At 33.1% G+C, this 72,089-nt stretch overlaps 4 protein-coding genes and 1 long non-coding RNA gene across 5 annotated transcripts; 4 read left to right on the forward strand and 1 right to left on the reverse strand.

Annotated features, from left to right (window-relative positions):
• Positions 1-9,668: 9,668 nt before the first annotated feature.
• LOC145033543 (MLP-like protein 31) lies at positions 9,669-10,539 on the forward strand. The gene is made up of 2 exons (XM_078982134.1): positions 9,669-9,897; positions 10,011-10,539. The coding sequence occupies exons 1-2, from the start codon at positions 9,711-9,713 to the stop codon at positions 10,274-10,276; spliced, it is 453 nt and encodes a 150-aa protein (XP_078838260.1). The 5' UTR covers positions 9,669-9,710; the 3' UTR covers positions 10,277-10,539.
• Positions 10,540-21,857: 11,318 nt separating this feature from the next.
• On the reverse strand, positions 21,858-23,546 carry LOC145035360 (uncharacterized). Its single transcript, XM_078983908.1, has 2 exons — positions 23,449-23,546; positions 21,858-23,337 (listed from the first exon to the last, which is right to left on the reverse strand). The coding sequence occupies exons 1-2, from the start codon at positions 23,544-23,546 to the stop codon at positions 21,858-21,860; spliced, it is 1,578 nt and encodes a 525-aa protein (XP_078840034.1).
• Positions 23,547-29,110: 5,564 nt separating this feature from the next.
• On the forward strand, positions 29,111-29,680 carry LOC145035361 (kirola-like). The gene is made up of 2 exons (XM_078983909.1): positions 29,111-29,294; positions 29,418-29,680. Exons 1-2 carry the CDS (start codon positions 29,111-29,113, stop codon positions 29,678-29,680), a joined length of 447 nt encoding a protein of 148 aa, XP_078840035.1.
• Positions 29,681-31,367: 1,687 nt separating this feature from the next.
• Positions 31,368-32,231, forward strand: LOC145035306 (kirola-like). The gene is made up of 2 exons (XM_078983873.1): positions 31,368-31,610; positions 31,797-32,231. The coding sequence occupies exons 1-2, from the start codon at positions 31,424-31,426 to the stop codon at positions 32,066-32,068; spliced, it is 459 nt and encodes a 152-aa protein (XP_078839999.1). The 5' UTR covers positions 31,368-31,423; the 3' UTR covers positions 32,069-32,231.
• Positions 32,232-42,430: 10,199 nt separating this feature from the next.
• On the forward strand, positions 42,431-44,719 carry LOC145035312 (uncharacterized). Its single transcript, XR_013678336.1, has 4 exons — positions 42,431-42,723; positions 43,739-43,792; positions 43,895-44,014; positions 44,340-44,719. It is a non-coding gene; the product is annotated as an uncharacterized LOC145035312 (long non-coding RNA).
• The last annotated feature ends 27,370 nt before the right edge of the window (positions 44,720-72,089 follow it).

Below are 72,089 nucleotides of genomic sequence, written 5' to 3' on the forward strand. Positions count from 1 at the left end.
CTAGACTTTGGCATGATCCATGAAGTCGTCCTACCGCATGGAAATTCTACTATCAACCAGATAAAAGCAATAATTGCTTATGGATTTAGAAGTACTAAAGATGATGACAAATACTTCAACAACATTGAAGTCAAAGTTTTATGAGATGATATGAAGAATTGAAATAATTCAAGAAAGATGAAAGGAAAGACCGACAAAGTTTTAAGGCTCACTAGGTCGAGACTGTCTCTATCATTACGATGCAGTATGCAGTTTGTGTAATGAAGTGTTAAAAGTTGGTTTGTACCATATACAATATTCTCTAACTTAGTATTTAATAATACTTAGTGGAAATCAACTCCAACCACATCCCTACGTAAATTCCAAAGTGTGTTAAACTGATTTTAACACACACAACTAGGATAGTAAAAATAGCTAGTGGTTTGTGAAGTGTTAAATAACTTACTTGTTTAATAGTTTACAACCTTTAACTAAATTGTCGATACACCTATAGTATTGCACAAGGAGAAAGGTGAAAGTTAGGAGATAACAAAGAACTAAGTGGAAGGTAGTAGAACATGCGAAGACACACCTGAAATGCAAACTTTTAAGATTAACGCCTATAAAGTAAAGGATGATGAAGTGAAGAGATAAGATTGTAACATCTCGATTCCTAGGTATGAGATTTATTATTCAAAAGACAAATTTCCCTTGGAACACATCGAGTTGATGGCCTCAACTCGACTTGTTGAACTGATTTGGGTCGCACATCTTTTTGGACCAACTCTACGAGTTGGAGAGGAAAACTCGACGAGTTGGCGGCTGATTATGAAACCCTAAATTTTAGGGTTTACACCCTATATAACCTCCTTAATTCTTTGAGTATGATGTTTTATCAACCTCCAAACCCTATTATCAACTTTGTGAACCCTAATCTTCATTCCACCTCATTTTGCGAGTTAGTGTGTAGCTTTTTAGAGCAAAGAGGGAGCAGTTTAAGAGAATGAGGCAAGGATCTAGCAAGCTAAGCTCTCATCTTCATTTTGGCTCTCTTTTGGACCATTGTAAGTATTCAAGTTCCGATTTTTATCCATCTATGTAGCTAGATCTTGAGTTTGGTCCCTTTTCCTCCTTATTCTTGGATGTTGCAATGGATGGACTTCATAAAGTTTGAAACTTTATGAATCTCCAGGTCAAGATGATCTTATAGTGGGTTAGATCTAGTCTTTTGACAAGCCTTGATGCCATGCATGGAGTTTAGGTCATATTTTCCCTTTTTGACCTATTTTGGGTTTAAGAAATGCATTGTACTTGCATGTCTATAAAGCACCAACGTTTGGTACGTTTTGAGGCTAGAATCTCTTCTTGAAAGTTTGGGTTCCAGATCTCATGGATTTTGTTCTTAATGGTTAAATCTTTAAGCTTTCAGGCCTTGTGGAAGGGTTTTTGAGTTTTGGAGTAGCCCTAACGGATAAAATTGGAAACTTTATGCTTTTAGACACATTTGGAGTTTAGATCTGAGCCATAGAGTCCCTAGAATCGAAGAATCAGTTGTATGTGTTAAGTTGGGGATAACTCAGCGAGTTGGCTAGGGTTTTCCCTGACTTTCGGAGTACTGTAGAACTAGAAGAGTTCAAGAGGTGCACTCAATGAGTTTGGTCAACATGGACTGTTAACCTTGACCATTGACTTTGACTTTAACCATGGTTGACCAAGTTATACTTTTGAGGGAATTTTGGGTATTTTAGTGTATTGGAATCGGTCACATGGTGGTTTTAGGCATTTGATTCGGGAGCTGAGATTCAAAGTTAGATCTTATCAGTTCAACTACCTATGAGGTGAGTTGTCCTCACTGTACTTACGGTTCGAAGGCATCAATTTCGACCCATTGAAATGATATCATGTTATGCATGTTATTATATGGTTTGATCTATTAGATCGGTATCCTAGTAGATAGGATGTTTCTATGCTTAGGTGTCTGTAGATCTGTATGACTGGATGTAGATTGCTATATGATTATCTATTATATGTGTGCATGATTTGTTGGTGGCCGAGGCTTGACTACTTTGTGTGTAAGCCAATAGGCTGAGGCATTCTAACCTGATGGTTGAGGGCCTATGATATTCTATCGCGAGGATGATTGGACCTATAGTATGTATGCATTCCAACCCAATGGTTGGGGGGGCTGGGGTATTCCAATCTGATGGTTGATTGGGCCCAAAGTATGCTGTTATTATATTTTGTGTTATTTGTTATGTATCGGTATTTTGGTGAGGAACTTACTAAACTTTGGGCTTACAGTTTGGATTATGTTTCAGGTACCTCCGAGGATCGCGGGAAGGCGAAGGTGTGATCTTGCACCTCCTCATATTTTGTTTTTACGATTTTGGGATTTCTCTGATGTGAAACTTACTTTAAAAACCATTTGTAAACAATGATGGTTTGTGGTTTATTTTAAGAGTTTAAATTTTTCAAGAATTTTTTGAATGTTACAATGATAATGTATGTGGTGACTTCCAAGTGTCAAAAGGTGGTACAAATAATTTAAGAGCGTTTGTCTGCATGCCACCAGAGAGAAATCAGACGTAGTATACCCTACTATACTAGAAGGAATACAAAGAGTTGAGAGTATAATTGTTGCTAAAATTTACATTGTCTTTCTAATAAAGACTTAAATGATGAAGGTTATATGAATACATACCACATAATCCTTAGAAGATTGTTATAAAGAAAGAAAAATCCTAAAAGGTGAGTGTAGGAAACTTTAAAATGTGGTTGATAGAGAAGAAAAATTCCTAGTGGAGTCCATGGAAAATCATTACATATTATAAGTTAAATTGTTTTGTGGTTATCATGTGATGTCAATTTAGAACTGTGAGGAAATTCTTCGGAAAAGTATGTATAGGTGTGAATAGTAGTATATGTCTGTACTACCAAAAGCACATGATTCATACTTGGATCAAGAAGAGTCGCAAGGTTACTAAGGCACTAGTAGTTGAGTATGTTTTGTTTGTTTTCATTAATACCTATGTTATGGCGATGAATAGGAAACAAGTTTTGGTTCAGACCTAAGTGGTCATAAAGGATCGATTCTAAATTGTATAAGTCTGCATAAGTGATTTAATGGGTTCAAAGAACCATGTCTTATGTAGTGACCGACTTTAGTCAGGATATTAAGGAAAGAAAGATCAAGTTGTTAACACAAGATGGAAGGTGTCTTCCATGTTAATATCTTTTGTTGGGGCAAGAGTTTAGTTCGTTGTATACTGTAGACAATATCTTTTGTTGAGTTTATGAACCAATTTAGGATGGAGCAACAATATCCAATGAAATTCAAGTTCTGAATCAAAATATAGAACTGAAAGTCCATCGACATGTCAATGAACAAATGTCGGTTCAAGCACCACCACCAACAGATAATTTCAAACCTATTATTTTGTTCAAGAAGTCCAAGGAGTTGTAGTCTTTGTAGCTACTACACGAGGCACTGTTACACCCCGACCGACGGCGGAAAACACCGGGGTTGCGATGTTTTACAATTAGATCACAGTCAACCACATATATCAAACACTTAACATATTTGAATCAATATTTTTCAAACCTTTAACTTTTGGAATTGAAATTACATCTCTATAATTTAAACACACAATGGTAAATTAAAACAAGTCAAGTTTATTCCCAAAAGAAAGGAACTATAATTTCCTTAGAATCGATGTCCTATCTCCGGCTTCTTAGTTGCTTTTTTTTTTGTGTAAAGTTATTCAGTTTGAGAACGGTTCGTATGGTTTCTGGTTCCACTCAAGCTCGTGATTTGAGTATTCTTTTGGATGTCTTAACACATAAAGACATATATTTACTTCTAAGGTTTAGGCGATAATAAGTTAGTTATCTGGTCTATAGAGTTCTCGAAGGTGTATGAAAGTATACCTGATCCAACAAAATGACTTGACTTTCTTTGTAAAGTGATTACAGGTATGGATGATGTTTTGCTCAATTAGAACTATCTAATTATAGTTTTTGTGTTGGGAATTTATTTTAAACTGTTACAAATTAAGGCTTTTCTTCATTGAAGAGGTGTTAGAAATGTGTCGGAATTTCCGATGGTTTCAATTGCGTAATTTTCACCCCTTTCTAATAGTGGAATCAATATTTCATTCGATGAACTCATTTGACTAAAAAAATTATTTGAAGCCTTGAATATTACTTTAAGATCACTTTCATATTCTAATTACGAAAATTGCTAAGAGAAAAGACAAAACAATGGTAGTAACTTTTTTACTAAGGTCCACTGTTTCGAGTGGATTTCATTCCAAAGAGAAATTAAAAATCCTTCTACTTTTGATCCTACCAATTCTCCTACCCATTTAAATGATGACATATGTCATATTAGTATTCTAAAATATCATTAAATCTTATTAAATGAGCATTAAATGTTACATATGTCACAATTTCATTGGATATGAGGATATATAGGAACAAAAGGTAGGAGGATATTTAATTTCTCCATTCAAAAATATGTGATATTGTGTGGAAATTCTTCAATTTATGGTTATTTTATTAAAACATCTTTATTTATGTAGCTAAAATTTTTATGATTTTCTATTCGAAAACTAAATAGGTTCGGCGCATCATGCCAGTATGCAAGAAATTGTCTCTGGTAAATTTGTTGTTTTAAGCATATTCGTAATATTATAATATTAGTTTATAACCCTTGAGAACCACGGTTATAAAATTAATTAAAATTCTATATTAAAAATCAAAATTATTAATCAATTATTTTAAATAAATTATTACTTCACATATATTTTTTTTACTTATATATAAAGTTATAATCGTTGATTTAAATAAATATGTGAAGTTATATCATATTAAAATCTGTATTAATATAATTATATTTTTTAATCTAATGTTAGTAATTCAATATAATCAAAGTGAAAAATTTTGAAATTTAAAATTTAAAATTTAATGTAATTAGGGTGAGAAAATTTTAATTTTGAAATTTGAAATGAATAATTAATATGTTAACAAGTGGCATAATAAGGAATATAATTTTAATGAGGGGTTCTAATATAACACCACTTGTCAATATGACATTAAACCTATTCATTTATTATAATAAAAAGATTTGCTAAGTAATTTTTTAATTGCATATAAAGGTTACAAAAACGAAAATTACACACGATACAAACTTGATACAAAATAAACATGTTAGCTCGAAACTTGTAACTTGAATATGACATTTTATTTTCTACAACTTTTTTTATTTCTTTAGGTAAATTAGATAGACCTAAAACCAAAACTAGATATAAGAGAAAAACTTTGAGTTAAGTTTTTTTTTTTTAAATCTTTATTTATTTATGTATTTATTTATTTATTTTTTTAATTTTTGTAACATAGAAGCCACCTAATTACTTAGGTAAATTTTGTAATGTAGAAGCGGCCTAATTCTTTATGTAAATTAGGTAGACCAACGTATTCCTTCCACTTCACCTCTTTAACTTATTATGAATTCCTTTCGTCCGCATTCCCAACGAACTCCTAGCTTTTCACGTTTTCTTATATGTCTCTAAAAATCCTACATAACAAGTATAATAGCATTAGTAGTGACAAATATCACCGCAAAAGACACAAAATATTGTTGCTAATATCTTTAGCGGCGTCAAGATCGTCACTAACGCATCGCCCACAACAAAAAATGTAGCCTTTGGCGGCGACAAATGTCGTCGCAATTGATGCCCCATGTTGTCGCTAAATCGTCATCGCAATTACCTCGTAGCTATTGCTCGTTTGTCGTCGCAAATACTATTGTCGCTAATAATTCTCGTCTCTAATACTCCTGTTTCATGGCTATTGACGTCGTCTGTATTTATATTCCGGCTAACGGCCGGTCACTACAAGAAGATTGGGCAACAGCTAGGCGTGTCGACGCTAACACCTTTAGCGGCGACCTGTCGCCGCAAATGCGTCGCCGGTATTGCTTTGTCGCTAATACGCTTGTTGTCGTCACTAGTACTCACTGTCGCCACTAATAGTATGCATCGTCGCTAATGCTGCGTGTAGCCGCTAATACGTTGTCGCCGCAAATACGTACATGTCGCCACAAAAGTTGTCGTCGCTAATACTCTTTTGATTTTTTTTTATTTAACATTAAATTTATAATCAATCCAAATATTAATCCATATAGCATTTAAAAAATCTGATAAGTTTTTATAGAAATATTAATACATATTATACAATCAATCTAAAATATTAATTCATACCACATTAAGTATTCTTCCAAATTACAAAACGTTTCATAAAATCCTAAAGTAACTACCCGTCCTCTTGATCATTTTCCTTCATTATTTGGTGGCGGCAATGAGCGAAACCACTCTTCCAATGTTGCAGAACATACAGGGTCCTATAGTATTGTTTACAACATTTGCAACTATAAAGAAAACAAAATATATTAACAACATATCAGAATAACATTATAATTAATTACACCATTCTACAAAATATCAAAATATCAACATATCAAATACACTTAAACATACATCTACCAGGATATAACTTGGTTTCGACTGCCTCTAACCTACAACCAGGATATAACTTGGTTTCGACTAACTCTAACAACTCTTCAAAATCATCATCGACACCACTACCCCCTGTATTCGAGGTTCCTTCATCGAGGTTTGTATCATTTCTCTCAACTCCCACATAACATCGTCAATAACATCAGCCATCGCGTTGCTTGGTGATACGACATCTACAACTGGAGGGATTAAAGGTTCACCATGATATATCCACGTGTCGTATGATTGACTGAAACCATATATACGAACATCACATCTCATTGCTTTCGGATCCATGAAGTAACGATTATCACATTTCTCACACGGACATCTGGTTTCACCTTTACAATGTAGGTGTAACATGGATCTCTCGACAAACAAGTCGAGTCCTAGCTGGAACTTGGGAGATTGACGATGTGGATTAGTAGTCCAGCTTTTATCAAAAGACATGATGCAACTGAAAAATAATTTAGTGATTAAGGTTTACTCTATGGGAAATGAAAATCAAGTAGAGTATTCATAAAGTTGATGATTCAAAAAGTATCCCAACATGGGAACATATGAACAAATAATTAGAAATGGATAAAATATTAAAAGAGTATATATATATATATATATATATATATATATATATATATATATATATATATATTAATTTAGTTTAATTTTTTAAACTAATTTTATTTTATTTTAATATTAACATTAACTTGATTTTAAAACTACTTTAATTTGATTTAACAATTAATTTATTATTTTTATTGATTTTTTAAAAATTAATTTAATTTTATTTGATAATTAAATTAAAATTACTAGAAGTACATTGCTATTAATAACCCAATTAAGCTAAAGTTGTAATGACCAACATTAAGTCACTAAAAGTATGTTACTATTAATAACCTAATTAGAAATGGATAAAATATTAAAAAAGTATATATATATATATATATATATATATATATATATATATATATATATATATATATATATATATATATATATTAATTTAGTTTAATTTTTTTAACTAATTTTATTTTATTTTAATATTAACATTAACTTGATTGTAAAACTACTTTAATTAGATTTTACAATTAATTTTTTATTTTTTATTGATTTTTTTAAAACTAATTTCATTTTATTTTATAATTAAATTTAAATTACTAGAAGTACGTTGTTATTAATAACCTAATTAAGCTAAAGTTGTAATGGCCAACATTAAGTCACTAAAAGTATGTTACTATTAAGTTGGTTTTATAATTGATTTAATTTGATTTTATAAAGGTAACTTAATTTGATTCTAAAAATAAGTTAATTTGATTTTCTAATTAAAAAAAAAAATCAAACAAATGTATATATATACATCCAATTTAAATTTCATGCCAATGTGGTATAAACAAAAATTACAAAAACATACACAAATTCCATTTTTAAGTCAATGTGGTATAAACAAAAATTACAAAAACATGCCAAATTTCATTTTTTTAGCCAATGTGATATAAACAAAAATTACAAAAACATGCCAAATTTCAATAGGGTAAACTTTGAAGATTTTAATTGAAGTTTCTTTGTTTAAGACTAAACTTTTAATTATTTTTTAGAGCAAGTGACGAAAACCGTACAAATCAAAAGTTGAGGGGCTGATCATATATACTTTGTAAAAGAGTTTGGTTAAATCAGGAGGTTTGATACCTCCTGCTTCTTCCTCATCGTTCAGCAAGAATCAAGCACAAAAGCAACAAAAAAAAATACTAATGGTCTTGTGTTTATAGGTGATCTATAACAATTCAAGAGGCAATTACCAATTGAAGAGGCAATTTCCAACATAATCAAACCAATTGATCATCCAAAACAAACAAATGATAGCAAATAGGAGGAATTAAACCTTGAATGAGGGCAGTTTTGGAAATGAGCTCAATGGTAGCCGGTAATGGGGAAGGAGTGGCGGTCTTGTGGTGGCAGGAGGGCTATCACCACCTTAATGTTCTTCCTCCACTTAATTAACTACCACTTAATTAACTAGTCCACTATTTTTTGAGAAGCGGAACAAGAAACGAGAGCGAGAGAAGAAAGAAACAAGAGAAATGTCGCAGAAAAGGGAACTGGAAGGGGGGTAATCTGCGCTTGGTATTAGCGGCGACAGGTAATAGCAGCGACACTAGGGTATTAGCGGTGACACCTTGGAGGGAAAGGTCAGCGCGTTTTTGCTTTCCTGTACAGCCGTTGGATTGAAAACAAATCGGACGGATGGGGGTAAGTTGACGCGGATCGCCGTTTGCGAGTATTACCGGCGACGCCTTTAGCGGCGACATAAGTCAATAGCGGCGACATGTAATGCATCAATTACATGTCGTCGCTTTTGACCCATGTCGCCGCTAAAGGTGTCGCCGGTAATACTCCGGTTTCTTGTAGTGAGTGTTTTTCTGGCAAAGCTTACCGGAGTTACGTGTCGTCGCAATTAGTCCACGCCGTCCCTAAAGGTGTCACTGCTAACGGTTTTTTTTTAATAGAAAAAACGTATTTTTATGATATTAGTTTATATATATATATATATATATATATATATATATATATATATATATATATATATATATATATATATATATATATATATATATATATATATACATAAATAATATATAAATAAGTAGATACGACACGCAATGCCAGATCAAATCGTATTTTCCTTTAGTCTTCGTATTTTTTATGATTTATTCAAATTTCCCATAGCAACTCACAGCATTTTTGTTTTGAAAGGTCTAAGATTGTTCAAAACATTTTATCTTTGTTTAGGCTGAGATAAAGGTGCTACTAACAGTAGTATGATAAAAACTATAGTAAAAACTTCGTAGTTTTTACTAAAAGCCTACCTAATATTTAAGAAATATGCTCATGTGTATCGAAGGCCGGATTTTTCAGTGTTGGTATCTAAAACCTTCCCCGGACAAAGTCCTTTATCAGTAATGGTATAGCCATCTGTTGGTATTGGCCTCACAGTATAAATCTTTGTTAACATTTCAATGTCATGTAAAGCTTGAAGATGTACAAGCATACAATCACTGGTACAAGTAGAAAAACACGAGCGACATCCATTATATAAGTGCATGCCTCATGCATCAGTTGTTCAAGTACTACCATCAGAGAGGACAACTAGCTATATAGCTATTGCTCGCAAGGAAAAAGATGGCTATAGCAGGAAAGATATCACGTGAAGTTGAAATCAAATGTCATCGTCACCTGGTCTTTGAACTCTACAAGCACAGGCCACACGACTCGTCACTCGTCCACCCTGAGAAGGTTGAAGCTTGCCATTTAATTTCTGGTCAATGGGGTGTTCCAGGAGCTGTCCTTCAGTGGCACTACTACCATGGTAAACTACTAACGTATGAACTTGTTCTATGTTGGGGATATACCAACACACATACACACACATCTATGCATGTATATATATATATGTACAAACTACTTCTGGTTTTTTCGTAGATGGAAAAAAGGAAACTGCGAAAGAAATCATTGAAGAAGTTGATGATGAATTGCACAAAATTGTTTTCAAAGTGATTGAAGGAGATATCTTGGAGGTGTATAATTCCTTTAGCTTCATCCTTACGACCAAAGATGTTGGCGATAAGAAGTTTGTTATCTGGACTATAGAGTTCGAGAAGGCGAATGCAAGCATACCAGATCCAACATCGTATCTGGACTTGGTTTGTGGAATAGCTGGAAAAATGGATTCTCATTTTCTCAAGTAACCATCATGTCGCCGATATATTCACTAAATTAATGTCGCTGACATTATCAGCTCCAACAGGGACTTGCTTGGTGTTATGGTGTTAAAGGGAAGTGATTGTCCAATAAATAAATGTCAGCTGCTGGTGTATTTATAAATATTGATGCTTGTGAAGATATGTGTTTGTATTGTAAACTAGCATGGGCTTATGGTGTATTTAAGTTACTTGTGTGGGAATTGTTTCATCTTTTTGCTTGATTTTTGAAACTAAAACTCACTTTTGATAGTCACGTTTGTTGTTTATGCTTTCTATAAGTTTAAGACTTCGGAATGGTTTATGTAATGTGCTTAATGGTTTTAAGACTTTTATTTTGCTTTTTAAGGTTTTGATCAGCATGACCTTTAAAGCGTTAAATCATTTTGTTTTGGTGTTTTGGTGGTGCTCTTAAATAAATACAGAAAAGAAATCACGGATTCCCATGCGATTTAACTAATATGTAGTGTCGTCTTACCATAGAAACTTCATAACACTGATGACTGTCTTAACTGGTAAAGAACCAAATGAGAGGGTTAGCAATCAAGCAAACAGTGAAAGACAGTATTGTCAATTATTTGAACCAATCAGACTAGTGGATGATGAACCTTTCTGGATTGGATCATTTACCTTAAAATCAACGAATCTCTTCAAATAACTTTTCACCAAAAGTCCAAAACCAGAAACTTTACAAGTCGAAAATTTTCCTACGGAGACCAAAAACACGGATTTGATCCCGAGGATATGGAAACGAAAGAAGTTGATGATGAATTACACAAAATTGTGTTCAAAGTAATTGAAAGGAGGAGTGTTGGAGGTGTATAATCCCTTAATCCTCACGGTTAATATTGAAGATATGGGCCATAAGAAGTTGGTTATCGGGACTATGGAATTCGAGAAGGTGAATGCAAATATACCTGATCCAACACCATATTTAGACTTTCTTTGTGATGTGGTTGAGATATGGATGTTTATTTTCGCAAGTGGCCATGATGGTAACAATAAAAGGAAGTGATTGTCCAATAAACAAATCTAGTCGATATATTTGTGATGAATATTGAATTCTTGCTTGTCAAGATATGTATTTTTATTTTAAACTAGCATAATTTGTGATTCAAGAACTTTTTTTAATTGTAGGTTATAATTGTTGTAATTACTATATTTCAAGTGGAGAAACCAAGTAACGAAATGAAATAATGGAATCCATGCCTAAGGGATGAAATCTAAAATGCATTCGCTTCTAAAGTTTTAGTTGCCTTTTGTTCGCAGTATTTTTGTGGGATTTTATAAGCATCAGAATTGAATTCCAACCAATTCCCAAGTTTAGATAATACATTTAAAAGGGTAATCCAATTAAAGACATGAAACAAAATACTTTACTCCATGGTTTCAAGATTCATGAAACCAAAGAAATTCTATTTCTAACTTTCTGGTATAAAATATTTAGAAAATCTACAATCAAATTCGTGCATTTTATTCTAATTTTCTGTAAAATATATTGTAATGTTTTAAAAAAAAATCTACAATAGCTAAAGGTTGATATCGGTTTCAACATAGCTTTGGGAACAAGAAGTCTATCTAGGATAGATTTGTAATTTGCTACAAATGTATAAAAAAATAAAATAAATAAAATAAAAATGTTAGAATTGAATTTCACTAAATGGATTGGATTCTGTATATTGTGAGGGTTACAACTATTCATTGTTGCATAACCGATAAATAGCAATACGAGTGTTCCTAAAAATGTAATATGTTTCTGAATTAAACTGCTCAACTAAAATATTCGTAGTTTGACGCTATGTGGGTAGCTTATTATATATATATATATATATATATATATATATATATATATATATATATATATATATATATATATATATATATATATATATATATATATATGTAAAATAGAGTAAATTACACGAATGGTCCCTATGGTTTTGTGTAATTTGCGTGTTTGGTCCTTAATTTATTTTTTTAACTCGGAAGGTCCCTACTGATTGTTTTTATTACGTGTTTGATCCCTATTGTTTGTTTTTGTTACGCGCTTGGTCTCTGTCATACCTAAAAAGATTATTATTTAAATAGGAAAAAAAAATGATGGGATACATAAGATAAGGTGAGAAATGTGAGATTAGGGGTGTGTTTATTTAAATAAATTAAAAAATAAAAAGAAAAATAGACTTTTTATGTAAGACAGGGACCAAACGCGTAATAAAAACAAACAGTAAGGACTTTCCGAGTTAAAAAAATAAGTTAGAGACCAAACGTGAAAATTACCTAAACCATAGGGAACATTCGTGTAATTTACTCTATATAATAATAGTTCTAGTAGCTTATTTGATTATCTAACAATTTTAATTGAATATTAAAATATTTTAAAAATTGTATTTGAATATTTATATTGTAATATATAATAGAATATCAGAATATCCTAACAATATTTTTTTATCATATAATGTAAAAAAGGTAATGTTATATATATATATATATATATATATATATATATATATATATATATATATATATATATATATATATATATATATATATAGGGTAAATTACACCAATAGTCCCTCATGCAGGTGTCAAAAAGCATGTTTAGTCCCTATTTTTAAAAATTAACTCGAACCGTCCCTTATATCGTAAAAAGGTACATATTTCGTCCCTCATTGCTTTAAATTTGCATGCTTCGTCCCTTGTGAGAATTGGAATGACTAAAATGCCCTTTATAATTTATTTTTCATTTATTTTTAATATTTATTATTAATTTATTAAACTTAATATATATATATATATATATATATATATATATATATATATATATATGTATATCTTTTTGTTTTGTTGGAGAAGACTTAAGCACCACCACCACCACTTGACTGCACAAACACCATCGGAATGCACAACCGCCACTGAAATCTCCACAACCATCACCGGAATGCACAACCAAACACCACTTGTTCCCCTGAAAAATAACCACAAAACCACCACCTCCTTCACCATCGCCACCCTCCTGTACAACAACCGATAACCACCCCCTTTGAACACTACTTGTCACCACTCCATCATCATTACCGTCGGAGGATCTAGCGTTTTGCTGGAGTGCAGATCTGAACGGTAAGGTAGAAGTGTAAGGAGTACTGCAGTATCAATACCCTCTCGCCGGAAAAACAGGAGGCGGCTAAGGTTTGGTGTAACGATGGACCACCCACATTTTCTGGTGCAACGGCCTCAAATACTCCCTTCTTCATTCCCCTCCAATAGTGAAACCTTATTCTATCTTCTCAGTTCGATCGACAACCACAGATCGAGAATCAGAAACCAGATCTGTTACCCTATCGTCGGGAATGAGGATGATGATGTAGATAAAGATGAAGGGTGTTGGGAGTTCGTTCTATCTTCTCAGTTCGTTCTTCTTTTTCTGTTCAATGAGGATGATGATGCAGAAGAAGGGTGTTGGCAGGAGTGCATTTGAAGGGTGGTGTACAGAAGATGAATGATGGCGGCGATGGTTGCTCTGATGATTGCCTTGCTCCTATGGTAGCTGAGATAGAGTTCATGAGATGCACATAAAGAAATGGATGAGATGTGTGGTCGTCCGTTGGGTTGCAGAAGAGAGAAGATAGTGAATGAATAGATTTCGTCGGTGGCTGCTTCATGGTTGCAGTTTGTCGGTAGTTAGAGGAAAAGTGGGAAACGAGTACACAGAAAGAAAAAAAATGGGGGGGGGGGGGGGGGGGGGGGGGGGGGTTTGAAGATACGTTTTTTCTATTTTTCTTTTTAATGTAAAAATAATAAAGTAATAAAAGAAAATTAAAAAAGAATTCGTTAAGGGTAAAATCGTCTTTTTATGTCTGGAGGGACTAAGCATGTAAGAAAAAACAAACCTAGGGACCGTCCGAGTTAATTTTTTAAAATAGGGACCAAAGGTGCTTTTGGACACATGCACGAGGGACTAATGGTGTAATTTATATATATATATATATATATATATATATATATATATATATATATATATATATATATATATATATATATATATATATATATATATATATATATATACACTGAAATTTTCAATTTATTTTGCAATTTAATATTTTTTTATCATTAAAATAAATGGATAGTATTACATCCAATGTTTTACAAAATTATATGGTCTCATTTGAGCTTGATCCTGTATAATTTTTGGATTTTAAACTTTTAATACGAAACAATCCTTCTAATAATTTATATAAATATTGGATTGTATTGAATGAGCGAGAGAAGAAGTAATAAGGCTGATCGTTAGATGGCTATATACATATATCCTACTTCCAACATTGCTTGAAAACCAAAGCGAGAGGCTTTAGGTCCCCTTGGTTACATTTTGAAGTTTTGACTTTTAAGTGGTCTAATAGTAGATTTATTTCAAGCTTCTAAGAAGTTCGTCATAGTTCCGTCATGGTACATCATGGCTACAAAACTTGTATAAGTTGTCAAGTTTTACCAAAACGCTGCCTAATCTCATATATATGTATAAAAATTAATAGTAGTTTAAAGTACATATAAAAATATTAATTATATAAAAAATTGTGTACTTATTGTACGTCTTACAAACGACATGATTTGCCAAAATTTAGAAATTTTTAAGACTTGACATTGACATCAAATCACATCTTACGTTATTTAAAAAATTGATTTTTGTAATTTGTTTTCTATAAGATCTCGCTTTTTTTTTTTTTTTTTTTTTTTCTGTTCATCATAACCTGTTGTGGTTTGGTTTTTAGTTGAACTAGAAGTTTTCACCGGTTCATTTTCAAGGGTGTTTAAGGATTTAAAAATCGGTGACCTAACTAGTTCCTAGTTGAATCGATCGGTTCGATTCAGTTTTCAAAATAGTGATTAGTTTGATAAATTCCGTCAAAAATTGAAGGGAAGGGGAGTTGAATGCCAATTAAAAGCGAAGGAGGCCCACATGAAGATATTTGCGAAATGTTAATTTGCTTTAATAATATAAAGTATAACTAGATAATTCCCTAAAAATAAGGACTTACTTTTTGAATTTTGAGGGTGTTTGGGATATCTTTTGAGAGAGCAAAATGATTTTTAAGAAAAGATAATAGAGAAAAGATGTTTGGGAAAACTCCTTAAAAGTTTTTTTTGGATTTTTTAAAGAATGGAAACTCATTTTTTGAAAAAATTAGGGAAATCTAACTTTTTGGAACTTTTTCCAAAAGTTATTTTACCCTCTGAAAAGATACCCCAAACACCCCCTTTGTACCACCGTGTGGTATTTTTAAAAACTATTTACTAAATGATAGTAATTTTAAACTTAATTACTTAAAGATAGTAAATTTCTTTTTTTTTTTTTTGGGTGAGTTGACTATTTCATTTTAAAATTACAACTAATCATAAAGTTTTACCACCGTTACAAAGGTTGTTTTCGGCTATACGCCTATACCATGATAGTTTTTTTTAACCAACCATGCTATTCCAACAACTATCCTTTTTCGGATGGAAAACTCAAATAAAAAGATAAGTTTAGGATAGCCAAATTAAATTTGATACACTAACACTAAACAAAAATCAAAACCAAAGCAAATCTCTCTTGAAAATTTGAATCCAAAACCTAATTACGAACTACAAATGATTGATCGTTGTTTATATAAGGCTTGAACTATTCAAAATCAATGGAATTTGAGAGAGTTTAGCATGGATCAGAAGATGAACACATATATTTGCAAAAATGAATTTGAGATTTATGTTTTTGCAAAGCATATCATGGGCAAACCAATTTCACTTGAGATAATGTTTAGCATAAATTAGTAGGTTCAACCGCTTTTATCAAATGAAATTTTATTTTCTACAACTTTTTAAATTCTTTACGTAAATTAGATAGACCTAAAACCCAAACCACATATAAAAGAAAAGTTAAGTTGTAACACCTGATTTCTCACTACAACAATCGGACCCTGTGGAGACGACAATTTCAGACCCTATGGAGACGACAAGTCGTCGGCATAGGGTATTGCGACGACAAGTCGTCGGAAAAAAGTGGTCGGCACAAGCGTGTCGGTATAGGTCTGTTAGGTCGTCGGCATAGATGTTGTCGGTATAGCTCGCTCTATTGCGACGACAAGTCGTCGGTACAAATTTTGTCAATAACATTTTCGGGGGAAAAATTAAAGTTTTATTAAAATCCTATGGCGACGATAAGTCGTCGGGATAGCTATGGAGACGACTAGCCGTCTAAACAATTTGAAGCTATTACGATGCCGTGTTGTCGCTATAGGGTTTTATGAGTTAACGGTTATGGACCTATAGCGACGACTAGTCGTCGGGATAGCTACTCGTTGTTGTTTTTTTTTTTTTAGCTTTACAGGTTTTGTACATTACCATTCCTGCATTTTTAATAAATCCAAAAAGCATTGCAGCATATATCAATTGAAATACATTAACTAGGTACCATTGTTCAAATTCAAAACATCAAATTCAAGTTTAATATTACAATAAGTAGTTAACTAACATTGTTGATAATACTAAAAAAAACATCAATCATCATTATCATAATCGTCTTCTCTTTCTTCTTCTTCTTCTCCTTCTTCTTCTTCTTCTTCTTCTTCTTCTCCTTCTCCTTCTTCTTCCATCCTTTCGGCAAATTGTTGAGAGCTACTTGCTTGTGTGTTATAGTTGAATAGAAAGTTAGGAAATGGTGGTGGTTGGATGTTCGGAATACAAGCCGCCAATGATGCATTATATTGTTGCAAATATTCTTGCATTTGTTGTGCATCGAATTGGGATTGAGATTGGGGTTGAGATTGACACGATTTGGAAGTGGAAGGCCGTTCATTTGGAATTAAACCTAAGTTGGCGGTTGGTCGCCTACCCACCCCGTGAGCATGTCCACGTCTCGTCCCAAGGGCACGTTCTAAACATTCTTCCTCGTTTACTTCTCCTCCTTCCGCAACCTCGTTTTGCATTTTCTCATATTCATTTTGAATTTTCTCCTAAAATAAAGAAAACAATTGACATACGATTAATTAAAACAAACAACTAAACTTAAACATTCAAAAAATAATAATATTCCTTAAACAAGAAACTATAATTAATAATAATATATTTAAACAACATATTCATTTCGTTTATCACTTACCCAGTCTTCTTCTGCTCGACTTGTACACCAACCCGAACCTTCTTTGTAGCGCATTTGTCTCCAACCCTCAATATGTTGCGGCTTGATTCCCATTCTTTCCTATAATAAGTGAAAAAATAATAAATATATTTGTACAAATGTTAATAACAATTTTAAATAATACTAATGTATTTTATTACCTCTAAATAACGCCGTTGAGCATAGGGTCTACATCCGTGAGCACTTGTGTGTGAAGTTTCGACCTAGTAACTTTATTTTTTTCCGACGTGCGTCTGTATTCCTCGGTCAAAAACAACAAATCAATCATATTGTTCCAAGCTTGGGCGGTCCAATCATTCGGTGGGTGTCTTCTTGCCCTTTCCACATTACGATATTCACCAACTCTTTCAAAATGTTTTTTTATCTGATACTTGCGCTCTCGATAAACTCTTTGCATATCTGCTTGGATACCCGCTCGAAGGGGTTCCCACAAGTTTGTGCCCCGATACCTATTAATATCAAAATAAGTCTGCAAAACGAAAAACATATTTGATTAGTAAAAAAATATTTAATAAGTGTAAAATTCAATACATATAAAATATATTGTATATTTACCTCTAGCTCGGGATATAAATCAACTTTGTACTTGGTAGGAACACGACGCCAAGTATGATAATGCAATGGTACCTTTGATCCCACCAGATTTGAGATCAGTCTGACAAACATTTGCCCGTTGTCCCGTATAAATCGATATGTCATACGTCCACCCGGAGATATCAATTCTCAAATCCAAAGGCCTACACTTGTTTTTTTCATACTCCTCGTACAAATTTAAGTTTCTCCCTTTGCCACGCATATTCACATTCACATTCTTCGCTTGTGCTATATTTACATATACAATTGGAAATTTAGAAATTTAAAACTTTAATATATATAATAATTAAAAACTTCATATAACTTACAAGATTGACAACCCGATGGTACACCGCGTGCAATCCCGTGTGGATGTCTATCCCTACCATCTCCTTCGTGTCCCCTCGCGACTTCTGCCATCTGTTTCACAAATATTATAAACATTCAGAAAATATATTAAAACTACAAATAAACAACATTTAAAAAGTTAACAAATATTATAAGCAATCACGACATATAATAACAATAACATACCGTCAATCAGATTCATCACTAGAACAATATACATGTACAACATCACCATCACTGTCATAGTTTTCATTATTTATTTCTTCATCTGAAGAGTACGTATCATCATCGTCATTTTCATCGTTAATGAAATCGTCATCATTTATATTAGGAGCAACATTCCTCCTAGCAACCACACTTGATTCACCAACTTCACCCAAAGTCGTTTGCATAAGTAAGGTGCCTAAGTCGACAACCAAGGTAAAATCAGTTGATTGAGTGTTGTTCACAACATCTATCTCATTGACAACACTGATGCTTAGATGATTCCAAAGTTTTCGATGATGAACCTCTTCCACAACTCTCCACTTATTGTTTTGAGTGGGATTTTGGAGATAAAATACTTGTTTAACTTGTTTGGCTAAGATGTATTGTTGATCATCAAACCACGTTTTACCGACATACCATTCATGATTGGTATCGATAAGAATCATATTATTTATAGTCTTTAAACGTCCATTACATAATGTGGCATTGAACCATTTACCATGAAAGAGTACAACTGATTTATCATATAAATAATGCAACTCTATGATCTCCTCTAATTGACCATAGAATGGTGTACCGTCTTCTCCGAATGTAACAACACCTTTATTTTGAGTAGTGCGTTGGAGATCACGACTATTCACGACAAATCGGACACCATTTACTATGCATGCAGTGTACGAATATGCACGCAACGGACCATATGCCAACGCCTTTAATCCGTTAGTATAGTCCGTAGGTACATCTTTTTGGACACAATAAATCTGTAAGGAAATATAAGATTGTATGTTTAAGTAATAACTTAGTTTTACATTATAAATATATAACATACTTACCTTTTCTTTGAACCATGAAGGAAATTCCTTTTTGAAATCACTTTCAGGCAATTCTAATTTGAATTCACTGAATATGGGACAAAATAATTAGAATAGTTAAAACACTATCGAAAAGGTAGTTAATAGATTAGAAAATTACGATTTGTAGCTTCTCATCTCATCCTCATCGCAATTGTTTAGTACAAACCAATGCAATGATTTTTTGGCCTCGTTACAAAGTTCAGCGATTTTCTTAGCCGACATTGTTTGTCACACCCCCAAACCAGAATGGCGGAAACATTCGGGGGTGGATGACTTCACGTAGTATCACAATGATTGAATATTGTAAAGAAAGTAACACAACCATCATATATATAACAATGAAAACGTGTATTGTTGCCTATTACATGTTATCAAAAGAATATTACAATATGATGAATAAATGTTTAATGATAAAATCATCCTTTGTGTTCCTTCTTCCAAAAGCTGGTAGTTTACCTGTATCACTGATTCCCTGAGAAATACAAGTGGTTTTGAAAAGTGTCAGCAATTAAGTTGGTGAGTTCATGAGTGCTCCGAGTTGAAAAGTATATTCCTTTTGGTAGTAAATTGGTAAACGAGGTTTTTAGAAAATCCAATATTTTCTTGTAAAATGAAAATGGTTCCAAAGTTGGAAATGTATTAGTAACTTTTATAAACAACAAAGACAATAATTTAGTATGAAATTATAATGTAAGAAAACTGCGATGCACTTGTGAATCTCGTAAATCAATCTTGTTTTATACTTTTTATGTGAGTTTTATAACCATACTATTGACACTGACGGCCTGTAACAACATTCTTCAAGTGTTGCAGTGTTATGACATTTGTCACCCCAGACCTGCCGGTCTAACTATAGCTAGTAGTTTAGGTGCGGGATTGTCAATCCCGTATAGATCTATACACAAGTATCACGCTCTCCCTCCAAGAGATTATGGTATATAATACAGGACTTGAAATGCATACAAAAATGTACGTTGAAGTTTAAGTATCTCACATTACCTAGTATAAGTAGATTTACAATGAAATGACCTTACTCCTTTTGAAAGTGTTTCGTTTTTCAAATTGTATAAAAATGTAGGATTGACTTGCTAACTATACACATTATAGTTTTTCAGATAGTATGTTCCATTTCGTAGACATAATTTAGTGATATAATCGCTCTTGTATACATAAGATGTTTGTGTCGATATTCGAAGTTAGAAATTGCATTTATGTTTAGAAAACGATACTTTTAACGTGTAATGTACTTGTATTTCCCCCCTAAAACATGTAAAAGAATTGAAAAGTAGGGGTATGAACTCACTCGTTAAGTTCGAAGAGAGGGGCTAGAGTTGAGCAGAGTTTCGATCGCGGATAGTTGCATCGTCGGGCTCTTCGGGGATTTCTGCAACGTAAATCTTTCGTCGGGGGCTCGAGTGCGGAAACCGAGGTGAGAAAAAGGTCTCTGGAGCTGGGAGAATGGCTGAGAAATGGTGAAGGTGTGCCTAAACTCGAAGCTTATGCCTTCCATTTATAGGGCTGGAAAACCCCGTACGCGGCGCGTACGTCCGGAGTACACGGGGCGTAATGTGGCGTCATGGCTTACGAATCGGGTCTAGCCGGTGTAGCTTGGGTGGGTCGATGGGACTACTGGGTCTAGCCAGCGTAGCTTGGGCGGGTTGATGAGACCCGACTCTGGGTCTAGTACGCGAGGCGTACTCCCAGAGTACGCGGGGCGTAATCCCTGCTTCCGACTGCTAAATTCTGTAACTTTCGCGTACGAGCTCCGTTTTTCGCGTTCTTTATATCCACGCGTAGGTGAGATTATGCTCTACAACTTTCATTTAGACTCCGTCGGCTAGTTTTGACTTTATTTTTAATGATATAATTTTAATAGGCCGGGCCTCCTAAGGTTCGTTAAAATTTCATAGGTTCTTTATTCGATGGCGGTTTTCGTTTGTCTTTTGATTGTTTTGTTACCACCGAGGAGATCTTCAATTTCCGTTTAGGTGGCGATAGCTAAATAACACTCGATCTTTAATCCGAGTTTTTAGCCCTCTACTACTGTTACGAAACTTTGAAAATTCGTAACTTCTTCATACGAGGTCCAATTTGGGCGATCTTTTTATGCACGCTCATCTTTCAACGAGATCTACGACTTTTATTTAGATACTTTAAGGCAAAAATGTATTTTATTGAGATTCCACTTTTTACGTCAAATTACGTTTTAACGATGTGTCGTAATCATACGAGTGGTTATAATTTCTTCATTATAACTTGGTTTTGAGTGTTCTTTATGTTTTTGGAAACCTGGGCATGATATCTAATATGATGCATCCCAACTTAGATACCTGAACACTTTATTTTCGAGGTTAATTTCGTTGTTTTTAGCTTTCGAATGTTTACAGTGCTTTTGGGAAAAATAGGGTTGTCACATTGTTCGACATTGTGATGAGAAGACATAAAATTGCCTTTTTGGAAGGCCGAGATCATCATTTCTATCAGCACGGTTGAATTTAGTTTGCATACCCTCAAGATACATAGAGCAAAATGTCAAAGCTTCGTCTGCAACATAACCCTCTGCTATTGAACCTTCTGGTTTGGCTTTGTTTCTGACATAATTTTTAAGTTTTTTCATATATCTTTCAAAAGGATACATCCATCTCATGTGTACATGCCCTCTAAGAACAGCTTCATCAGGTAAATGAAGAATAAGATGAATCATTATGTCGAAAAATGTTGGAGGATATATCAACTCAAGATTGCATAAGATCTTCACGACTTCTGTTCTGGCATTTCTCATGTCATTAACATCCAATGACCGTGCACAAATTTTTTTAAAGAATGTACACAGGTCAATGATTGTTCTTGAAACATTTGGTGGGAGACATGCTCGAACCCTGATAGGTAGCAATCGTTGCATGAGGACGTGATGATCGTGAGACTTCAGCCCAACCAAATTTGATTCAGTAGCATTAACCTTCTTCTTAAAGTTCGATCCAAAACCATCAGGTAGTCTCACTCCTTTAATGAATTGACAGAAACGTTGTCGATCAATTGGTTTGAAAGAGTAAGAAGCATGTGGGAGTATTTCCTTCTTCTTGTTTTCTTCCTTGTTGTGTTTCTTCATCTTCTTGACTTTCTCTTTTGGCCATTGATCTGGTCTAATGCCCATATTTTTCAAGTCAATTCTTGCTTCTTTTTTATCTTTGCTTTTATCGTTCATCAGTGCAGTATTCAACACACTCTCATTCACATTCTTTGAAATATGCATAACATCGAAATTGTGTTTTAGGTCGAGGGAAGACCAGTACTCAAGCTCAAAGAAGATACTTTGTTTTGTCCAATTTAACTCTCTCTTTTTTCTTTCATTGTCGCGCTTTCTTTTTTTGCCCCCATAATCAGGATGTTTCCCTGGAATTCGATCAGAGAGACAATTTACTTGCTTTAATATAGTTGCATTACTAAATCTTCTAGGACGCGGTCTTGTCTCAGGTTGACCATCAAACAATAGACTCTCCCTCCAACTATGGTTTATATTCAAGAATCGTTTGTGACCAACATAAGACATCTTGTTGGTCACATAAATGGAAGATGTGTCTTCGTTACAAGTAGGGCATGCTAAATAACCTTGACCACTCCATCCAGACAGACTACTACGTGCTGGGAAATCATTGATAGTCCATAACAACATCGCACGCATATTGAATACAGTGTTGGTGTATGCATCTCTCATTTGGACTCCTTCGACCCACAACATTTTCAACTCATCTACCAAAGGCCTCAAGTAAACATCAATGTCCTTTGCGGGTGATCTAGGACCAGGAATCAGCAAAGTTAGCATGAAAGAAGACTCCTTCATACATATCCATGGTGGTGTATTGTAGGTAGTCAATATAACCGGCCAAATACTATAATTGTTATTAAAGTTGCCGAATGGATTAAAGCCATCAGCAGCTAAACCTAGACGAACATTTCTAGGTTCTTTGGCAAACTCTGGATATCTCTTATCAAATTCTTACCATGACTTCCCATCTACTGGATGATACATCATACCATTCGTTGGTCTTCCGGTATTATGCCAAATCATATCTTTAGCTGTGAATCCGGAACTATACATCCGTCGAAGTCTTGGAGTCAAAGGAAAGTACCGCAACACTTTTTGTGGTACTCGCTTCCCCTTTGTGGTTGTGTCCACCCATCTACTCTCATTACAAATCGGGCAATTCTTCATGGAATCATTCTCCTTCCAAAACAAAGCACAGTCATATTTGCAAGCATAGATGGACTCGTATCCTAACCCTATCTTTCTCAACTTTTCTTAGCTTCATAGTGTGAAGTTGGAATCTTGCTCTTCGGGAAAGCAACTCTTAGCAACTCTAAAAGTTGGTCAAATGAACTATTTGTCCATTTATTGATCACTTTAATATGCAACAACTTTGCCAAAAAGTTTAAAGAAGACATCTCACAATCAGGGTCTAACTTGGTATTGAGCTCCTCAAATAAAGCATCAAATTCTGGGTCCATGCCTCGTCCTTCATCATCTGTATTTTCTTCATTTGTATTTTGTTCCGCCATAACATCATCAATTACATCAAACATCTTATTATTTGTTGGAATGTTTATTGGAGTTGAATTGTAGCCCAAATCCGAAACAGATTGCTTCTCACCATGATAAATCCATATAGTATACGATTTTAGAAACCCACAGTCATGTATATGTACATAAACCGTACTCAACAACTGTCAATACATATTCACACACTTTACGCATGGACAATGCACTTTGTCTTCAGAGTCAACATGTTTCCTAGCAATCTCCATAAAGTTTTTAAGACCTTCCAAGAATTTTGGGGACGTTCGGTGTTCCCGAATCCAACTCTTATCGATCGTCATTACTGTTTAATTATAAAAAATTAGATTGTATACATAGTTACAATAAATGTATTTTTATTAGTTTAAATATTTTTATATTTTGTTTACTCTCAATAAACATACTTTTATTAGTTTAAATAATTTTATATTTTCTTTTATGTTGCTATTAGTAACGTTTGTTCTTAATGAAAAACTTTTATTAGTTTAAATCTTTTTATATTTTCACGAATCCAACTCTTATCGACTCTCATTACTATTTCATTATTAAAAATAACATTGTTGTATACATAGTTAAATTGTATGACTTTTTGTTTGAGAAAAAAAAACAGACGGAATGGATATATATTGACAAGTATATAAAGAAATATATACCCTGGAAGTCGGAATCGGATGGAATTGATAGAGTATTCATAAGGGTAGACTTCTAAACACATTTTATAGCAATGTACTATTATTAGTTTGTTTAAAACATTCTATTTTTCACTTCTCTTTCATATTTATAGTATATATACATTTTATCTTTTTCAATTACAGCATTGTACTTTTAATATATATATATTTTTTTATATTTTGTATACCACCATAAACAAGATAAAAAATACTTTTAATATTACTTTTAATAACAACGTAATTTTATTATTTTGTTTTATGTTATAACTTTCAAATAGATATTAAAATAAAATACTTTAATTAACAAGATAAAAAAAAGTATGTTGGTATTAATAACTTTTATATTTTAAATATCTTTAACTTAATAAACATATTTTTATTAGTTTTATATTATATTATTTTGTTTTTTTTTTTGGTTTTTTTTTTATCTTTTATATTGACATTAAAGTTTATTAGTTTGTTTAAAACATTAAGATGGTTCAAACAAATATGGTTGAAAGATCAATCACCGAGAATACTAAAGATAAAAATACTTTTAATAGTACCATAAACATGATAAAAAAAAATATTTTTAATATATTTTTTTTATAGAACCATAAACAAGATAAAAAATACTTTTAATATTACTTTTAATAACAACACAATTTTATTATTTTGTTTTATGTTATAACTTTCAAATAGAAATGAAACAAAATACTTTTATTAAAAAGATAAAAAAAAAAAAAGTACGTTGTTATTAATAACTAAACAAATTAAATACAATTCATACATATTTTACATTTTATATATAAACTTTTATACCAACCTAAACAAAGATCACAATCATACAAAATTTCATACCAACCTAAACAATTTCAATTTCATATACCAACCTAAAAAACATAAATTTCATACAATTTCATATACCAACCTAAACAATATCAATTTCATACAACTTCATATGCCAACATAAACAATATCAATTTCATACAATTTCATATACCAACCTAAACAATATCAATTTCATACAATTAGTTTGTTTAAAGTATAAGCCTAAACAAACAACAATACAATCACATATATATATATATATATATATATATATATATATACACACACACACACACACAAAACAAACAATACAATTAGAAAAAAAAATCAAACAACACACACACACACACACACACACACACATATATATATATATATATATATACAACAAACAAGAATCACATATATATACAACACAATCACATATATATACAACACAATACATATATACAATCACATATATATACAAACACAATCACATATATATACAAACAACAAACAATTTCAACATAATTCAATTTCAATTTCAATAAAAATTAGAAGAAAAAATAAAAAACTAACCTTGTGATATTCCATTTTTTTGGCTAGTCAAAGAAGCAAGTAATATTCCGGTGGTGGCTGGTGGTGGCCACAGGCGGCAACACTAGACGGTGGAAGGGTGATGCAGTGACTAGATTGGTAGAGCTTCACCACCGGTTCCTAAACACCAAAAAAACCCAAATTAGGGGTAAAAATCAATACCAAAACACAATAAAAAACAAATTAGGGGTAGAAATAACCTTGGATTGGCTTAATCGCCGGATATTTTCGTTGGGTAGCCGATTTTGTGCTTGGGAGGAAGGAATTGAGAAAGAAAAGTCGTTGTGTGCAAATGAAAGAAAGCTACGTATCTGTTTTAGGGTATACCCCTATGCCGACGACATGTCGTCAGTATAGGGTTGACATAAACGACTACGTCTCACTTATTACTGAAATAAATAAATAAATAAATAAATATATATATATATATATTAAAAACCCTGTGCTGACGACAAGTCGTCGGCATAGATTATCCCAAAACTACGTCGTTCACATTTTCTGGCACTTGGAATAAAAATAAATGGAAAATACTTTTTTTTACCTATATCGACGACACGTCGTCGGTATAGATTTTCAACTTACCGCCAACATTTTCGTCGTTCCCGCCAGACCTATGGCGACGACTTGTCGTCGGCACAAATGGAGTGGTCAAAGGAAATTGGTCAAAAGTTTCAAAAGTTATGGCGACAACTTGTCGTCGGCATAGGGCACCTGTACCGACGACGTTTGTCGTCGGGATAGCCGTCGTCGCCTCAGTTGAATATTCTTGTAGTGTCTGGTATGAATTTATTTCAACTTATTTGCATTTTCTTGGAGGACTCGTTGAGTTGGAAGCTTCCACTCGACGTGTCAAAGTTGTTTTGGCCACAAAGTTTAATTAGTCAACTCAATGAGTTAAGGTGCCTCAGCTCGACGAGTTGGCAGCTGGGAAAGAAACCCTAAGTTTAGGGTTTTGCACCCTATTTAAACACCTTAGGTTCCAAGTGGTGGCCTCATTCCCAACCTCCATAGCCCTTAACCCTAATCTCGAAACCCTAGAACCTCATTGAGTGTTGTGAGCTCATTATGGGTGTGTTTTGGTGTGTTTAAAGCTCATTGAAGGAAGAGAAGCTTGGTGTAAGTTGGTGGTTCAAGTAGGAGCTTTCAGATCTTGATTCCTCTGCTCCACTTCCAGCACATTTTGGGTATAACATTCTAACCTTGCTTAATATTTTCTTAGATCTCTTATTGGGTTAGATAGTATGCTTTTAGTCATGGATGGGAGTTGTCGGGGAAGTAGAAGTCCCAAGTGTTTATTCTTTCATATCTATGATCTTCATGAGCTCTTTTGGTATAATGGTGTAGTCTTTATGGTCTTAAGGGCTTCATGCATTCATTAAGTCTTTCTTTTAGCCTCTTTTGAGCATTTGAGCCTGTCCCAGTCATGCATGAGTGTAAAGTTGGAAACTTTACGTAGTCATTCAGCTTTTAGGGCCTGATATGCAGTTTGGGGCTATGCTTTTAGTGATTTAGTGCTTAATGATTAAGTCCTTACCTCTTTTAAGCCTAGTCTTGGGTTTTGAACCCATATTGTTGGTTCTTAGGGGTAAAGTTGGAAACTTTACCCTTCTCGAGGCCATTTCAATTATAGATCTGAGTTGTGAAGCTCTTAGTTTCTATAAGGTTGGCTTAATGAATTAAGATGTTGGATTTCTGGTGAACTTGGCGAGTTTATGGGTGAACTCGACAAGTTGGATCGGTTTCTTCCCGACTTTGCAGACTAATAGAGAAACTCGACGAGTTGGGTTAACTCGGGCTATTGACTATGACTTTGACTTTAGTCTTTGACCTATAACGGGCTTTTGGGCATTTTGAGTGGTATTTAAGGAAATCTTTTCTGTTTAGGGGTTGAGTAGAGTCGATATTTGGAGTCGGGATTTGTTCAGCTATCATTCTATATTCGAGGTGAGCTTTTCCTCATAGGGTTTTAGTAGGTCTAAGGCACCAAGGCTAACCCTTGTTGATTATGTTGATATACTCATTGTTTGTGTGATACTTGTATGTGCTTGTATATGTATGCTTATTGGGCGGGGACTGTATTGTGAGTGTGGGCGGAGCCCGTATTGCAACTGTGGGCAAAGCCCGTATTGTAAGTGTGGGCGGGGCCCATTTTATGAGTGTGGGCGGGGCCCGTTATGTGAAGCTGCCTAATTCTTTAAGTAATTTAGGCAGACCAACGTATTCCTTCCATTTCACCTTTTAAACTTATTATGAATTTCTCTGATCCGCATTCCCAACACCAACTCCTAGTTTTTCACGTTTTCTTATAGGTCTCTGAAACTCCTACAAGACAAGCATAGTAGCATTAGTAGTGACAAATATCACCGCAAAAGATCTTTAGCGGCGACAAGGTCGTGACTAAGCCATTGCCGCTATTGTTTTGTACGACACACAATGGCAGATCAAATCGTACTTTCCTTTAATCTTCATATTTTTCATGACTTATTCAAATTTCCTGTAGCAACTCACAACGTTTTAGTTTTGAAAGGTCTAAGATTGTTCAAATCATTTTATCTTTGTTTAAGAAGCAGAGGGCACTTTCGTCTAGTCCTTAATGGGGCTGAAATATGTGCCATTATTATAATAGTGCTTGTCATTGGCCTGAGATAAAGGTGCTACTAATAGTAGTATGATAAAAAGTATAGTAAATATTTCATAGTTTTTACTAAAAGCCTACCTAATATTTAAGGAATATGCTCATGTGTAACGAAGGCCGCATTTTTCAGTGTTGGTATCTAAAACCTTCTCCGGACAAAGTCCTTAATAGTATAACCATCTGTTAGTATTGGTCTCCCAGTGGTAGTTGTATATAATTCTTTGTTAAACTTTCCATGTCATGTATAGCTTGAAGATGTACAAGCATACAATCACTGTTACATATAGAAAAACACACGCAACATCCATTATATAAGTGCCTCATGCATTAGTTGTTCAAGTACCACCATTAGAGAGGAAATCTAGCTAGTCATAGTAGTCTTAAAGAAAAAAGAGATGGCTGTAACAGGAAAGATAGGTGAAGTTGAAATCAAATGTCATCGTCACCTGGCCTTTGAACTTTTCAAGCACAAGCCACACGACACGTCAGTCATCGACCCTGAGAGGATTGAAGCTTGCCATTTAGTTTCCGGTGAATGGGGTGTTCCTGGAGCTGTCATTCTGTGGGACTACTACCATGGTAAACTACTTCATCCGTGCTAATTGAATATAAAAACTTGTTATATGTTGGATCGATACAACACGACACACACACACATCTATGCATGTAAATATTTACAAACTATTTGTGGTTTTTCTGTAGATGAAAAAAAGGAAACTGCTAAAGAAATCATTGAAGAAATTGATGATGAATTACACAAAATTGTTTTCAAAGTGATTCGAGATATCTTGGAGGTGTATAATTCCCTTAGTTTCATCTTTACCACCAAAGATGTGGGCGATAAGAAGTTTGTTATCTGGACTATAGAGTTCGAGAAAGCAAACCCAAGTATACCGGATCCAACATCGTATATGGACGTGGTTTGTGGAATAGTTGGAAATATGGATTCTCATTTTCTCAAGTAACCATGATGTCGCCTATATATTCAGTAAATAATTATTGCTGACATTATCAGCTCCAACACCGACTTGCTTGGTGTTAAAGGGAAGTGATTGTCCAATAAATAAATGTCAGCTGCTGGTGTATTTATATTGGAGTAAATTACACAAATGGTCCTTATGGTTTGGGATAATTTGCGCGTTTGGTCCCTAACTTATTTTTTTAACTCGGAAGGTCCCTATTATTTGTTTTTGTTACGCGCTTGTCCCTACTGTTTGTTTTTGTGACGCACTTGGTCCCTGTCTTACCTAAAAATACCATTATTTAAATAGGGAAAATGGTGGGGTGCGTAAGGTAAGGTGAGAGGAGTGGGGCTAAGGGTGTGTTTGTTTAAATAAATTAAAAAATCATTGAAAAAATAGTCTTTTTAGGTAAGACAGGGACCAAGTGTGTAACAAAAACAAACAGTATGGACCTTCCGAGTTAAAAAAATAAGTTATGGACCAAACGCGCAAATTACCCTAAACCATAGGGACCATTTGCGTAATTTACTCTAAATATTGATGCTTATGAAGATATGTATTTATATTGTAAACTAGCATGGTGTTATGGTGTATTTCAGTTACTTGTGTGTGATCGGACTGTTTGATCTTTTGCTTGATTTTTGAAACTAAAACTCACTTTTGATAGTCAAGTTTAAGACTTCGGAATGGTTTATGTAATGTGCAAAACTATCGAATGGTTTAAGACTTTTATTTTTCTTTTTAAGGTTTTGATCAGCATGACCTTTAAAGCGTTAAATCATTTTGTTTTCGTATTTTGGTGGTGCTCTTAAATGAAAATGTCACTGAAGATACGGACAAGAATCAAACTCACAAGAATAAACTCTCGATGAATCACAATCACGGATTCCCATGAAACGTAGCTAACACCTGTCCATGTGGACAAGAATACTCTTCAGGAATCAAATTCACGAAACGGATTTTATATGTAGTGTCGCTTACCAGAGAGAAACTTCATAACACTTATAATGAAGTCTTAACCGGTTCAGAACCAAATGAGACGGCTCACGGCTAGCAATCAAGCAAACAGTGATTCATGGGTTGTGTTTATATTTTAGACTTCTGGCATTAATTATACTATATAAGTGTATATTTTAGACTTCTGGCATTAATTATATTGTATAAGTGTATATCTAAGGTACCCTCATGTACATTACCACATTGCACATGTGAGGATATAACCGAATGGAGTGATTGTGGAGCCGGACCAGGTCTGAAATAGAAATTAAATGTAAGGAATTCTTTGGGAAAATATCAAAATTACAGACCAATCTTGCAATTTATGTAACGCTTAGGGACCATTTTTGTATATATTTGTATTTGTATAGTTAGGCCCACTATCCTTTGCATGTATTCGTATGTATCGGCCTATGATCATCATCGTATTTATTCTTATTTGTAATGCCTAATTCATTATGGGAAAATATTGGACTTAACAATAAGAATTTAATAGTTTTACTCTAAAAGGTTCCAATTTCTTTTAGAAATATACACATCTGAGGGCTGGTCCAGTCCTTCATGCATTATCGGTGATGCACAACTACAAGTGGTATAATAATGTTCCATTAAAATTCCCATGAAATGCAAAGTTTGAAGATGCACAACTACAAGTGGAAATACCCATAAAAGATGCCCAAAACACAACTGGAAATAACCATATATAAAAAGGAAATGCAAAGCTAGATATAGGCTCGCAAGAAAAAAAAGATGGCTAAAATAGGTAAGTTAGTCCGTGAAGTTGAAATCAAAAGTGATATTAACTTGGTCTATGAAATCTACAAGCACAAACCAAACAACTCTGCGATCATCGCCCCTGATAAGGTTCAAGCTTGTGATTTAGTTTCTGGTCAATGGGGTGCGCCTGGATCTGTCATTCTCTGGCGTTTCATCCATGGTAAACTATTTCATTTATGATAATTCAACATGAAAATTTGTTTTATGTGTGATATATATATATATATATATATATATATATATATATATATATATATATATATATATATATATATATATATATATATATATATATATATATATATATATATATATATATAAAAACTAATTATGGTTTTTTCCGTAGATGGAAAAGTGGAAAGTGCAAAAGAAATAGTTGAAGAAGTTGATGACGAATTACACAAAATTGTGTTCAAGGTGATTGAAGGAGGAGTGTTGGAGGTGTATAATCCCTTAATCATCACGATTAATGTTGAAGATATGGGCCATAAGAAGTTGGTTATCTGGACTATGGAGTTCGAGAAGGTGAATGCAAATATACCTGATCCAACACCATATTTAGACTTGCTTTGTGCTGTGGTCGGAGATATGGATGCTTATTTTCTCAACCGGCCATGATGGTAACAATAAAAGTAAGTGATTGTCCAATAAAAAAAATATATTCGATATATTTGTGAGTGAATATTGCATGGTTGCTTATCAATATATGTATATTTATTTTAAACTGGAATAATTTGTGATTCAAGAACTTTTTTTAATTGCAAGTTATAATTAATTACTATATTTTAAGTGGAGAAACCAAGTAATGAAATGAGATAATGGAATCCATGCCTAACGGATGAGACATAAAATGCATTCGCTTCTAAAGTTTTATTGCCCTTTGTTCGCGGTATTTTGTGGGATTTTATAGGAATTAGAATTATATTCCAACCAATTCCCACGTTTAGATGCAAAAATACATTTAAAAAAAAAGTAATCCAATTAAAGACACTCAACAAAATACTTTACTCCATGGTTTCAAGATTCATGAAACCCAAGAAATTCTATTTCTCACTTTCTGTGACAGATATTAAAAAGTTTTTAGAAAATCTACATGAAGGATCAAATTTTTGCTCTTTATAATAACTTTCTTTAACATAATATATCGTAAAGTTTTTTAGAAAATATACGATCGCTAAAGGTTGATATCCGTCTCAACATAGCTTCCGAAAAAAGAAGTCTATCTAGGATAGATTTATAGTATGCTACAAAAAAATTTAAAAAAAATGTTAGAATTGAATTTCACTAAAAGGATTGGATTCCTTCTTGGGTTTGATTTAGGCATACTAGTTGTTTAATCAAGGGAAAGATACCACATTCTAAAGCCGAGAATCCAATGCTTTAGGCTTATTCATTAGATAGCGATATGAAGAACAATTTCCATTGATTTCATAGTGATATGGAGAACAATGTTCATGGAACTCTAACTAAGAGAAGGTTGTAGATAATGTAGATTTAGACAAAAAGATATGGAGGACCTCTTTATGGTTTATGGTGTATTGCAATGATATAAATAAACTATAAAGATATTTAAATTTTCCTCTCTAGACAATGTGTAAAATTGAACTAATCTATAACATCCCTAAAATAAGAAAACTACATCAAGTGACTAATGAATAATGATTTGTGACTAGTGATTAGTGATTAGTGACCTGAACAAAGGTGACACGATTCGATTTATACGAAATACAAATACATAAAAATTGCAATGAGATCCTTTTAGATTGTCAAACGATTGCAATCTACAAGGGTGGTTGTATAGACCCTAAGAAATTATATAGCCGATAATTTAGTTGGATATGAATATATTTTAAAGATAAACGATATAAATATAATAAATATATTTTAAAGATAAATGATATTTATGAATGTCTTCCTGTTTTTTTTGTTATACGGCATCTGAGTAAAATGAAATTAATTACGGTAAGGATTTACATAATGGAAAATATTCATTTTTCGTTGAAAGGAAACTAATGGTCCTCCATAGAATATCCACTTCCCTAACAGGGGCGGAGCTTGAGCTCTCTTTCTATGTAAACCACCAAGTTGTTTGCGAGAAAGTCATCTGACATCTTATTGCGAATGCGGTTCTTGAATATTTTCATTGCTGAAAATCGCCTCTCTGTTGTTGCGGTAGAAACTGGAAGTGTCAAAATTAACCGGACCACTCTATCAAGCAAATAATACGTCTCACGTTTCTGAGTTTCCACAAAACCCTTGCATAGGTCAGCAATAGTTGATACACCTATTGACCCATGTTCAAATCCTAGCACCACTCAGCCCTTGTGGCCATGGAGGTTCGCCTGCAGTGACTCCAGGGCATGAAGCAAAGCTTTATGTTTGCAGCGGGGGATTAGTCGGTACGCGAAAGCTGGCCTGGAAACCCTCGTTAGGGAAGTTCCCTTTCCAAAAAAATAGTTGATACACGACATAGCCTGTGATTCTTTGTCATATCGATATTAAAAATATCCAAATGATATCGTAATTGAATTCTCTCTTGCTCTGTAAAATCTTCAGGATAATACTTCTCAACAAGAAGACAAATCTGATCAATGTTAATCACTTTAGGGTGTTCTTTTGAAACTAAAGTAGAACTAAGACTTAACAACTCTATCGCCTGATCATTGAATCTACTATTCAACTTATGTAACTGTTTGTCCAATGTGGATGTAAACAAATCTACTCGATAAAAATGTTCAAAAGTAAACTGATTATCGTTTTTTCGAGGCCGATATCTAGTAGAAGTATATGGAGCTTACATATCCGGCACATCTACTTGATGTTTCTCACAAAAAATCTTTACTTGTTCAAGTAAAGAATCACATCCGTTGTTCCAGAAATCATTTAGACTCTCCTTTGTTGCTGAAACTAACTCCATGGCATTAAGAATATCTTGGGATTTCTTTTGTAGAGCTTGAGAAAGTATATCAGTTTTTCCATTACTTCTTTCATCAAGTGAAGAATAAACACAAACTCAAATGATTTCAGGTAACAGTAAGCTGCATCAGCATCTCCGCGTTGAGAATAAGTAGTAGATACATCATCAATTATTCCCTTGAGAACAACACGTGTACAATCAAACATGTTAAGCAAACTGCAAACAGAACGAAAATGAGAACCCCAACGTGTATCACCAGCTCTTCTTAATGTCCCAACTTGATTCGATCCTTTACCTGATTCAATTTCACCAAGTTCTAATAAATGTTCAATCTCAGTTGCCTTTGCCTTTTGTAACTCATCATGACGCTTACTGGAAGCACAAACTACATTAATTGTAAAAATTAAGTTTGTAAAAAATTGGTGTATAGGAATAAGTTCCCTTGAAGCAGCCACCAGTGTTAGTTGTAATCTGTGAGCGAAGCAGTGAACATAATACGCATAAGGACAATCCTTAAGAACAAGTGCCTGTAATCCATTCCATTCCACATTACTAGCACCATCACAACCTTGGCCACGGATTTTGCTAACATCAAACTGATAGTGCAAAAGTTGTTTCCACATATTTGTTTTCAAGGTTAATGATAAGGTATCCCTAACATGAACCAAATCTAAGAACCTTTCCCGTATGATCCCTTCTGCATCAACAAATCTCAAAACTATGGCCATTTGCTCTTTTTTAGACTCGTCTCGTGACTCATCAACCATGACACAAAAGTATGAATCCCTGACTTCATTACGAATATGCTTCCGAACTTTATTTGCAATAATACTAAGAATTTCTTTTTGAATATCTCCAGAAGTATACTTTGAATTATAAAGAGCATTCTCTAATATAACATTTGCAACTTCATCATTATAAGATGCTAGAAGTTTTAGTAGTTGAAGAAAATTACCTCGATTTTTGGAATTAGGCGATTCATCATGTCCTCGTAAAGCACAAGCTTGGAATGTCAACCAACGAACTGTGTCAATTGAAGCTTTTAATCGTAACTGGTTCTTCAATATTTGTGCTTCATTTTGCTTCACTATAATATTTTCAATGTGTGTTGCTTGGTTCATCAGGTTTTCAGCAAATGTAACAGCATTTCTATGTTGTGAACAACCAATGTGCTTCAAGAATGCACAATTTTTCCCATCATTAACTTTTTTCCAATTGTCAAATCCTTTAACAGTAAATGCATCATAACCATGGCACACACTTGGTTTATCATTAAATATATAACAAATAAAACAATAAGAAGCATGTGTTGTTGGAGAATACTCTAACCAACTAGGGAAAATGTTGAACCAAGAATATTGGAATCTACGAGGATGTTTCTTTGAACCTTTAGCATGATATTCTTGAAGACGTATTTGGAAAGGTCCTAAAGTCATATAAGCTCGTCTTACTTGTTCCCTTAAATTAACTGGATATTCCCACATTTGTTTTCGTTTAGCGGGATCTCTTTCTAGATGCTTAAGATCCACTTCATTAGGATTTGCTTGTGTAGCTTCATCAATATCATTCTCTTGTTGATTTTCATGTTCTTGCGGTTGCGACTCACTTGTTGAAGCTTTGTAACATTTACTCTGTTGATTATCATTATGAGTTTCTTCATCATCATTCTTTCTTTTGAAAAAAGAATCAATGGTTTTCATTTTTCCCATGAAATTGTGAGATTTATATGATTGTATCTGTAAAAGTCAAAAGTGAAATCATAAGCTCATAAACCAACAACCCAAATTCTGCAAAAAAAAAAAAAATCTTATTTATACAAATCTTATTTGATATTTTTGCAAAATTTTGCAAAAATCTAACAGCTTGTGTGTAAGATAATGCAGAAACATCTAGACACACGAATTGACTTTTTATTATAAGTTTTTTCTATAGGGGTTAAATATCATTACTTTGCTCTATCCTTTTTATAATTATTCATGTAGGAATTTCATAAATACTACATATTCAAATAATAGTCATTTAATGATATTCATCTTCATCATTATTGTATTTAAATAATTAAATTAACAAATAATGATCTCACTAAATATGTTACATTCTATAGTATTTTATGTAACCAAATATAACCTTATGTTTTTTGCAAACGTCAACAGGTTTCATCATATTCATACCAATTTACCAACACTCAAAAAGAGTATTATGTGATAGCAAAGAATTTAGTTATAGTGTCACATAATGAACCTAGACCTTTATAGTTTATTATCAAATACAGTGGCCCCAATTAATATATAATAATATAAGATAGTTATTTTTTGTATCGTTAAATTAGTCTTTGTAATTGTAGGTTCATATCCCCCATTGTGAAAAAAAAAAAAAAAAAAAAAAAAAAAAAAAAAACTGATTAAGTAATTATGATTGTTTTTTTTCCAGACTTCACTTCACAATTCAATATTCACATTGATCAATTGATTACAGGCTTCCAGCGACCAGCAAGACTTTAGAGTTTAGACTTAGACTTGGAGAATAAGGCAGGAGACAGAGTGGACTGATCACTGATCTTCTGATCAGCAACACAGGCAACAGTATGACAGCACGCAGTGATGCAGGCCACAACAACGATTAAGGAGTGTTTGGTACTTTGGTTCAGATTCCAGACGAGGCACTAGGGTAGGGACGAACAATAATGACGATATGATTTTTTGTTTGATTCGGACTATTGGAAAAGCACAGGAGGGGCCATAGCCCAAATTTTTAATGTCTAGGCCTAATATTGATAAAAAAGATATGAACTATTTACACTTCTAATAAAAAAATCACGGGGGGCCACAACCCCTCCTGGCCCTTAATATACTTCGCCCCTGTTCCCTAACAACCCCTTCCCTATCTCACACAAAAAGAGAAAAACACTTTTAACATTGCATGAGTTTACCTTTTAGAAACTATTCGCTGTTTGTCGAAAAGAAATTAATTGTCGATTAACCATGTATTAATATATATTCCATATTCAATCAATAACTCTTCATTTTTAATTCTTCTTTATATATATATATATATATATATATATATATATATATATATATATATATATATATATATATATATATATATATATATATATATATATGGAAAAGTGAATATACCCTTAAGGGTATATAAGCTTAGGTACCCAAACACACCATAATAGGTCGTTTTGTTTGATAGATTCATTATAATATTTTTAAACTTCAACCCCTAACTTTATTTAATTTCAAGATTTTCGAAATTTCACTATTATCTTTCTCTTATGTCACATCTTTTTGTCGAACACCTATTAGGTTATATTTATTGTAGTTGAAAATGAAAATTAAGTAAGACGAAGATAAATGTGTAATTTATAAAAATTAATGGAATTAATCAATTTAGAAGTTAAATTATAAGAACACTGGACAATTATAATGTATTATATGATACAAAATGACGTAGTATGGTGAGTTTGGGTACGTAAGCTTATATACCCTTAAGGGTATATTCACTTTTCCCATATATATATATATATATATATATATATATATATATATATATATATATATATATATATATAGGGAAGAGTTATATGGAAAATGAATGATTAGGCAACACATATTTGAACCAATGAAAACATGACAACACATCACTTCCACAATAACTTCCACAATACATTACTTGTGAAGAAAGAAATAGACACGTGTCATTTGATTATTGGTTTCGGTAGATGTTGCCCTAGTTATTTGTTTTCCATAGAACTCATTCCTATATATATATATATATATATATATATATATATATATATATATATATATATATATATGGAAAGGTTATATGAAAAATAAATATTAGGGCATACATAATTCGGTATCAATTTACAAAAATAGTCCATCTAATTTTATTAAAATTACATTCTTTGTAAAAAAATTAATTCTACATTAACATCCAATTAAAACAAACTGCCTATCTAACACGTACGGTTTAGTCGTCATTGGATTGGATGATATGAAATCAGCGAACAAAAAACATTCCTAACGCACTTTAATTCTAACCAAATTAATATATTAACTCTAGCTAAACGATTAAATTTACTTTAGTGCCTATTAACCAAAATCCAAATGTATAAAATTTACAAACATTTATTGAATATCTCAAGAAGTATACTTTGAATTATAAGGAGCATTCTCTAATATAACATTTGCAACTTCTTCATTATAAGATGCTAGAAGTTTTAGTAGTTGAAGAAAATTACCTCGATTTTGGAATTAGGCGATTCATCATGTCCTCGTAAAGCACAAGCTTGGAATGTCAACCAACGAACTGTGTCAATTGAAGCTTTTAATCGTAACTGGTTCTTCAATATTTGTGCTTCATTTTGCTTCACTATAATATTTTCAATGTGTGTTGCTTGGTTCATCAAGTTTTCAGCAAATGTAACAACATTTCTATGTTGTGAACAACCAATGTGCTTCAAGAATGCACAATTTTTCCCATCATTAACTTTTTTCCAATTGTCAAATCCTTTAACAGTAAATGCATCATAACCATGGCACACACTTGGTTTATCATTAAATATATAACAAATAAAACAATAAGAAGCATGTGTTGTTGGAGAATACTCTAACTAATTAGGGAAAATGTTGAACCAAGAATATTGGAATATACGAGGATGTTTCTTTGAACCTTTAGCATGATATTCTTGAAGACGTATTTGGAAAGGTCCTAAAATCATATAAGCTCGTCTTACTTGTTCCCTTAAATTAACTGGATATTCCCACATTTCTTTTCGTTTAGCGGGATCTCTTTCTAGATGCTTAAGATCCACTTCATTAGGATTTGCTTGTGTAGCTTCATCAATATCATTCTCTTGTTGATTTTCATGTTCTTGCGGTTGCGACTCACTTGTTGAAGCTTTGTAACGTTTACTCTGTTGATTATCATTATGAGTTTCTTCATCATCATTCTTTCTTTTGAAAAAAGAATCAATGGTTTTCATTTTTCCCATGAAATTGTGAGATTTATATGATTGTATCTGTAAAAGTCAAAAGTGAAATCATAAGCTCATAAACCAACAACCCAAATTCTGCAAAAAAAAATCTTATTTATACAAATCTTATTTGATATTTTTGCAAAATTTTGCAAAAATCTAACAGCTTGTGTGTAAGATAATGCAGAAACATCTAGACACACGAATTGACTTTTTATTATAAGTTTTTTTTATAGAGGTTAAATATCATTACTTTGCTCTATCCTTTTTATAATTATTCATGTAGGAATTTCATAAATACTACATATTCAAATAATGGTCAATTAATGATATTCATCTTCATCATTATTGTATTTAAATAATTAAATTAACAAATAATGATCTCACTAAATATGTTACATTCTATAGTATTTTATGTATCCAAATATAACCTTATGTTTCTTGCAAACGTCAACAAGTTTCATCATATTCATACCAATTTACCAACACTCAAAAAGAGTATTATGTGATAGCAAAGAATTTAGTTATAGTGTCACATAATGAACCTAGACCTTTATAGTTTATTATCAAATACAGTAGCCCCAATTAATATATAATAATATAAGATAGTTATTTTTTGTATCGTTAAATTAGTCTTTGTAATTGTAGGTTCATATCCCCCATTGTGAAAAAAAAAAAAAAAAACTGATTAAGTAATTATGATTGTTTTTTTTCCAGACTTCACTTCACAATTCAATATTCACATTGATCAATTGGTTCTAGGCTTCCAGCGACCAGCAAGACTTTAGAGTTTAGACTTAGACTTGGAGAATAAGGCAAGAGACAGAGTGGACTGATCACTGATCTTCTGATCAGCAACACAGGCAACAGTATGACAGCACGCAGTGATGCAGGCCACAACAACGATTAAGGAGTGTTTGGTACTTTGGTTCAGATTTTAGACGAGGCACTAGGGTAGGGACGAACAATAATGACGATATGATTTTTTGTTTGATTCAGACTATTGGAAAAGCACAGGACGGGCCATAGCCCAAATTTTTAATGTCTAGGCCTAATATTGATAAAAAAGATATGGACTATTTACACTTCTAATAAAAAAAGAGAAAAACACAAAAAGAGAAAAACACTTTTAACATTGCATGAGTTTACCTTTTAGAAACTATTCGCTGTTTGTCGAAAAGAAATTAATTGTCGATTAACCATGTATTAATATATATTTCATATTCAATCAATAACTCTTCATTTTTAATTCTTCTTTATATATATATATATATATATATATATATATATATATATATATATGTATGTATATATGTATATATATATATATATATGTATATATATATATATATATATATATATATATATATATATATATATATATAGGGAAAAGTGAATATACCTTAAGGGTATATAAGCTTAGGGTCATTATAATATTTTTAAACTTCAACCCCTAACTTTATTTAATTTCAAGATTTTCGAAATTTCACTATTATCTTTCTCTTATGTCACATCTTTTTGTCGAACACCTATTAGGTTATATTTATTGTAGTTGAAAATGAAAATTAAGTAAGACGAAGATAAATGTGTAATTTATAAAAATTAATGGAATTAATCAATTTAGAAGTTAAATTATAAGAACACTGGACAATTATAATGTATTATATGATACAAAACGACGTAGTATGGTGAATTTGGGTATGTAAGCTTATATACCCTTAAGGGTATATTCACTTTTCCCATATATATATATATATATATATATATATATATATATATATATATATATATATATATATATATATATATATATATATATATATATATATAGGGAAGAGTTATATGGAAAATGAATGATTAGGGCAACACATATTTGAACCAATGAAAACATGACAACACATCACTTCCACAATAACTTTCACAATACATTACTTGTGAAGAAAGAAATAGACACGTGTCATTTGATTATCGGTTTCGGTAGATGTTGCCCTAGTTATTTGTTTTCCATTAAACTCATTCCTATATATATATATATATATATATATATATATATATATATATATATATATATATATATATATATATATATATAAACTCATTCATATATATATATATATATATATATATATATATATATATATATATATATATATATATATATATATATATATATATATATATATATGAAAAGGTTATATGGAAAATAAATTTTAAGGCATACATAATTCGGTATCAATTTACAAAAATAGTCCATCTAATTTTATTAAAATTACATGCTTTGTAAAAAAAAGTAATTAATATACTAATTAAAGCTCAACATTCTTAGGAACAGTATCTTACCCAAGATACTGTTCATGGGTTACCTTAAGTATACCTGGGTTTGTTAGTCCACAGCTACTGCGATCCTCTTCTTCACCGCTTTAATTTAGTGAAGATTGACCATCGCTCTTCTAAAACCCTCTCAAAACGTGAATCACCCATCGCTTCCTTGATATTTAGATGTGCTCCACAATTTTTATTTCTAATTTTCTAGGGTTTGCTTATGTGCTCGCCGTAGCTGCCATTCGAAGAGCACCACCGTCAAACCACCACTACAGGATGGTGACACCGCTTTATTTTTTAGAGTAAATTACACGAATGGTCCCTATGGTTTAGGGTAATTTGCGCATTTAGTCCCTAATTTATATTTTTAATTCGGAAGGTCCCTATTGTTTATTTTTGTTACACGCTTGGTCCCTGTCATACATAAAAAGACTATTTTACCCTTGATTTGTTAATCTATTTAAATAAACACACCCCCAATCCCACCCTTTTCACCTTATCTTACCTGCTCCATCATTTTTTCTATTTAAATAATAGACGTTTTGGGTAAGACAGGGACCAAGCGTGTAACAAAAACAAACATTAGGGACCAAGCGCGTAACAAAAACAAACAGTAGGGACCTTCCGAGTTAAAAAAATAAGTTAGGGACCAAACACGCAAATTACCCCAAACCATAGGGACCATTCGTGTAATTTACTCTATTTTTTATTCATATTTGCATCGATCTCCGTCCAAAACTCAGACTTATTCTCTAATTACAGTGAGATATCCACCGATCTCCTTTACTTCTCACCTTCTGTTTCCTTTTATCTCTATAGTTAGTGGACCAGAACATCACCATACGTGCAACAGAACCCGCAGAAGCTACAATTACACGCACCACCACATCACCTATATTTGTTTGCCTTTGACGGAGGGTGTGGCTTCTGCTTAATTCGTTGTCACCAATAAAATTGTTTTTTTCAAGAGCCACAGAAGGAGAACAGGAGAACGGATATTGCATTTTCGTTGCCAATTTGCCCTACACTTTCTCAAACCTACAGGCAAGCTTTTTCAGTACAGTTATGTATACGTTTTTATGTGTGTGTGTGTGTGTTTTTATTTAGAGTAAAAATGTTGTATGATTGTTAAAACAATGATAGGAGGGAGCAATAAATAGCTAAAAAATTTGTTCTTCGACTGCTAAAGAAGCATCAGACCTTTTTTTTCTTATTTGATTTCGTTGGTTTATTGATTCTCCTTTCTAAAGCTTAGTAAAACCTCAATTGAATTATGCCCACCAAGTGTTTGTTAAAATGTCAAATAGAGATTTTTGGTCTCTTACATCATTGCTTGCACATATGGTCAATGTAACCTCACCAGATCTGTGAATTAGTAATTTGTGATTGAGGAGAAATGATTTTCTTGATTCATATGATAAGGTATTATATAATTTTGAAAAAAAAAATCTTGATTATATATATATATATATATATATATATATATATATATATATATATATATATATATGATAAGTTGGAGGCTGAAATTGAAGAATTAGAAGGTGTTGAGCTGGAAGAAGAGCTTCTACAGCCTCCCAGCACCGCATCTGCAGCTCCACTCCATCTACCCACGGGTAGACAATCAACACTTCCACCTCCCCACCAGAACACATGTTTTCCATGTAGTTGACATCTGAAAATTTGGCATTTTTTTTATTAATATGGAATGACTATTAAGACGATAACTTATAGTTTTGACTTTTGACATTGATCCATGGTTAACTTAACCCTACAAAAGACTCTTGTCATCTTAGATGTTTTTATTACTTAGTTTGAAAATCTATATCGACAGTTTCTTTTTTACTCAATAGAAGAACATAATTTTCTACAAATTTACCCTCATAAAGTCCTATTTTTTTTTTTTTTTACTAAAAACAGGTAAATAAGTGGGGAAATGTTATATATGATAACCATGTTCATCCAGTCGAATGTGTAGTTGACTTTCGTACACAAGTCAGTGTCACTCGACGCCTCTTTTAGGAAGTTAGTTATAATATTGATGGTATTTTGTGTGCAGGATCTGTCTCTAGGATTTTGGGTTCATCCAAAGCTTTCTGTACACTCAACCCATGTAATCTCCTTATATGTCATAACCTTACTATTTAATCAGTTTGATATTAAATATTGTCATGGTTTAGGAACATGTTTACTATATCTTACATTTATCCTACAGTAAAATGAATCTTTTCCTGTTTTGCATCTTCTGGTGTCTGCCATTCACCAACTCACAAATCCATATTATCAAGCCTATGTGTTGTACGGGTTACCAACAAACAACCGACAGTTTGTACTGGTAAGAAACATCAACACTTCTACACAACATCAATACTTCTACATTCTACACATTATATCTATATATGGAAATACCAAATATGGTCAATATAAATTCTTTTTTTACTGATAATAAAATCTAATGTTCTATAAACTTAATTGTTTTATTACCTATAATAACAACATACCTAAACTTATTGTACACATTACATGTGTACAATCATGTAAGGCATTGAGACCAGTGGAAATGCATAATGATATTGATTTTGATGGGATTTGGAAGGAATAACAACCATTTTTTTTAAAGATTTTATGTTCTTAGTGTTTTTCTGTATTTGGCTAAGCAGAGATGATAACAGCATATTGGTCTATCGACTTCACCGAGTGAAGATTTAAGACGCTTAGAGGTGCATCCGTATGTCAATCCTACTCACCAAAAACAAAAATAAAATGTATGAAGAGATGCAGGAAGCCACACGGGAGGAGACATAAGAACAGAAGCTCATTCATGTCTTTTTTTTTCCAATGCTTTCCATATGCTAAATGGTTTTTGTGATGCTCCATTGTTAGTAATTTACTTCCAAATGCTTTTAATGTACCAACAAAATTTTGTATACGTCAACTTACATTACCATATAGAAATAGGATAGCAAAAACTGGAATATACTAACCCATGCAAAGCATGGGTAGCTACACTAGTTCTACATTAACTTCCGATTAAAACAAACTGCCTATCTAACACGTACGGTTTAGTCGTCATTGGATTGGATGATATGGAATCAGCGAACAAAAAACATTCCTAATGCACTTTAATTCTAACCAAATTAATATATTAACTTTAGCTAAACGATTAAATTTACTTTAGTGCCTATTAACCAAAATCCAAATGTATAAAATTTACAACCATTTAGACAACCCTAATTAATGTTTGAAATGTTTTTATCGGTTGAAATTGCATTGTTTTCCGAAAAAGATAATTACAAGAAGTTGATTATAGATTGACTTTTTATAAAAATGATTATAGGGTGTCTAAGGGGTGTCTTATTAACATCACCCAAAAAATATAGTATACGACCAAGGTAACCGTCATTTTCCAAAAAAAAGCCATGCAATTAAAGTCTAACGTTGAAGTCAGCATATCTCGAGGTGAGTGGAAGAATGAAGTCCTTGGAATATAGATTGGTTGGAGTTTTATTTTTAATAAGTAATAAATGATTATTTCAATTTCCTAGTAATGATTTACAGAAAGTATTCTTTGTCAATTTGAATTTCAATGCCAATAAACGGTTAAACTTTATAAATGGTAAATATATATAAAAAAAATGATATCATTTCCATATTTGAAATGTTTAAGGACTAAATGTATAATTTTAACCAAACAATAAAGAATATTTTTGCAATTTAAATAAATTCTAGATTACATTATCTATGCATAAAGAATTTGACATGTGTTAATTGGTTATTGGTTCTTAACATAATGCTCTAATTATTCATTTTCCATAGAATATATATATATATATATATATATATATATATATATATATATATATATATATATATATATATATATATATATATATATATATATCAACTTTGTAAAACCGCTCGACGTTAGCTAGTCAGTGGACTGGGATCAAAGGATTAATCGGCTAGGCGGAGATTAATTGGGGATTAATCGGGGACCATTAATTGCTAATTTATTATATTTTAAAAAATTAAATATGACTAATATCATATAAAAGTTCATAAATACCACTAATATCGTAACAAAATAGGTTAATATGATAAATACAACACTAATCATACCTCAAATAGTTTCTATTGACATCTAACTTCTTCAAAGTGTTAAAATTTCATTGGGTTCTACTGTTTCAGTCATTTTGTATGCATGGATTAATTGGTAGGTGCTCTCTAATCGGTCAAGTAGCGTCTAGGGATTAATCGGAGATTAATCGGGACCTAATCGAGATTTTTACAACATATATATATATATATATATATATATATATATATATATATATATATATATATATATATATATATATATATATATATATTGGTAAGAAGGTAAGAAGTTTTTTTCTACATATTTTTTTGACGAACAAAAGAAATGAATCACTAGATAAATCAAAAATAACATGATTCACCAAAAAAAATCTCAAAAGAACACACCGATAATTCATTTATACAATGATTTCGTTGTTATTCACTAAAATTGTCATAAAAGTGAATTTTTTCTTAATTTACTTAAAAATGAATCATGGAGATGTTCTTTTGTGAATTTTTTCTTGTGAATCATCTTACTCTTGAATCATCTAATGATTCATTTTGTATATTTGTTAAAAAATTATGTAGAAAAAAAATTTCTTACCTTCTTAGCAAAATTTTCCTTCTTATTTTATATATATATATATATATATATATATATATATATATATATATATATATATATATATATATATATATCTTATAAAGCTAGCATTTTTGCTTGAAACTCATGCATTTGAAACTCCCATGCATTTTTCAATTCACCACATTCATTTGAAACTCTCATGACTTTTTAATTTCTTTCTAATAAGAATTATAATTTGTTAGTAAGACTAAATAAATATCAAACCTAAAGTGTAATTATATATCATCTAAATTTCAGTAGTAAAATAATATCTTTACTTCTACTTATAAATTTATGTTTTTTAACTTTTAACATATTATACTTAATTTCTTAGTGTTGATATATTGTTGGATGGAAACTATTATGATTTTAAAGATACAATTTTGGAACAATTTATATAAAATACTTAAATTATTAATTTAAATATAACATTACAAGTTCAACTTAAATATAAATTTATGTTTACCTTAAACAACCCAAAACATATTTTGTAAATATTTAAAACTGATAAATTGTAGTGTCTTTCTAATAATGATTATAAGTTGATTAATAAGGTTAAATAAATACCAAACCTAAAGTGTAATCATAAATAAACTAATCTTCAATTTTAAAATAATATATTTTCTTCTACTTATAAAGTTATGTCTTTAACTTTTGACATATTATACTTAATTTATTAGATTTAAAATGTTGTTGTATGTAAACCATCATCATTTTTTAGCTACAACTTTTGTACAGTCTGGACAAAGATACTTAAATTGTTAATTTAAATCTAACATTACAGTGTCAACTTAAATATAAATTTCATTTCCAGTTAAGAAAACCAAAAAAATATTTTGTAAATAGTTAAAAGTAATAAATTGTAGTGATAAGTGCAAAAACTAAATTGTAATCTCAATTTAACTAAAATATTTCTCAAATATATTTTTATAATCGTTAAAAGTTTTTAAATAAGTAGCTTAAAATAACTTACAATAATAATAGTTAAAACTAACTCTATATAAATGATTATATTGTTACATTTAAAATAAAAAAACAATGTTTGATATTTTAAATAGTTATAATGATAGAAATTAAAACGTTAAGCAAATAAATTTTAAAAAATTAATTAACAATAATAACAACTACAAATAACATTAAACCATATATTATATTTATTTTTATTCACATGTAATTCGCGGGTAGAAGTCATTCAAACTATTAAGATAATACAAATATATATATATATATATATATATATATATATATATATATATATATATTATCATATAATTAAAAATATTCAATATATTATATCAATTTAGTATACGAATTATTATATCAAATTTAACAATAACATTATTGTTATATTTTAAAAAACATATATTTGTAAAGACTTCAACTATATAAGTGTTTTCCGCGCAACGTGCGAGCATTCGACAAGTGTATATATATATATATATATATATATATATATATATATATATATATATATATATATATATATATATATATATATATATATATATATATATATATATAAGGTTAATTTGGGAACATGGGTTTTTTATGATTAATGGGGACCAAATCCTAATCACTCATTTTTAAGATAAAAAAATATAAGTAAAATATTCCAAAATGCAAAATAAATTGAAATTTAAAAAAAGAAGTAAAATATTAATTATTTTCGCAATTCTTTTATAAAAAAAATTACAAAATCATAAAAAAAAACAAAAAAAGGTCTTCCATATATAATATTTTAGTAAAGTATATATAGAATATTATACTAAATCTAGTAGGTTATTAGATTATTCTGAAAATTTTAATTAAATATTATAATATTATAACACATCTATTTGAATATTTATAAAGTAATGTGTAATATTCTAACAATTTTAATTTTTTGATCATATACTGTAAAAAATGAAATTTTTTACTAAAAAACTGAGGAATATATATATATATATATATATATATATATATATATATATATATATATATATATATATATATATAAAAGTCATTTTTCCTCATTTACTTTGTAGAAAATAGGCAAAAAAAAATACACACACAAATTACAAAAATAGCCATCAAAATCGTAGATGGATTAAGCCCATCTGCGATTTTCCCTAACCGTCTGCGAACGTACAAGTCGGTGAAGCGTGAACGCGCATTACGAGTTGAAATTTTGAAGATGAGTTTTTTTTTCCGATATAAATACTCCCACACTCACACTAAAATCACAGATAAACTTAGTTCATCTGCGATTTTCTCTGCAATCGATCCGCGATTTTGCACAATTTTATTTATTTATTTTTTTTTCAATTTTGATTTTGATTACGAAATTGAATGCTTGACTACGAAACAATCATATTCTATATAAAGTTTTGCGAAAAATTATCACTTGAGTTGTTACTCCTTCCGTCCCAAAATTATTATCCATATTTGACTTTTTAACTCTCTTTTGTTCAACTTTAACTTTAAATAATTTACTTTTTATTATATAATTTTTTATGCAAGATATATGAATAGATTGTTTTTTAATGTATTTTCATTGTTATAAGTTTCATCAAAAATTATATAACACAAATAAAGTTATTTATTGTCAAAGTTCACATGGAAAGACTTAAAAAGTAAAACGTGGACAATAATTTTGGGACGAAGAGAGTATTTCTTCGGGAAATTTGTCTAAAATCGCTCTAATAAAATGAATGAATATTTGATTTGCGGTGTAATCGGTGGGAAGTGGGAAGTTGTGAAAAAGTTTGTCGAGATTGTTCATGAAGTCATCCATATTGGCTCTAGAGAGAGAATTCTCCAAGGAAAAGTTTGAAAAATAAAAGAAAAAAATTAATTTTTTATACCCTCAAAAAGGGGAAATCACAGATGGGTTAGCGAAATCGCAGATAGACTCGGTCCATCTGCGAACATACAAATCCTAAAGCGTACTCGTGCTTTAGCGACTTGAACGTTAGCATATGGTTGAGGGAAATCATAGATGGGCTTAATCCATCTGTAATTTTGACGACTATTTTTGGAATTTGATTTTTTTTTTGCTATTTTCTACAACCTAATTATGGAAAATGACTATTTTTGTATGTTGAAACAAAATGTGACCATCTTTCAACTAAGGAACCACAACCTCATGATGATAGTCATACCGTAGGAGAATCCACTACCAGAGAATATTTTGTGTTACTGAACTACCGAAGTGAAGATGTCAACCAGAGTTTGTATTTTACTTTGTCAACCGTGATTAGAAGCTGAATCGCATAGGTTATCTGTTGGGTTTTCTATGCATCAAATACACTCTAAAACTAGGCAGCGGAAAAATCAAAACAACGATATACCTAAGTGTACATGCATCTTATGGATCTATGGCTTCATGCTAATTACATCAACCCTAGAAAACATAAAACATAAGTAAGAAAACATACCTCTTATGTAGCCCTTGATCTCCATGGTTGAGATCTTGAACCTCCATGAAGTTGCTTGGATGAAAGGACCCAAACCAGAATCCCTCTAATGGTATCACACCCAATGACACCAAAGAGTGGAATAAAAAGAACTAGGAGAAGGGTCAATTTCACAAACCCAAAGGGGTTAGAAATCGTCCCTAAGAAGGGGAGGAAGAAGGGTTGGTGAATACTTCAAGCCAAGGTGCAAGGAGGAATGAAATCCCTAAGGCCTTATTTATAGCCTTGGATGCCTCCTAGGGTTTAGTACTCCTTCCCATGTGGGATAGAGGCCTAACCACGAAATTTCACTCCTTCCCCATGTGGGATGGAGTGATTTTCATCCAACCCTAATTCCATAAGGTTCTGTAACATTCCTGATTAACCAACTATCGATTAATGAACATTCAACCCCTTTAATTAATTAAACTATTAATTAATTCCCAATATATATTTCCAAAATATATTTTCAATTAGTTTCTAATTAATTATTAACCATAATAATTAATAAACCAATTTCTCCTTTATTTATTCTACTCAATTTAGGTCTTGAGGGCAACCCAAAAGGACCCTGCTATTATTAGAAATATGACCAATAGTTAATGACCTTGGACACTATTCCAACAATCTCCCACTTGGACAAGTCATCAACTATACGAGGACTAATATTTCTCCAATAATCAACAGAGAGTTAGCCATCCAATGCACCTACCAAACTCTTGATCTAATCAAGATTCAACCCTTAGATAAGTGATCAACTATCCCTTCGTCCTATGATATCTGTATGAATTCGAGACATGGATAATGGTCAATCTCAAGAATTCAAGATTATGTTTCCCGATATAGATTTGTGACGAATGCATCTGACTACTAAATTGAACACATCAATTCCAGTCAGGGCTCGGCCAAGCATTTTAGATGTCAGCACCAAATCATCGAGGGGCCCATAGATATCGCTTCTCCTATTAAGGCAGAAGGAACGAATAAACTTCGACTACATAGTTTTTGTCTATTTCATCATGTCACACATGGACATACCCTTTATAACTGATGGGTTTTGAGCATTCTAACACTTCCTAAGTGTACATGCAACCCTAATAACCTTGGATCTATGTTTGTCTAATTGTCATGCAAAGTTGAATTCCAAGGTTATATTCCTATCTAGCATACATGGGGAACAATTTTAACATAAAGTATAGATAGAATAACTTACCTTGTTGTTGTTTGTGTTCCTTGAAACCTTGTGAGCCTAGCACCCCAAGTGTGATGCCTCAAATGCTTCACACAACACCAAATGCTCTTGGAAGAACTTATGAGAAAACACACACTTCTTCAAAATCGGCCAAGCCCTCTTATTTCTTAGTGTAGCCGATTTTGGGTGGAGAACATGTTACTTATATAGTGTTGACACATCTAGGGTTAAACCCTAATGTGTCATGACTCTTCATTTCCATGACCCATGGGTTTGTAACTCCCATGGAGCATCCATGGAGCATCCTATGGGTGGAACCCAACTTGATAGTCCATGGAGTCTTTTAGCCCACTATACAAGATATGGATGATTTACATAATCAACCCATATATTTAATTAGTTATCTTTTGATCACTTAATTAATTCTAAATTAATTCTTGATCAAACTAATCAAATAATATTATTAATATATTAGAACTTATAATATATTAATAATCTCCAAGTGTTGTTACTCTCAATTAGTCTATCCAATTGCATGGTGCCATGCAACCCAAATGGACCATGCCGGGTCGGGTCAAGTACATACCAGAAATAGTTATGGACTTAGACACCTTATCCAACAATCTCCCACTTGGATAAGTCTAATAACTATTACTGCAAGTATGACTTCAGGAACCGATCGGCAATCGTAGCTCTTTTCAAGGTTTCTCGAAACTGAGAAGATGATGGTACGCCATTTAAGATAAGTGATCATATAATCCTCTGTTCTAGATATCAGTCGGACAAATACATGGAACAATGTCTTACTTATTGTCCAACAGTTTGTTTCCCGATTTCCGATTTGTTTGACAAAGAACTTTATTGAACACATCAATTTAGTTCTGACCGGGCCCGGTACATAGGTCAAAACAAAATCATCGAGGGGCCCAGATATCAGCTTCTAATCCAAGAAGGAACAGATAAACTTCGACTCATATGTTTGTTCTACTACTCATTGAATTACACACAAGAGTGCGATTTTATAACATCGAGTTACCAATGCGTTTTTCGTACAATCAATGCATAACCAACTTGTAAGTAACAAATCATATCTCTAGGTTTAAAGATTTATATGATATTACCGTCTCACGATCACTCGAGATAGAATTCCATGAAGTGATTCCAGTGAGCGTGGGTTGAGTCCAATGCTCAGAACTTATGAGCACTCATGATTGTTGTAGCCTTGTCCCAGACCTCTACAACCAAACATGATAGTCTTGATTCATACCTACTTCCGACATATGACCGACTGTGGAGGTTTGAATAATATGTTATACCAAACAAAATTATTCTGGAAGTCAAAACATGCAAAAGAAATATAGTAAACGATCGACAAGAGATAGCAACACTTTACTCATAAATAAAACACTTTTATTCATCATCAAATGTCAATTACACTTTACAAATTTCGAGGTTATCTAACTACTAAATCTAATATCATCCTTCAGCCCTATGCTCCGAGCATGCTGGAGATGCTTAACCCGAGTCAGTCCCTTCGTGAGGGGATCTGCCGGATTCTCATCTGATGATACCCTCTTTGCCAAGAGGAGTCCTTCTTCGATCCGATGTCTGATGAAATGGTATTTTCTGTCGATGTGTCTGGATCTCCCGTGATCCCTTGGTTCCTTGGCTAAGGCAACATCACTTTCACTATCACAGAAAATTTCCATTGGCACTTTAATAGCTGGTACAACTCCAAGGTCTCCAATGAAGTTCCTCAGGCATAATGCCTCCTTTGCCGCCTCGCTAGCTGCAATATACTCTGATTCACAAGTAGAATATGCCACTGTCTCTTGCTTGGAACTCTTCCAAGAAATTGCTCCTCCATTTAGGGTAAAGACCCAGCCCGACTGAGAGCGGAAGTTATCCCTATAAGTCTGGAAGCTAGCATCACTATACCCTACAACTCTCAAGTCATCACTCCCACCGAGGGTAAGGACCCAGTCCTTAGTCCTTCGTAGGTACTTGAGAATATTCTTTACCGCAGTCCAGTGTGCCTTTCCAGGGTTCCCCTGAAACCTGATAACCATGCTCAGGGCAAAAGCTACATCATGTCGAGTACACGTCATAGCATACATGATCGATCCTACAGCCGAAGCATAAGGTACTCGACTCATTTGTGCTATCTCAGCCTCAGTGTTAGGGCTTTGTGTCTTACTCAGTTTGGCGTTACTCTGGATGGGCAACTCTCCTTTCTTGGAGTCTTGCATTCTGAATCTCTTCAGAACCTTCTCCAAGTAGGTGCTTTGACTAAGTCCAATTAGTCTTTTGCTCCGATCTCTCAAGATCCTTATCCCCAAAATATAGGCAGCTTCACCAAGGTCCTTCATAGCGAAACACTTTCCAAGCCAGGACTTTACTTCCTGCAGGGTTGGAATGTTGTTTCCTATGAGTAGTATGTCATCCACATACAATACCAAAAAGCTAACTATACTCCCACTAGCCTTGACATATACACAAGATTCATCTTCACTCCTAGAAAAGCCAAATTCCTTGACCTTTTCATCAAAGAAAAGATTCCATCTGCGAGGTGCTTGCTTTAATCCATAAATGGATTTCTCAAGCTTACACACTCTATTAGGGTACTCGTTGCTGACAAAACCCTCTGGCTGACTCATGTAAACATCTTCAGCCAACTTCCCATTAAGGAAAGCGGTTTTGACATCCATTTGCCAAATTTCATAGTCATGAAATGCGGCTATGGCTAACAGAACCCGAATAGACTTAATCTTGGCTACCGGAGAAAAGGTCTCATCATAATCCACTCCAGGAATTTGAGAGAAGCCCTTTGCAACCAGTCTAGCCTTATAAGTGTGTACTTTACCATCCATGTCGGTCTTCTTTTTGAAGACCCATTTGCACCCTACAGTCTTTCGACCTGGTACATTCTCAACCAAATTCCAAACTTGATTGTCATACATGGATTGTATCTCGCTATCCATAGCCTCTTTCCATTTAGCAGACTCGAGGCCTGCCATGGCTTCCTCGTAGTTATTAGGGTCATCTTGACTTACTAGTGTCTCATCACTAATAAGTGTCTCACCTTCTGCAGTAATATGGAATCCATAGTAATGCTCAGGTGCACTCCTAACTCTCGTGGAACGCCTCAGAGGTACAGATTCGTCAATTGGCTCAAAAGAAGTTTCCTCCTCAAGTTGAGGGCTAGAGTTTGAAGTTCCTTCACCACTTGAATCTTGAATTTCTTCAAGATCAACTTGCCTCCCACTGTCTCCTTGGCTTATAAACTCTCTTTCTCGAAAGACTCCTCTTCTTGCTACAAAGACCACATTGTCACTCGGTCTGTAGAAGAGGTAACCAAAGGATTGCTGTGGGTAGCCGATGAAAATACACCTCTCGCTTCGGGGTTCGAGCTTATCATGAGTCTCGCGTTTCACGAAAGCCTCGCAACCCCAAATCTTGATGTGGTCTAGTTTAGGTACTTTACCAGTCCACATCTCGTGAGGAGTTTTGGCAACTTTCTTTGTAGGGACTAGATTAAGGATATGGGCGGCAGTCTCTAAGGCATACCCCCAGAATGAGATTGGTAGCGAAGATCGACTCATCATGGAATGAACCATGTCCAACAAGGTTCGATTACGCCTCTCAGCCACACCATTCAACTGCGGTGTCCTGGGAGGTGTCAATTGTGAGACAATCCCACATTCCTTTAGATAGTCGAGGAACTCTGAACTAAGATACTCACCACCTCGATCGGATCGAAGCATCTTAATGTTCCTGCCCAATTGATTCTTGACTTCCTGTTTAAATTTCTTAAACTTCTCGAAAGTCTCTGACTTATGCTTGATTAAGTAGACATATCCATATCTACTGTAGTCATCAGTAAAAGTCAAATAATAACGATTAGCATCCCTTGTGGCATGTTTGAATGGTCCACACACATCCGTGTGTATAAGGTCCAACAAACCTTCACCCCTTTCACACGAGCCTGTGAAGGGTGACTTTGTCATTTTTCCAAGTAAGCATGATTCGCAACTATCATTTGACTTTAGGTCAAACGACTCCAAGACTCCATCCTTTTGGAGTTGGCCTATGCGTTTCTTGCTTATATGTCCAAGACGACAATGCCATAATGATGCTTTATCCAAGTTATTATTAGTAGTAGAATCAATACACAAAACATTATTTCCTAAGTTATCTACAACAAATACAGCTTCATACACACCATCACAAGGTAATGCTTTAAAATAAAGTACATTATTAAAGAAAGCATTAATCGAACCAACTTCATTATCAAACGAAAAGGTGAAACCTTGTTTGTACAATGCATGAAAGGAAATAATATTTCTTGCCATTTCTGGCGAATAACAACATTTATTCAAATCTAAATTTAACCCACTACTTAGCGATAAAGTATAAACTCCAATCTTGGTGACAGGTGTAACTTTCCTATTCCCCATGATTAAGTTTATTCTTCCTTGCTCCACATTCTCACTTCTTCCTAGTCCCTGCAAGTCACAACAAATATGAATACCGCAACCGGTATCAAGGATCCAAGATTTCGAACGGGGTGAGTTATTAGAAATGATAGTGTAAATACCTGCATGGTTGGGTTTGACTTTCCCATCCTTCACATCCTGCTGGTACTTTGGGCAGTTCCGCTTCCAATGAGCTTTTTCATGGCAATAGAAGCATTCAGCCTCTTTTGGGTCAGAAGAAGGAGTAATGAAACCTTTCTTGGTTCCACTTGAAGAAGAGCCATCAAGGGTCCGAGCCTTGGTACCCTTCGAAGATCTCTTTCTCTTCCTCCCTTGACTTTGCCCGATTGCCAAGACCGGAGTTGAGTCTGGAGTAGGAGTGATAGCAACCGACTTCCCCTTAAGACCTGTTTCTGCGGTCTTGAGAAGTCCCTGAAGTTTGCTGAGGGTGACCTCTTCCTTGTTCATGTGATATGTCATGCGGAATTGATCATAGCACGATGGTAAGGAGTGCAAAATGATATCTATTGCAAGCTCCTCAGGGAAGTTCACATTGAGCTTCAGCAAACGATCCACATACCTTTGTATTTTCTGCATGTGGCTCGTGACGGACTCTCCGTCCTTCATCATGGTTGTTATCATGGAGCAGATGACTTCGTACCTCTCTTGTCGTGCACTTTGATGGTATCTTTCCATCAAATCTTGGTGCAGTTCATAAGGGTAGAAATCTTCATAAGACTTTTGGAGTTCAGCTGTCATGGTGGCCAACATGATGCAAGCCACCTTGGTTGCATCTCTTTCATGAGTATGAAAGTCAGTGATCTCCTGTGGAGTTGCAGTGGACTCATCAATTTCCTTAAGCTCCTTGTCAAGGACATATTCTTTGTCCTCGTAGCGGGTAATCATCCTGATGTTTCTGATCCATTTATTGAAGTTGGATCCATCAAAGGTGACTTTCCCACACAAACTCATAAGAGTAAAGGAGCCATTAGGATTCGAGCCAGAAGCATTATTTGAAGACATCTGAAAGAGAAGAACAAGTTTAGTTTAGATTTAAGAGAGTCCTTAATAAAACACACAAATGTAATATTAAGGCTAGGATCCAATCACAATATAATATAACTTAGAAGAGGTATGCCGTAATCTAAGCTATACCATATTTGAAAGGTAGGTGAATGACGATTCACCAATTTCCACCACGAAAACCGAAATATCAGATATTTAGTTTTTATTGGTTTTAGAAATTCCTAGATTCTTTGAGATCCAATGAACTTTTCAAATGCATGTTTCAATCTCAGGAGTGCCCTCCAGGTTTTGTGACTGGGATGCCGAGGATCACAAAACGAGGTGTGAAGTAACCATGCAAATCACTTGGTACCCTTAAAGTTTATCACTTAATTGATGTGCCGGTAAACCACACACGCTCCACCGATACTATAATAAACCTTAAGTCACCCTTTACCTACCTTGTTAAGTCCAAGTTAGTGTGCCGGTTAACCACACACGCTCCACTAACGACTTAGACAAAGTGTAAAGTGTAATTTCATGGATTAGCACCTTATTCACATTTTTCTAAAGTAACTAAGATTGGGAATTTAATAAACATTTAGTTACTTTATTATATTCATCATACTTTGAATGAGAATTTATAAGTCCTTGTCTTACCCGTTCGGCTAACGACCCTCCACCAGTCAAGCAAGCGGTGGGTGAGAATGTACACCCATTAAGTCACCATTTTATAGGCAACAACCTTATACCCACCTTATAGACCGGCTTCGTGAATGAGGCGTACTAGCGGTAAGACGACTTTATTCTTATACATATATATATATATATATATATATATATATATATATATATATATATATATAATTATTAAATCATCATAATATAATTATAAGGGTTGAATTTTAACTTTTAAAATTCTAGGGGTTGGAACTTAAAGTTTTAACTTAACTTTACTTGTTCCAAAACTTGAGGGCAAGTTTTGTAACTTTCAAAACTTTTCATTTCTTGTAACTTATGAGTTTAATAGAGTAATAAAATGAAGACTCTTCATTTTTCTAACTCTTGTATTTGTTTTAATGGTTTTAACTCAAGTGTGACTCTTGGTTTTCCATAACTTAAGGATAAGTTATGGACTCCATTAAAACAACTTATAATCAAGAATTAATCTACCACATAGGTTACAAATAATTCCTATGATCATCTAAAACATCATAAGAACAAGAACATGGATAAGAACAAGAACATGGATATGACCTTGGACACTATTCCAACAATCTCCCACTTGGACAAGTCATCAACTATACGAGGACTAATATTTCTCCAATAATCAACAGAGAGTTAGCCATCCAATGCAACTACCAAACTCTTGATCTAATCAAGATTCAACCCTTAGATAAGTGATCAACTATCCCTTCGTCCTATGATATCTGTATGAATTCGAGACATGGATAATGGTCAATCTCAAGAATTCAAGATTATGTTTCCCGATATAGATTTGTGACGAATGCATCTGACTACTAAATTGAACACATCAATTCCAGTCAGGGCTCGGCCAAGCATTTTAGATGTCAGCACCAAATCATCGAGGGGCCCATAGATATCGCTTCTCCTATTAAGGCAGAAGGAACGAATAAACTTCGACTACATAGTTTTTGTCTATTTCATCATGTCACACATGGACATACCCTTTATAACTGATGGGTTTTGAGCATTCTAACACTTCCTAAGTGTACATGCAACCCTAATAACCTTGGATCTATGTTTGTCTAATTGTCATGCAAAGTTGAATTCCAAGGTTATATTCCTATCTAGCATACATGGGGAACAATTTTAACATAAATTATAGATAGAATAACTTACCTTGTTGTTGTTTGTGTTCCTTGAAACCTTGTGAGCCTAGCACCCCAAGTGTGATGCCTCAAATGCTTCACACAACACCAAATGCTCTTGTAAGAACTTATGAGAAAACACACACTTCTTCAAAATCGGCCAAGCCCTCTTATTTCTTAGTGTAGCCAATTTTGGGTGGAGAACATGTTACTTATATAGTGTTGACACATCTAGGGTTAAACCCTAATGTGTCATGACTCTTCATTTCCATGACCCATGGGTTTGTAACTCCCATGGAGCATCCATGGAGCATCCTATGGGTGGAACCCAACTTGATAGTCCATGGAGTCTTTTAGCCCACTATACAAGATATGGATGATTTACATAATCAACCCATATATTTAATTAGTTATCTTTTGATCACTTAATTAATTCTAAATTAATTCTTGATCAAACTAATCAAATAATATTATTAATATATTAGAACTTATAATATATTAATAATCTCCAAGTGTTGTTACTCTCAGTTAGTCTATCCAATTGCATGGTGCCATGCAACCCAAATGGACCATGCCGGGTCGGGTCAAGTACATACCAGAAATAGTTATGGACTTAGACACCTTATCCAACAATAACTACCAGTTACGGTTAGCGTTAGAGTAGACTAATGCATAACAGAATCATAGAGCAAAACCCCACATTTATCTAGGTTTGAAGAATAGAAAATATTATCGTCTTAGAATTACTCGTGACTGAATCCATGAAGTAATATCTAAGCGTGGGTTAGTCAAATACTTAAATCTCTATTAAGCACTCATGAGTGTTAGCGCAATCTCTATGCTATGTCCAATCAATATGGACAATCCACTAATACTCATCACAGTCTTGAATCACTACTTACTTCCAAGAGTATGACTGACTGTGAACGTTTGAGATAATTAATACTCGGGAAGTGGGTTCCAAACATGCAAAAGTGAGAACGCAGTGATAGGCTAATTGAAATGACCAAAATCCATCATATATTAAGATCACCACTTAATAATCACCAAATAAAATTAAAACTTATACTGCTTAAAGTTCTCGGGTTTTAAAACAAACCAAACTAAGAGTGTTTAAGCCAATTCATTTGCAAATCTAATGCCTCTTGACTTTTTCTGACTGTCAGACATGGTTAATGACATCGGCTTATGGAATGGATCGACAAGATTATCTTTCGATATGAATCATTGACTATGATGTCTTTACATTTGACTCACTATCAAATGTGTTGGTACTTACTGAGTATGTTTGATGTGAGCTCGTGTGACTTGGGATCCATATTCGAGGTATGTTCACCCAAAGTCACAAGAAACTTCATAAGGACCATCAATGATTGAATTTCAACAAAGATGTCACTAATGAATCTCTTTCAGTCACATTGTCCACTTTGCAATTTAACTAACTGTAATATACTCTAAGTATGTTAAATCCACTATGGTGTATTACTCAGTACTCTTTCAAGCTAATATGCCACCATTCAGTAAAAGCACGAATTCCGACTGCAAACGGAATTGCCTTTATTAGTGCGGAACTTAGCATCAATGTAACTCTTACAATGATCTCTTCCATACTATCAAGATCATCTCTTCTGTCCTTTAAGGACACTTAAGAATATTCTTGATCTTGATTCATTGATTCTTGGCAAATTGATCTAATCCAACTTGTCATGCTCAAGGAATACGAGTCATCAGATCCGGTACATGTCATGGCGTATATGATCGAACCCATAGAAAAAGATGTGGGACACGACTCATAACCTCTAGAAGAACATAGGACATTAGCATCTCTCAATGTTGTGCCATATTATGCACGAACTATTCCAAGTTCTGCATGTTGAGTTTCCTCAACATTCCACGTACTTTGGCTTAATCCAATGAATCATCTTGATATATGTACATGTTCTGTATCTCTCATGTATATCATAGCGAAACAATTCTCATACCAAGCCAAGATTTTACACTTGCTAAGTTAGTGTTGGATTAGTGTCTAAGTCCATAACTATTTTGGTATGTACTTGACCCGATGGTGCATGATCCTTTTGGGTTGCCTTCACCAGAGCAACTTGATTGGAGAAATAAATAAGAGAGAAAGGATAATATGATTTATTAATATGTTATAAGAATAATATATTAAAGGAGAAATCATATTTGTTTAATTAATATTGGTCAATAATTAATTAGGAATTAATTTTGTGATCAAGTGTAATTAATTAAACTAGAGGGGCTGATTTGTAATTATGTGATAGTTACAAAATAAGGTAAGGATTATGTTAAATATATGGTGAACGAATTTGAGGTGATAAGGCCTTAGAATTCGACTATGACAAGGATTCAAGGATTATCTTATGCGTTGCTTTGTGGATAAGCAACTAGATAAGGATAATGACTAAAACCCTATCTCTACACCTATATAAACACCCCTTGGCTCATGAATTCGTGTATCCCTTCCCAAGGAGTCCTAAGGACGAATTCTAACCTCTCTCCTCTCTCTTTATACCTTCTCCATTTGCTCTTGGTGTTTGTAAGCCATTAGAGGAGTGACACTTGTGACTCTAAGCCTTCCAAAGTCATTACAAGGAGATTTGGGATTGTTATTGCTACATAACAATCAAGGTATGATCTTAAACCTAATTACATATTAATATGATTACTTGAATACTATAATTAGGGTTTATAGTCTTGGATTCAAAGCATGTACAATAGAGAAGCCTAGATCCAAGCATTAGGGTTTGTATGAGCACATAGGATGTCTTATGACAAAAACCCTTCAGTGGTATCAGAGCCTAGGATGGTTTCAATTGTATTGATGCATTGTATATCTAAAAAATTCGATTTTTTGGTCTTATAGAGGTTGGACTCGCCGAGTCCATAGATGAACTCGCCGAGTCCAGGGTGACTCGACAAGTCCAAGCTTGACTCGACGAGTCAACTCGTCAGATAGTGCTTATCTCGGGATTTCTTGCTGTTTTTGCATTATGATAGTTACCTTATCATGTTAGATCAATATAAATCCGATTTTATGATATATATGACTATATCCTTGATCTAATTAAAGATAATTATCAATTAATAAAATATTTGTTTCCTTATATGATAATTGATTGATTATTTTGATTAAATTGATAAATTGTTTTGCAAGAAATCATTAAATAAATCAAATATGGATAATTATGTGATTAAATGTTAATTTAAAATTATTTGTTATTTGATCCTTGTTGTTATGAAAAGTTTCATATTTTCCCCTTTAGGTTTTATAGTTTAAATTTGAACCCAAAAGTTTTGTTGTTTTGAAATTTAAATAGTTAAAACCCTAATGTTTTGAAAAAAGGTTTCAAAACTTGCCCTCTAGTTTTGGGATTTAAATTTTGATTAAATAGTTTAATTTTGATGTATATTTAAATTCTAAACCCTAATGTTTTGAAATGTTTCAAAACTTTCCCTCAAGTTTTGGAATTTAAAAGTTGTTTAAAAAGTTTAATTAGGAATGTTAAATTCTAAAACCCTAGTTTTGAAAAGTTCAAATACACCCTTATGGTTTTATTAATTAATTAAGGTGTATAATTAAAAGAGATTTAATAAATCCATAAAAGTTTAGGTTAACCATTTAATTGAATTAAAAGTGTAATTGTTAAAGTTAACCACATAGTATTTTAAAAATATAAAATGCACCCTATACTATATATAACATTAAAAGTCTAACATTATATATATATATATATATATATATATATATATATATATATATATATATATATATATATATATATGTATGAGTAAAAGTCAGTCTTACCGTTAGTAGGCCTCATTCACGAAGCTGGTCTATAAGGGGTGTTTAAAGAAATTGCCTATAAAATGGCGATTGAATGGGTATCCACTCTTACCCACCGCACTCTTGACTAGTGGAGGGTCGTTAGCCGAACAGGTAGGATAGGACGAAACCTTCCATTATAAGTATAATGAAATACAAAGTAACTAAATGTTTTTCTAATTCCCAATCTTAGTTACTTAGACAAAAGTGAATTGATGCAATTCCATGAAATTACACTTTGTGCCCTTGCGAAGACGTTAGTGGAGCGTGTGTGGTTTACCGGCACACTAAATGGTTCTAAACAAAGGTAGAAAAGGGTGACTCAATGTTTGTCATAGTTCGGTGGAGCGTGTGTGGTTTACCGGCACATCGAATAGGTGATTGTAACATGTGAGGGCACCATGTAAGTTTGCATGGTTATTCACACCCGCTTTGTGATCCTCGGCATCCCAGTCAGAAACAAGAGGGGCATATCCAGATTTAAACATGCCATTGAAAGTTCAATGAATCTCAAAGGATCTAGGAGTTTTCATAGATTTAAAACTTAAATTTCTTTTTCGTTTTTCATGGTGGAAATTAGTGAATCATCATTCACTTACCTTCAAATATTCTGCAACTAGATTACGGCATCCCTTTTCTAGGTTGTAGCGTATTGTGTTGGGTTCTAGCCTTAGTATTTCATTTGGGTGATTTACTAAGGACTCAATCTATCAACTAACTTGAATTCGTTTTTCTCCCGTTTTGTAGATGTCAAAGTTTGACAACTATGGTCTTCCCAAATCCCGTGGAACAAACATTCCACATGAAGATGATATTCCACGATTCGATCGAGGAACAAGAGATCATGCTTCACTTCCTCCTCCTCCTCCTCCAATTATTCTCCCTAACCCACAAGATTGTAAAGCTGAAAGGTTCAATATCACTCAAGCCCTTTTGGCAAGTAAACATAAAGAAGGAAAGTCGGTGTGTGCACACGTCTTAGGGATGAAGTCACACATTGATAGGTTAAGAATGATGGGATCCGTTGTCGGTGAAGAGATAGCTGTTGATTGGGTTCTTCAATCACTTCCTAACTCATATAGTGAGTTCGTAAGAGAGTACTATATGATGAACCGCGACGTGACCCTTATAGATCTCACCTATATGCTTATTGCTACTGAATCAGCAATGGTTTGGCGCAATAGTAAAGCAAAGTTGATTGGTGAATCTGCCTTCGAGACCTCTATGGATATAGACAATGGCAACGAAAGACATGCAATGATTGAAAAGATTGATCATAAGAGAAAGGCGATGTCTGAAGTAGTTCCATGTCCTGTTCCAAAAAGAGTCAATTTGCTTTTATTGCCAAGAGAAGGGGCATTGGAGACTAAGCTGCCCTATTTACCTAAGAGATCTAAGAGATGGGAGAGTCGAAACGTATGGCTCTAATATAGGTAAAATCCATTAACTAACTCTTTTAAGCTTCTATTCTAGATTCTTAATACATAATGTGATAAGATTACAATTGATGTCTTGTAAGATCGAAGAAAAGAAAGGAAGCTTAAGGGAAGAAGTGAGCAGAATCTAACCGTGAAGGAATGGATTTCGATCGCGTTTCTCGAAGATTAGATTCTTGAGCTACTACTTAGAGTTAGAATTAGATTGCTAAGAAAGATGTATTAGCATAAGTTTTTCAATGAGTTGCATTGTAAGGACAAATTTTTCCGCAATAAAATAAATTTTGATTTTAAATTTTATTTATTTATCCTTACAATGGCGTGTATGAAAAATTGATGTTAAAATTATTAGCAATAATAGATTTGTTTCTTATTGTGTTATGGAAAGTCAAGAATTTACCAAATAGGGAGAGTTTCTCATCGCCCAAGTTTCAATTGGACAGAAACTTGGAATCACGCAACTTGGTTGCATGATGAATGAGAAATTTCATATTTGGAAATTAGACAAATTCGTTGACAAAGTGTCAAGTGAAGGACTAGGAGATCGAGTACACAAAGTTGTGTGTTGATCAAGTTCACAAAGATATTCGTCATGATTTACTAAAGGTTTGGTAAATATGATTATACTTACAAGATTAAGTGTAATTCTGAATTCATTAAAGGGTTTAGATCAATAGTAGAACGAATAAGGAGAATCAAGTAGGCAGAAAGATAAGAGTTTCTCCATTCTAAGAAGAAAGGAGAGTACCTTTTATGCTTTATGATAGGTCTTAATGATTAAGAACCATATCTCAATTGATCCTCTAAGTGAGTCTTAGTACAATTGTATGTTTAAGAAGAGGAATCAAGGATTGAAGAAATGGTTAAATCAAGAAGTCTATCATACTTCGTTCCAATAACAAGTCTTAAAGTTAAGATTGTGACAATGAGTGAAAAGTATTAAAGGTTTATAACATTCATCAAATGTGGAAAGTTGTGATGTCTTGAATAAGACAAAGACCGACTAGGACCAATTTATGAAGTGTTTTGATAAAAACTACACTAACTCTTGAATATTTGTTTGTCAAGAAATGTTTATTGACAAAAGAATCTTATATGTCAAGGAGTCAGTGGGAGTCTTATTGGTCTGGAAATGTTTCAAGAACAAATCAAATAAACCTTATCGATCATCACTAGCACACGAGTTGAGGTTTACAACCTATCGTGTTGACAATATTTTGATTTTGTGTTGTTCCAATTGAGTTAATTATGCATGTGAGTCCTATGAGTTCTCATCTTGAACGCATAAAAAGGCAAGGCACCTTAATCAATGAAAGGTACATTGATAGGAAAAGGTGAGCTGCTTAACTACTTGGAAGATGTGGTGGGCAGCTGTGCTACCATAAGGCAAGAAATCAAGATTAAAAAAGGCTCGGTCCATATGAGTTTGAATTTGTCGTAAACTTTGGTTTTAACAAATTCACATGGATAGGAACAAATACACCATTTAAATCTAAGTGTCATAAGATTTCCTCCTTCATGAAAATGATTGTGAGGAAATGCTTTCACTAAGAAAGATTTTAAGAAGATAGTGATTGTAAAATTACATTCTCGAATTCGATCATGGTTACGGTATCCCTTTCCATAATTTGAATTGTGAGGTTTGGCAATTAGTCTTAATTGTTAAGACACACATATGAACTATCTAAGGCAAATCTGTATAAGTTCAAGAAGCCTTGATAAAAGATTATCAAAGCACTAAGTATTAGAAACATGGACTTAAGAAATTCAATAGGTATTGTCTTTCTGAAAGTTAAGATGTTTATGAATACATGTCGAAGCTAGTGGGAGCATAAGTGTTATATTTTATAGTAATCATCATGATAGTGGGAGCATAAAAGTTATGATTGTATGATTATTATGGAAAGTATTGCAAGTTGGCAATATTAATTATAGAAAAACAAGAGTTATACCTTGCAAAGTCGTAAGGGTTGTAAAGTTGTTTTTCTATAATTAAGGGAGAGAATATTATGCTTCATTTCAAATCTAAAGGATTAGGTTGTGAAATGTTAATAGATTTAGTCAAAGGTACATAGTGTGTTCTTAAAATTTCGATTATGATTACGGCATTCCTCTTCACAATTCGAATTTTGAGAACATAGCAAATAAAACATTATGTGTCGTGTCCCATACGCTTCGGGTATATGATCGATTGCAAATGCTTTAATGATTGACCATTCTAAAATTTTCCAAATGTCTAGCGCATTTAGAGGGAAAAGGGACTAGAATTGGTTTTGACTAAAATAATTAAACAACCATCAAAGGACAATCCAAAGTTCGACGAGGATTGGTTGCTTGTGAGTAGTTGGAAGCATGGTATTGAATGGACCATATCGACATCATTACGAATAGATAAGATTCTATTAAGAATAAGTTGTCATATGGAAAATATGGAAGCGTGTCCATATTGGGAATTGAATATTGAAAATCTATGAGTAGATTAGAAACTTTTATGCAAAAGGATGTTCAAAGGAATGTACTTTGAGAGAGAGACATCATATCTAAGGAATTGTCTTGTAACAATCTCCGATAGAAGATTTTGTAACATCATTAGCAATAGTCTTTGTGACTTTGGTGCAGTGTCATTACGAAAGGATAGTTGCATAGAATGTTAGAATCTAGCATATTCTATAAGTAGCAAGAATTTGATATTCTTACACTTATGAAAAAGGATTTGGAGTTGTAAAATGAGAATGATTGGAAATGTGTTCAATTTGTCTATTTCACAAAAGTAAGAACCATAGGTAAACATTGTGTGCATGCTAGGAGCATGGGGCAAGTGTTGGAATTCAAGTAAGAAGTTGATTACCCGAAACGACAAATAATGAGTAATCGGTATGGTGATAAATAAAAGGAGTTTCATTTATACTCAAAGGTTTGAGGCCATATGGGATTAGTATTATTCTTGTGTTTCACCTTGCATGTTTTGACTTCCAGAATAATTGAGTTTATTAAGAATAATCGAATTATTCAAACGGGCCACGGTCGTTCATATGTTGGAAGTAGATATGAATGAAGACTGTCGTGAATTGGTGTGTGGATTGTCTAGAAAAGTATTAGACATAAGCAAATGTTTGCTGCAACGTTCATGAGTGCTTATGAATATGATTTGAGCATTGGATTAAACCCACTCTCACTTGGACCACTCCATGAATTGTATCACGAGTGATTGGTGAGACGATAACATCTTATATTCTTGAAACTGAGATGTGTGAGTTGTATCTTGCTAATCGGTTGCACATTGATAATATGTAAACGCACTAGTAACTTGGTGTTATAAAACATATTGTTGTGTGTGATTTGGTTAGTGAGTGCAAGCAAGCATTGTATCAAAGTTTATCCGTTCCTTTTATTCAAAGGATAAAAGCGATATCTTTGGGCCCCTCGATGGTTTAGTGATGACAAACGTAAATGCTCGGTCGGGCTAGGGCTAATTTGATTTGTTCAATTAGTCAGTCGTCATAAATCAGAAATCGAGAAGTAGTACAAAGAGAATGATTAGAAATCATATCTCATATGATATCTAGAATGGAGGAATATATGATCCCTTATCTAAGGACACGCGTATCGGATAGGATCAGAGTTGACAGCGGCTTTGGAAAGCTACGATTGCAGATCAGGATCTGAAGTCATACGCATAATAGTTATTAGATTTATCCAAGTGGGAGACTGTTGGATTAGTGTCTAAGTCCATAACTATTTTGGTATGTACTTGACCCGATGGTGCATGGTCCTTTTGGGTTGCCTTCACCAGAGCAAATTGATTGGAGAAATAAATAAAGAGAGAATGGATAATATGATTTATTAATATGTTATAAGAATAATATATTAAAGGAGAAATCATATTTGTTTAATTAATATTGGTCAATAATTAATTAGGAATTAATTTTGTGATCAAGTGTAATTAATTAAACTAGAGGGGCTGATTTGTAATCATGTGATAGTTACAAAATAAGGTAAGGATTATCTTAAATATATGGTGAACGAATTTGAGGTGATAAGGCCTTAGAATTCAACTATGATAAGGAATCAACGATTATCTTATGGGTTGCTTTGTGGATAAGCAACTAGATAAAGATAATGACTGAAACCCTATCTCTACACTTATATAAACACCCCTTGGCTCATGAATTCGTGTATCCCTTCCCAAGGAGTCCTAAGGACAAATTCTAACCTCTCTCCTCTCTCTTTATACCTTCTCCATTTGCTCTTGGTGTTTGTAAGCCGTTAGAGGAGTGACACTTGTGACTCTAAGACTTCCAAAGTCATTACAAGGAGATTTGGGATTGTTATTGCTACATAACAATCAAGGTATGATCTTAAACCTAATTACATATTAATATGATTACTTGAATACTAGAATTAGGGTTTATAGTCTTGGATTCAAAGCATGTACAATAGAGAAGCCTGGATCCAAGCATTAGGGTTTGTATGAGCACATAGGATGTCTTATGACCAAAACCCTTCAGTTAGAATATAATTGCCTATGAATCGTACATTATTTATGTACAATACAAGGATGACTACAGTGCTCCCACTAGCACTGACATATATATATATATATATATATATATATATATATATATATATATATATATATATATATATATATATATATATATATATATGGCTTATCTATGTTTCTCGAAATTCAAACTCCTTGAACATTCTCATTGAAACAAAGAATCCAATTACTCCCACTAGCTTTGACATATGTATGGCTCATATTTATTTCTCGAAATTCATACACTTTGAACTTTCTCATTGAAATAATGATCCATCTTGCGAGATGCTTATTTTGGTCCATAAATGAACTTGTTAAGCTTACACTTCCTTCAAAACCTATCTTGGTTTAATTATGTGTTTGTTCCTATCCATGATTGTTTCTACTAGAAGATCCACTTGCACTTAAGGGTTAAGGTCAAGTGCTAGATATACCAAATAACAAAATACATGTATTGAATCTCGCTTTTCAATTCCTCCTTCCATGTTGTAGCCTTTAGGGCCTACCATAACTTCCGATAGCTGGTACACTCTGATTTCTCCATACCAGTGACTCATTTACCTCAGTAATATAGGAGTGTAAGGCCAGAATATTATGTCTCATGGGTGTGTACGGACAAAGTGTATGGCCCAAGTGAGTGTACGGCTGTACACTCATGGTGATACATGACATTTTGTGTTTTGAAGTCCTCTTAAGCATCTAGGGGGTGTGTCTTGACCAATGCTTAACCATATTGAAAGTTAAATGCCATTTTGGACCCTAAAAAGGGTGTGTACCGCACACAAGGAGTGTACGGCGTTACACCGTTGCTCATTATGTAAAACTGGTCAAAAGTGTATTTCAAAGTTCTATCTTCCATTCCCTAAGTGTTCTTGATCAAGTGTTAGCCTAGAACATGAGTTTTAAGGCCTTTAAGCACAAAATTGAGGGGTGTATGGCCACATGGGGTGTGTTCGACCATACACACCTCATTGATCATATTTTTGATGTTTTCTACGGAATAAATCAGTAAGTAACTAGCACAAGGAGTGGTACTTACAATAGGGAAGCATTTTGGGGTGTTTGTGGTCCAAAAACTTAGTAGGTGTTCTTGGTGTTCTTGATGAACACTTGAAGATCTAAACAAAATGAGTAGTATCATGGATGAATGGTAGATCTTTACTAGATTGAGTAATGAATCATCAAATAGATGGAAGAAAACACTTACAACTTGAAGCTTGAAGCGAATAGTTGGATGATACTTGAGAGGATTTTGAGTTCCAACATTGAAGAAGTGGAAAGGTGTTCAAAAATGACCAGGTGTTGAATATATATAGGTGGGAGTGTGTGGTTGGGATGTGTGTGCAGCCGCACACACTGGTGTATGGCGGCACACTCCATATGTTGGAGTGTTTGGCCCGAATTTTCTTGATATGCATTGAATCATCCATTTGGGGACACTAGATATACAAAGGTGTTCGTTGGAGAGCTTGCATGGGAGACACAGATGGAGATGCTACATCATTATTTTGAACAATTTGGGGAAATTTCGGAGGCTGTTGTTATAACTGATAAGCATAGCGGAAGATCAAAAGGCTATGGATTTGTGATTATTTATATTTATTCTATTTGAGTTTCACTCGTATCCAATAACGATGATTGCAGATACCTATTTATTTGTTTACTGCATTTCACAACTTCTAATATCACAATCTTATCACGTCCCCAAATTCAGGTTCAAATATAATTTGATACCTGTATTCCATTATTTTGCCCTAATCTACTACTCAAGTGTTTACTGCAGATACTCGTTTCTTTGTTTACTGCTCTAATTATATTTCATGTAGAACATCTTAAAGATTCTTATTGGAGATCTCTACGTCTTTTATAATCAAAAGATGATAACATAGATATCAATGGACTGAACAACAAATTTGAAAATCATGTATGATTGTTAAGACTAGTAAGATTTACGATGTTTCCATATTCTTATTTATCGATTTAGCTCTATTATATTTTGAGATATTTTACACTTTACTAAATGACAAAAGAAAACGAAAAGAAACCTTACCAAGTCTATATAAATAATTTGTTTTTACGAAAAAACTAATCAAATTAATTGTTAATCAAACATTAGAGTTCCACTATATAAAACATACACACCCTTACTTGATGCATCTTTTTTTTTTTCTCTTCAGAGTTGATCTAGATCTTGATAATATGCTGAAGGAAAGAGTCAGATGGGGTGACCCCATGGCACATCTAGTGAAGGTAGTAATGAAGTTAAACCCTAAACCCTAATTCAAATTCCACTAGCTCATATTATTTGTGTAATGTTTCAGAAGAAGCAATCAGAAGTGATTCTTCCAGATATAGGAGACAATGAAACGATGAGAGAATCAGGGTGTATAGTTCCTCAACAAGTCCCTAATCACAACTGGTTGAAGAGAGGCTTTGAGGCTGCACCAAATCGCTATGGTATCAGACCAGGTTGACACTGGGATGGGGTTGAACGCCGCAACGGTTAGTCAAAATTCTTTTTTTTTGTTTTTTACTTATATCAGCCATGTACTTTATTTGTTACATAATACATATTGCTATCATTAGTAAAAAATCAAAGTACTTTGAATTTATTTTTTTGAATTGATGTTTGTTTGTTTTGCAGGATTTGAGAAGCAAATGTTCAATAGACAAAATGAAAAACAACCTACAGAAAGAGAAGCTTACTTGTGGTCAGTAGCTAATATGTGAAGTGTGCTAAAATGGAAAATATTATCCTCATTTTTTCTTGATTTTAATGTCGCTCTTGATGACTTTTGTGTTGTATTTTAATTAAAGTTCGGATTGAAATGAGGCAAATGGTACATGAAGTATTCTATGCTTTACAGTCTACACAGATGGGCCACCAATTTGAGTCCATTCAATTGAATCCTTTATCTTCACAATTGATGTTATATAAATTGTCATGGGGCAGTTTATATATGCATCAATACAATCCCAAAATCACCAAGATTTGCATTTACAATATGAATCCTTGTTTTGTCATAGTTTTATCACTTCTCGTGCTACTCCTTGTAACTACAACTACCAACCAATTGGTAGCAGTTAGAGGAGGAGATGATATATATATATATATATATATATATATATATATATATATATATATATATATATATATATATATATAATGGTGCTATGAAGAAGTGTTTAGATAAGGAGACAGATGCTCCCCTTCATTTCAAATCTTCCCTCCAAGATCCCTCTAGTTGTCTGTATACATGCAAAGCTGAAGAGGATGACTGTTGTAAGTGGATAGGAATCATGTGCAACAACAAAACAGGTCATGTCAGAGAGCTTGATATGAGCTTATGTGGCCTTGAAGGTGAAGGTGAGATTACCCATTCATTACTAACTTAATTAGTATTTTCCTAGTTTTGCAATGCATGTAGAAATGCTATGGTTTAAATATCAATAACTTAATTAGTATTTTCCTTGATCTATTGTTTTATAGTTCTCATGGGTATAATTTACTATTGTTTTTTCCATAATCTCTTTTTACCATTCTTTAATTATTATTTTTTTCTCAACTTCGTGCACCAAAGTGAGGCGGCACCGTGAGATTCTTAGACAAATTGGTGATCCACTAAGAACCAAGCTTCAGTACCTTGGTAGGCTTCTATCACTTCAAATGGGAAAAATTCTTCCAGAATGAATAGGTGAAGTTTAAGTATGTACTTAATTACTTTTAATTTTCAATACCTTGTCAACAATTGTTGATGGTCTTCCTCTTGGCCGGAGAACTTCAACCTGTAAAGTGCCACACATAGCCATTAGCATAAAATTTAAAAAACTCGAAGCATTTATTTTTTAGTAAAATTAGTTATAAATCTTATAGGAGTAATTTCCCATTCAAAGGCACCACTATCTCAGGCAGCAATACCATGCTCAAAACAGGGCCGGTC

Source organism: Lactuca saligna, chromosome 3 (genome assembly GCF_052625555.1).
Source record: "Lactuca saligna cultivar CGN05327 chromosome 3, ASM5262555v1, whole genome shotgun sequence".
Lineage (NCBI taxonomy): Eukaryota > Viridiplantae > Streptophyta > Magnoliopsida > Asterales > Asteraceae > Lactuca > Lactuca saligna.

Bases quoted from the DNA above. Each gene is read 5' to 3' on its own strand.
- LOC145033543 (XM_078982134.1), top strand. From the start codon at position 9,711: ATGGCTATAGCAGGAAAGATATCACGTGAAGTTGAAATCAAATGTCAT. The intron at 9,898-10,010 runs GTAAACTACTAA...GTTTTTTCGTAG, and splicing joins TCAGTGGCACTACTACCATG to ATGGAAAAAAGGAAACTGCG.
- LOC145035360 (XM_078983908.1), bottom strand. From the start codon at position 23,546: ATGTATAGTTCCGGATTCACAGCTAAAGATATGATTTGGCATAATACC. The intron at 23,338-23,448 runs GTAAGAATTTGA...TAACAATTATAG, and splicing joins CCAGTAGATGGGAAGTCATG to TATTTGGCCGGTTATATTGA.
- LOC145035361 (XM_078983909.1), top strand. From the start codon at position 29,111: ATGGCTGTAACAGGAAAGATAGGTGAAGTTGAAATCAAATGTCATCGT. The intron at 29,295-29,417 runs GTAAACTACTTC...GTTTTTCTGTAG, and splicing joins TCTGTGGGACTACTACCATG to ATGAAAAAAAGGAAACTGCT.
- LOC145035306 (XM_078983873.1), top strand. From the start codon at position 31,424: ATGGCTAAAATAGGTAAGTTAGTCCGTGAAGTTGAAATCAAAAGTGAT. The intron at 31,611-31,796 runs GTAAACTATTTC...TTTTTTCCGTAG, and splicing joins TCTCTGGCGTTTCATCCATG to ATGGAAAAGTGGAAAGTGCA.